The sequence below is a fragment of the Neolamprologus multifasciatus genome, chromosome 15 (assembly GCF_963576455.1).
Source record: "Neolamprologus multifasciatus chromosome 15, fNeoMul1.2, whole genome shotgun sequence".
Classification (NCBI taxonomy): Eukaryota; Metazoa; Chordata; class Actinopteri; order Cichliformes; family Cichlidae; genus Neolamprologus; species Neolamprologus multifasciatus.
The window spans coordinates 8694362-8766450 of record NC_140453.1 but is presented as its reverse complement, the minus strand read 5'-3'; the positions used below and the strand labels follow the sequence as shown (position 1 = coordinate 8766450).

The following is a 72089-nucleotide window of genomic DNA, read 5'->3' as shown; positions in this document are numbered from 1 at the left end:
GACTACCAATGAAGTCCATGTACAGCAGAGCCAGTGCAGTGAAAGCAAAGTGTTTGCTTCTGCATCCAGGTCAAGTACAAGCCTGGCAGTACCACACTTCAGTATCTGCGGTACTATTTTGCACAGTTTTGCTGATTAAAACTGAAAGATTAAAATAGTACACACAAGCAGATTTTAAGACACACATGGATGTACTATACACTTTTTACCTCAGAGGACACACAACCAGTTAGCCTGACTTCTGTATTCGACACGATAAGTATCTGATTATCATAAAATGCACTCTTTCCAACATGTAGTGAAGGCAAATAGCAAGGTGACTGATGTTTTTCCAAACAGTGGGTGGGCATTATGTGAAGAATCTGTGTCACATTTTTGGCACATAAATACATCGTGACTGAGACACAAGAAATCAGACATCAGCACCTTTTGGCTTAATCATAAATCACTGTTCGAGAAGCTCAGCTCCGTAATCCTGCAATTCATTAAACTATTCTAAGAAGCGGGTTTGTCAAGTTATCTGGATGCTGAGCTAAACCTAGCTCCTGATCGATGCAAATTATTACTTGGAGAATCAATATATCTCAATTTAGTCACTTATATTTCTGACATGTAGTTTAGTCACATATGAAGCTGACTGGGTTATGTTTTTAACATTATGCGAAGAGCCTGTTCAACGTTTTTGCTATTGTGCAACCAAGGTCAGCGAGACCAGGACTCAAGCATAAAAAGCTGTCATATACATGTTTTGGCTTAATCATAAATGAGTGTTTGAGAAACAGCTATTGTGAAGAAGTTGCTCATGCAGCAAATGCCTTTGTTTTGCTCCAGCTTAATAATCATAGGATTCATTTATCCATTCTAAGAAGCAGGTTTGCAGAGTTTTCCAGATGTTGAGCCAAATTATTACATCTCAGTTCCCCATCTAGACAGTATTCCTTGAGCAATCATCTACATCTTTCTCTAATGGGCAGCCAACACTGACTTTCACTATATGCATTCTTAGGGATTTAAGTGTTTAGCATTGTTCAGCAGAGAATCCCCCCTTTTTTGAACCCTATTTAGACTTTTAAATGACGTAAGATATAAGCTCTAAACGGAACATGCACATGCACACTTTTAAACCTGATAAAAGACAACATCAGTGGCTGTTCATACCTGGTTCTCTGGGTGAGGTCAGTTTTTGGTTCTCAGCTGAGGGTTTGCTTGGGAGGTAAGAGGCCATCCTCTTGGTTTCGCTGCTGGACTCCATCATTAACCGCCACTAACAATAGACCTACAAACAAGTACACACCAGCATATTTAAACAAACAAATCAATGTGCAAAGGCAAGAAAAAATACAGCAGATATTACTCATGTTGCACAAGGACAGATACATGAAATTCTAATTCACATCAACATCCCAGGAATCATTAAAAAATATCTATTATACAGTAACATGAACTGATCCAGACAGAAAACGAAACATAATTAATCATCAAACAGGATCCCCAGTCATAGGTGAAGAATCAGCTGATGACTCTTTGTGGCTCTGGCTGGGCACACCCAGGTTTCCCTGTCATACATACCAGCTGTGTGAAGCTCACCACGGACAGCAGCAGCTGGATCTGTAAGAAAAGGGCTGACGACTGTGTGGCATATAGTTGTTTAAAGCTGAAAGTGTTGCACGTGTTTTATCAAAATCTCTGGAAATAGCTATAGAAACTGTGCTCTCTCCTTTACCTGTGACCAGATACTGCACTGTGATCAATGCTACTTCAATATTGCAACAGATCACTGTTATAATTAGTGATACTACAGACAAAGTCCACGATTGCGTGTTTTTCTGCCTATATAATACATAAGAGTTGAGCTAAACCCTTGCAGTGCACTTCTGTAGAGGCTAGACAACACTGAGCACCAGGAATCACAGACGTCTTTAGTGCAAAAGCCCACGGCGCTCAAATACGGGTGTGTTTACGTGCAACCAAACCGTTTTTGCTACCTAAAAGTTTCTTTGAGCACACATTTAGGTTGTAATGACAGCCGAGCACAGTGACATTATTCCTACCTGGCGCCACAGGCTTTGTTTCTGCTGTTGGCCTACGCCCGAGTCTGTCGGTCCATTCGTTCTCGTGTCCACAGCTTCGCCGTTCACACTTCCAGAGGTCCCCGGACTCCTCTTTCGCTCGTGTTACTGCACGCTCTCGGCTTGTTTTTGCTCAAGTATTTGCATAACCCCGCCCACTTATTCCCGCACTACCAATAGAAAACTTTCCTTAGCCTCGGACCTCCTATCGTGACCTCTTATTGGACCAAAGTGTATCTCCATGTGCCCCTCCTAATGAATAATGCACACCCGAGTTTCTGATCTTTCTTTGATATGACTTCCAGCTGTAATCACAGACAAATATGATGTAGTGATTTCAGCTGTGATTCCTAATATAAAGCAGGCTATAAAAAAATGCACCTGTATCAATAATGCTCAGTCACTCATAAAGGCACTGGATGCATGTGACAACAAGCAGCCCGGCCACCTGCTGTTTACTGAGTTTCCCATGCCCTTTTTCTTCGACTGCTTCAGTCACACCTGCCGCTCTTACTTCACAAATGACAGAATGTGGCCTAACATGCCTGGGGAGCTCTCTTTGTGCTTGGCCTACTTTCACTGATATGTATTTAGATGTCCCGACCTATATGATCCAGTCTGACCATTTTTGAAACACCGTCATCTGATCCTCTTAGAAGTTTGCCAAAGGTGTGCACACATGCCTGCGCTCATAACCTATGACAATATTTGAGTCAGCAAATACTGGACTTTTCATATCCTCTATTGAAAAGGGGGATATTTGTTATAAAGAATCTACCGTCTCATTTCCCGAGGTGCCTAATTTAACCAGTTATCTGATCATGTAACCCCGGAATGTCAAACATAAGGCCAGAGAACCAGAAGCAGCCTTGTGAAGACTGCAATCTGTCTCAGGGGTGGCTTTGGAAAATATGATGGACAACATATATTTTGTACTTTTAAATGCCACATTCCAGACATTCAGACATTGTCACTTCCCAGTTAGTGCTTTCCAGAAAATAACAGGAAAAACAGGATCTGTTTTGGTTCCTAGAAAGGTAGCTATCATTTGCAATACAGCATAATACTTTTTTTTCCCAGTTTTTTGCACTTTAGACAGATTCATGGTTAGAGCCTGATCCGTGTCTCTCTGTGTGTGCCTTATTTTAGTGAGTCAAAAATGCACAACAGTGGCATTACAGATTAAAAAGTTTACAGGTTTGCTGTTGTTAGTGTTCAGTACTGCCATCTTGTATTGGTAACTTGGGGCATGTCGGTCTGCTTTGAAAGAGTTGAGGGCATTCCATAAAAAACTTGGAATTTCTGGCTTGTGACTTATTCAGGATACACCTAAAGACAGCCAGTCTAGGGTGGCCCTGAGAGGTCAAAAGGACTGGGGCATACTTATAAGAACTAGGATGTTATCAGGTGTTATCAGGAAAGAAAATACAACGGTATTTTTTAATCACAGGATTGTATAATACTGTAAATACATGTTTGCTAGTATCTGTTTAATGTTAAGTTGCCACTTCTGCAGCTGTTACATCATGTTAATGTCTCTCTTCTGTTTTATTTCTTCATTATTATTTTTCTTTAGCTTTGGCAGCATTTCGGGCCTCCCTGCTTTTCCACATTTTTTTTCTAGTTGCTGGTGTTTTCATAAGTTGGAGTCCATTTGACCTCTCAGGGCCACCGTACCATTCATACTACACCAAAAAAATTTACTAACAGACAAACAATTAAATGACAGAGACGTTCCTGTTTTTCACTATTGAAAAAACACTATTAATGTACATTTTTTCCAGTGAATTAACAGATAATTTCTATTTTAAGATTGCAGTACAGTAAAGGCAATTACACATTTACTTATTTTATTCTTACAATTCGAAACTAAACATTCATGCTAGCAGATTTCTTTGATTCACTACAGCACTATGCCTTTATCAAAAACTGAGATTTTGGATATGAGAAGTTCTGGCACAGGAAAATACATCATTACAACAAAAACAACCTGATTTTAACGTCTAAGTTTTTGGTCACTGTGTGGTTGCATTTCTAACAGCTCGGCAGCACTGAATCAGAAAAAGTGATGGGCCGAAGAAGATGCTGAAGACAGAAAGCTGCTATACCAAAACCAAAAAATCTAAAAATAAAAGTGACACTAAACACTAACACTGTAACTGTAAACTTGTGGGCTTCTGATACTTTTTAGAATTTAACAGGACACTTTGTGCACATCTAATCTCACCTGATTTGACCCTTTTGTCATTGCTGACCTTGAGTTTGATGTTAATGGGCCTTTAGTTTTGATTCATGCTCATGTTAGTCATTTATGCTTGGTTCATTGCTATCACTAGTACTCCTGTTTTAATTTCATTCCTAAGTTGTTGGTAAATGGCCTGTATTTTGTATAGCGCTTTACTAGTCCCTAAGGACCCCAAAGCGCTTTACACATCCAGTCATTCACCCATTCACACACTGGTGATGGCAAGCTACATTGTAGCCACAACCCTGGGGCGCACTGACAAAGGCGAGGCTGCCGCCACCGGGCCCTCTGACCAGCACCAGTAGGCAACGGGTGAAGTGTCTTGCCCAAGGACACAACAACCGAGACTGTCCAAGCCGGGGCTCGAACCGGCAACCTTCCAAGGCGAACTCCCAACTCTTGAGCCACAATTGCCTTGTGAGCCCCTTATTTCTTATAGTAATGTAGTTCCATTATTTTTTCTATTTGTTCTATTTAGTTCCCGCTGCGTTCCCTTTTGGTTCCTTCTGTTTTCTCTCTATATTTGTCTGTCTTTTACCGTTTCTCTGTCCCGTACCTGTTTTCCCTTGTGTCAAGCTCTTTCTTGCTCCCCTGATTAGCTGTGACTAACTTGCTGTTTTATCATGATGATAAATAGAGAGATGCAGTTGAAATTGCATTGCATTTTCCTTCTGTTAACTCTTTTCCCTGTAAATACAACATTTGACAGCCTTCCCTGTACCCTTAGTGATGAGTCCATATATAAAAAGAAGGAGGGGGATTGACGGCAATTAGAATGTTTTCCCAGATTACTTACAAGGGCAGACAAATATGTAGAGATTATTCTCCCGATTATTCTCCTGATGCACACTCAGTGATTTCTGTAAGTAAGCCTGAAATATGACAGAAAAGAGCTTTAAGGGTTACTCCCATAAGCTTTGAAGGAGTTAAGAGTTCTGTTATCTCAGGAATTACATGTGTATTCTCCAGACTAATTTCACTGGTCCTTCCCAGTTAAGATCAAAGTGAGCTTTATGTGACCCACAATGTAAAATGGGCTTGACACCTTTCTCAATCTTTTGTTCTTTTTCATTTATTGATGTAACAAAGGATAAAAGTTTTATTCATCTATGGCCTGTATTTTTATACTGCTTTACTTAGTTCCTATGGACCCCAAAGCACTTTACACTACATTCAGTCATCCACCCATTCACACACATGGCAAGATGGCAAGCTACATTGTAGCCACAGCTGCCCTGGGGCGCGCTGACAGAGGCGAGGCTGCCGGACACTAACGCCACCGGGCCTTCTGACCACCACCAGTAGGCAATGGGTGAAGAGTCTTGCCCAAAGGACACAACGACCGAGACTGTCCAAGCCGGGGCTCGAACGGGCAACCTTCCGATTACAAGACAAACTGCCAACTCTTTAGCCACGATTGCCCCTATCTATCTCTCAGCAATAATCAGGAAGCACACCTATTGATAGTCTAAAGGCCAAAAAGTACATGGTGTTGTGTAAACATATTCAAATGCTATTTGTATAATGTAGCGTACAGAAGGTGTTATAGCATAAGCACAAAATAAACAGAAGACTGACCCTTGTCTTAAATAGCTAAATGATAAATTGCATTATGATCTGTTTGTTTGTCTATTTAAGTCATGTAGTGTTGTAGTTGAATGGATAGCATGCATCCAGTACTGTTTTACAGACTGGTCACATACTTTGACTTCGACAGCACTTTGACTGAAATCACTAAAAAGTGTTTTTTCATGCTACCTGATAAGTGAAGGGAAGAAAGAACAATATTACAGAAAAAAAGTACAAGAAAGTGCAACCGTGTTTTAGATGCTTAAGAAAAGTTAAGTTCTGCTACTTGAAGTTGATGCTATATTCAGTGACTAGTGAGGGAGTGCGTACGAGCGTGCATCAATAATGTATAAAACACATCGATAATCTTTTGGAAGGTTAAACACAGATGCATGCGCACGAATTGTTTTGACTGCTCACTTGCACAAGAACATCTTCACACATCTTATCAACTGATTTAGAAATATGACATGTGATGTTGCCCAAGGTATCAACTTTCAGAGGCTGTAAACAACAGAGCAATGAAATGCGAAGGAGACAAACTGGAAACTTGGTTCAAAAACATTTGATTTTAATGCATCGTCCTAAAACGTCCTGGTTTCATTTGTCAGATGAATCCTCTGTTCTTGATTGATTTAATATATTATAAACAGGTCCTATTGAATTAATAGTTTTTTCTTTATTCTTCTTTTTTATGTTCTGTGTAAGTTGACCTTCAGTGTTCTGAAAGCTGCTTAAGATAAAATGTGTTAATATTATTATTAAATAAATAAATACTGCCACTTTTCACACACCTCTTAGAGTTTATTAGTGTTGCATTGGCTGCCTCAAAGTAAACCATTACAACTGCTTCTGCTGACTCTACCTCTAAAATGCCTCAGCCATCAACTAAGAACACCAAATGTTTTGCTGTTGGCTGCTGTGTGTGTCGTTCTGTGACACTCACTGAATTTGAATCAAATGTAGAGTAGGGCCATTCTTTCCTTGTTGCTAGAGGGGCTTCATTAAATGTTACCAAGGGACAGCTGGGGGCAGCACTGAGAACTTTGAGGATCTAAACTATTGATCCAAGGAAGATGTTGAAGATAGGATTTAGTTATAAAGCCTTTATAAATATCATTGTAAATGTGAAGAAAAAAAACATATACAACCCACATAGAAACTGGAAAACCACGGACCCGGCATCTGGCTTAAATACTCTTATGAACCGGGGCAGCAGGAGACAGATCGTATCTGTCTATCACGTGCATTCTATTCTCTCTGTATTTATAATGAATGTTGTATTATTACTCATGTTATTGTTAAACCTATTCAAGAAGATCCTGAAATAAAACTAAAAACAAATTAGTACAATTTGTGCCCTTTAACCCTAGAACACTATTGCTATAAATAGTAACACAATCACTAACGCCAGGTGATTTTTACCCGATATAATATACCTAACAAAAAGCACTTGGCATCAAAATATATCAAAATATGACAACACATGACAAATTAGAGTGGTCTTCTTTTATTTTCAGCTGTGCCATGCTCCAAAAAAAAATGCTCCAAAATTTCTGAAAAATTAGGAATTTGAGAACAAAAAATTTCTGATCAAAAAATTAATGACACTGAAAAGTTGGTCTTTGGTCCACCCATTCCTGGGACATTTGAGACTTCTCTGGTGAAGGCACAGTTTCCTCAACATGCAAACAGCTGCAGGAGAGAGAAACAAAAGAAAATTGCACTTTTTGGTGGGTAAAAATTAACATTTGCCTAAAATATTTTTTTCATCATATGAATTCCCTTGGAAATAACACTTTTGTGATATGTATTCATAACCACTGCAATAAATTAGAATAACGTGCAAATTCCAGGACCACTTTTACTTCCTTAATTCCTTACATGCAGTCAATACACGCAGGGCAGTAATGGTGTGGATACACTTCCTGTCCAAGACAGTCAGCACACCTCACTAAGGGACTACTGCTTTCTGCTGCTACTGGTCCTGCCTCAGCTGCAAGAATGCCAGGGGTAGGGATGTCGTGCACGCTGAAGATCAGGACTTGAAATGCGGCAAGGTCATCTGATTTTATACACTAACACCATCACCGGGTGAAATCCACCCAAAACCTACTTTACCCTCCATCACTATTGCTGGGTGAAAATCATCGGAACACATGTCTGTAGAAAAAAGCGGGCTTTGGGGTAGGGAAACACCCACACCTTCGAATACGTCAAAGACAATGCTGAAGCTCCCCAAGGACTCATGACACTCAGACAAATGCAACATATTGAAAATCATGTAAATATATCTTCTCAGGTGAAAATCACCCGGCGATAGTGTTCTAGGGCTAAGAAAGGTTATGGAAGGACAATGGTGGATGTTCTGTTGGTTTGTTGGTTTATATTGAGTGGTGCAGTTGTATTAAGTCATATGACATTCTAGATCCTTAGAAAGCATTGAAGTTAAAAAAAGATATTAATTTAAACTCAGAAGAAGCTTTAATAATAAAATGATAATAATAATTTGCTTAATATCAGTACATTTATCGATCCTGACGACTTACGGTGGAGGTCGTCCACCATTTGGAAGGTTGGTGGTTTGATCCCCTGGGTCCTCTAATCGAAGTATCCTTGGGCAAGTTACTGAATCCAGAGTTCCCCTTTTTTGTGTGAATGTTGCTTGTAGTCAGAAAGTGTTTTGAGTGCTCAAATAGAGTAGTAAAGTACTGCATAAGTACCAGCCCATTTACCTCTTGTTGCCGAGATGTTCATAGTATCTCGTCATGTTGCTGGTTTCCCTTGTACATGTTAAACATTTGGTAGTCTGTGGACTCTGTTTTCTCTGCTACACACTCTAACCTATCCTGTCAATGTCACATCTAACAAATGAATGAAAGGCATCAGCAAATATCAACATCTGGATTACAGTAAATGTTGTGGTTGAGAACTGATGGTTTAGCACTATTTTTCAGCATCTTGTTACACCTTTAAAGTTTACGTGTAAAGTTGTTTTTAGTAGGATGGCACATTGATTGTGTTTAACCTCCTAAGACCTGAACTCTTTCATGGCATGCATTTTTAATTTCTCTTTTCTATTTGGGCTGATTGGGACCTGATGAATGTAAAAACAAAGAATTACATGATTTTTTTTTTTTTTACCTAATTTTTGTTTCTGAGAAAAATGAGATCCACATATGAGGACATTCATTTTAAATTTCGATAGAACAGTGAAGGTATAATGTCCTCGTATGTCGATATCAGGCCCTTGTAGAGCAAAATTTTGTATTTTGGTCTAGACAACCCAAAATGTGATGTCCACATATGTGGACGCCAGGTCCTAGGAGGTTAAATATCAGAATAATCCCATACCTTGGTACCTCTATTCTGACAGAGTAATTTGGTTTTACAAAAGCAGTTTTATCTCTTTTTAAAAACAAAGGTGTTCCAGTGCTCGCCTTTAATCAAAAGACAACTGAGTAGAAGATGCATTTTTATTAAAAAAAGGTTCCATTCAGTCACTGTGAGTGACGGAAATGTTTGCTGGCAGGACTTGTCTCATCGTCACTGTCTTCCTCTCTAAACCGTCTCCTAAATCCTCTAGGAAGCAGATCCTCCTCTGCTTCTCCTGCATCCGGGTTGACTTCATAGTCAGCTTCAGCAGCAGCAAGGGCATTTTCATCTTGATGACCTTCATTGCGTTCTTCTTCATCGTTGCTGCTGTCAGCATTTTGATTATCATCGGCAAAATTAAAACTGCCATAATTGTGGTCATGTTCAATATCGCTGTTATTGTGGTCATTTTCAGCATCAGCGTTGTTGTCAAAATAAACTTCAACACTATATTACTTTTCTTTTGTGCAATAACAGATCAAGTTCTTACCCTCATTAGGCTGAGCATGGGCCCCATCTCCTTGTCCCATCATCTGAGATTTAAAGATACCACAAAGAAATAAGTTATTCAAGTTAAACAGTACATTTCCCAGCTCAAAAATCTCACTTTACAGCATCAAAGTTAAGTGTAACTAGAAAAATTTGCATTTCCTGCGAAAATGCAGTGTGAATGCTGTAAAGCTGAAGCTGTCTGCTGAAAACTGCTGAAAAAGCTGAAAATAGCTGAAGAAGTTGAAGTCAGTATCAAAAAAGTTGTTGAAATTGTAATAAATTTGTAGATGAATAACAACTGAGCCAAAATATAATAACTTTGCAGAAACCTAAGTAGAAACATAAAGCGTTTGCAAAAATACTATATCAAAGGAGAAAAAAGCAGAAATGTTGTAACTCAGCAGAAACATAGTAACTTGGCAGAAATAGTACAGCATGGCAGAAGTGTTATAATACAGCAGAAATGTTAATATGGAGCACAAACCTAAAAACTTGGAAAAATGTTTTAAGAGTACAACTTAACATACAGTAGTATAATAGTAACACCTAGTAGAAATGCAACATAGGAGCTGAAATAGTATAATTCAGCAGAAAAGTAATAACCTTAGCAGAAATATTGGAAACGCAAAACGGCCAGCTTCAAAAAGCTGAAGTTCCCTCAAAAGATTAGTTGTTGCTCAACTGTGAAAAATTGGCAGAAACATTATAAAAGTTACAAAGGAACTGCCAGCAGATACACAAAGCTAAGGCAAAAATGACATGCCTAGCAATGTTTTACAAATAAGGACATACACACACAGAAATGGCATGACTTAGCAGAAATACTGTATTTAGCACAAATAGTAAAATAGCAGAAATACTATGAGTCTGCAAAATAGTATTAACTTAAGTAAAACTACTGGAAAAGCAAAATGGACAGCTGAAAAAATGCTAAACATGGTTAGGTTCCATCAAGTGTACTTGTTCAACTGTGGAAAATTAACAGAAATTTAAAAAACAAACAAAAAAAGAAAGAGAAATAACAGCCAGCAGATACACACAATTACAAATATGGACACATATGGAAACACAAATGCACAGGATCTATGCCTGTCAACCAGCCTCAATATGTTCAATTTATATCCTACAATGAGATGCTGCCAAAAAAAGGGTCTCTCTCTCTCTCTCTCTCTCTCACACACACACACACACACACAGACACACACAGACATGCACAGACACAAACACACACACCACAGATGCTGCTTGTGTCAGAAATATTATGATTTAGCAGAAATACTGTAATCAGCACATATACTGTAACATGACAGAAATTCCTCCACTTAGTAGTAATACTATAACATAACACAAATGTTATGATTTGGCACAAAAACCATGATTTGGCAAAAATACTATGATTTAGCAGAAATACTATGATTGAGCAGAAGTACTAAGATGTAGTAAAAGTACTTTGATTTAACAGAAATACAATTATGGTGGAGTAATACTTTAAAATGGGAGAAATATTGATACACACACACATACACAGAGCCTAAAGGGAACAGTATTTGTGCCATGGAGTGTTAACAAGAATGTGAGGTCCATATTAGAAAAACTGGTAAAATCATAAAAGTTTGCAGAATTGTAATAAATAATCAATATGAATTACTGGTCTGTGATAGTGTATTAATTTGTAGGGAAAAAAACATGTTGACGAAGGTGGGATTGAACTAACGACCTTTGGCTTGCAGACCCATGTCACTACCAACTGCGCCACTGGGGAAGAGAGCAGGTGCCTGGAAAACAGGGTCATGAGCAGTCAGAATTAGATCGCGGTAAGAGGCGAAAAACGCCGTTTTTTGGAGTTACAAAACGTTGTGTAACTCAAAAACTAGGTGGACTAGACCTGGGAGTAATATATAGAAATAGTATGATTAAGCATAAATACTACATTTGGTAGAAATACTATGGTTTAGCAGAAATACTATAAAAAGCAGAAATACTTTAATTTAGCAGAAATACTATATTAAGCACAAATACTATAATTTAGCAGAAATACTATATTAAGCAGAAATAATATAAAAAGCAGAAATTCTATAAAAAGCAGAAATTGTATAAAAAGCAGAAATCCTATATTAAGCACAAATCCTATAAAAAGCAGAAATACTATAATTTAGCAGAAATACTATATTAGGCAGAAATACTATATTAAGCAGAAATACTATAAAAAGCAGAAATACTATAATTTAGCAGAAATACTATAAAAAGCAGAAATACTATATTAAGCACAAATCGTATAAAAAGCAGAAATAGTATAAAAAGCAGAAATAGTATAAAAAGCAGAGATACTATAATTTAGCAGAAATACTATATTAAGCAGACATACTATAAAAAGCAGAAATACTATAACTTAGCAGAAATATTATAAAAAGCAGAAATACACACACACACACACACAGAGGGAGAGAGAAGCAACTTTGCAGGTCAGTCAAGCAGCCTGGGAGCTGCTGAATTTGAATCCACCAATCAGAGATGCTGTGTACATTTTCCCGCCAAAACAGGTGCAGCCGTTTTTACACACACAGCAGAGAAACAGGATTTTTGCAGTCTATTTCTCATAGTGACGACTACCCTGCATCAAATGACCATAATTTCCTAACCGTAAGGGCTAGAACGGTCATTCTTACACCGTTTTGTTCAGAAGAGATGGGGGAATCTTCAAGTGTTGACAATTTATCATTAAAATATGAATTATTAAAGATATTTGACTTGTAATGCACCCTAGCTGAGTAGAGGCGAAGCAAAAACTGCCTTGACCTTCCCTCAAACAATGCTTTCTAACTCTAAATCTATTTGGAGCATCGATATCATTCGTTCACCGTAAGAGACAGCAGGCTTTGGTGAATAGTCATGGAAGTTTTCAGGTCTCTGTGGAAATCTATCAAAACGATATGACGAGAGAAAAAAGTGGTTCATTTCCAGAGTTTGAAATCTGAAGAAATCTGAGCGAAGGACGAATTTCCTACCCTCAAACAAACGTAATTCATGGCCAAATGGTAATAGGTGAGAAGAAAATTCTTGAATTGTGAGCGTCAGGAGTGTCTGAAGATATATTGGCACAAGCCTCATGTCTTAACTTCGCTTCGTTAAGGAGATATGACGATTCGAATATGCCTCTCATTACAGAAATCAGGCGGCGATTTTGAACAAACTCTCCATTGACTATCTATGGAGAGTTTTCCGACTTTGTGTTGGTCTGAGGAGATTTGCCAAAATTCTGTCAATACCACAACAATGATAGTGACATTTTCTGAAAGCCAGCAAAAATACCTACGTTTTGATGTATAATTTGCAGAGGTTGAGTGAAAATTGAGCAAGTAGCAAGAAGTTGTTCGGACATGAAGAGAAGACTGCGAAACTTTCAGTGTCACACTTAGAACTGACTGCATAGCAACCATAACAACCCATGTATTTTGTGAAAAATCACAAAGATGAAACTCAAAACTTGAAGAGGGATAAGATGAAAATGGTAACAGATATGAAAAAGCTGAATCATACATGAATAGCCCAATAATTTGTGAACATTTTAAAGTTTAAATGGTTGTTCTATGTGAAAGTATGAGGAAGTAGTTAAGTTTCAAAAACAAGCAAGTTTTAGCAGAATTTTGGAAGTTTTCCATTCATTTCAATGGGACAAATTAAAGGAAAAAAGCTTAATATTTTAAAAAGTATAAAAGCAGAAAATACCAAAAATCATAGCACACATTAGCAGAAATAGCAGAATAGTTGAAAATTTGAATGGTGAAAATAGCACAAAAATTGTGGAAGTAGTTAAACAGCAAAAAACGTACGGAAGCAACTTGAAGAATAACTAGAAAAATTTGCATTTCCTGCGAAAATGCAGTGTGGATGCTTTAAAGCTGAAGCTGTCTTCCAAAACTAGCTGAAAAAGCTGAAAAGTTGCAGAAATTGTAAAAACTTTGCAGAAGCAAAGGAACTTTGCTAAAAAGTAATAACTTAGCAGAACTGCAATATCTTAGAGGAAACATAATACTTGGCAGAAATACAATAGCATAGCAGAACTTGGCAGAAATATTGTAACTTACCAGAAACACGATAACTTCTCAAATATACAAGAATTTAGGAGAAATAGTATAAGATAACAGAAAGAATATATTTAGCCAAAAATACTTAAACATTACAGAAACACTATGATTTAGAAAAATAGTACAACATAGCAGAAATACTGTGATTTACCAGAGAAACTGTGATCAAATATGAATATTGTAATTTTAAATTAATACTATGTTTTAGCACAAATACTATAATTTGACAGAAATACTATCATTTGGCAGAAATACTATGTTTCAGCACAAATACTCTGGTTTAGCACAAATATTATAACATAGCAGAAATACAATTATATAGCAGAAATGCTATATTTAGAAAGAGAAATATAATATAGTAGAAATAATATGATTTAGCAGAAATACTGTAATCAGCACATATACTGTAACATGACAGAAATTCCTCCACTTAGTAGTAATACTATAACATAACACAAATGTTATGATTTGGCACAAAAACCATGATTTGGCAAAAATACTATGATTTAGCAGAAATACTATGATTGAGCAGTACTACTACCAGTACTAAGTACTAAGATGTAGTAAAAGTACTTTGATTTAACAGAAATACAATTATGGAGGAGTAATACTTTAAAATGGGAGAAATATTGATACACACACACATACACAGAGCCTAAAGGGAACAGTATTTGTGCCATGGAGTGTTAACAAGAATGTGAGGTCCATATTAGAAAAGCTGGTAAAATCATAAAAAAGTTTGCAGAATTGTAATAAATGATGAATATGAATTACTGGTCTGTGATAGTGTATTAATTTGTAGGGAAAAAAACATGTTGACCAATGTGGGATTGAACCCACGACCTTTTGGTTAAAGACCCGTGTCATTACCAACTGCGCCACTGGGAAAGAGAGCGGGCGCCTGGAAGACAGGGTCATGAGCAGTCAGAATTAGATCGCGGTGAGAGGCGCGCTGAGTTACAAAACGTCGTGTAACTCAAAAACTAGGTGGACTAGAAACATAATTCTTGTACTGGGTCAATCAGCGGACTTTGGTGTACTTTGACTGCGATTTTTATTGCTCTTTGTACAACCGTTGCTGAGATATGACGAGAGAAGAAACGGCAGACCTCAGATATGATTGGCTGGCTGGGAAGCCGTGCAGGCCCTGATATGTAAATTTCAGGGCTAAGTGTCTCAGTCGTCACAGAGGATTGGCTGCCTGGGGACCTGGCAGTAATATATAGAAATAGTATGATTAAGCAGAAATACTATAAAAAGCAGAAATACTATAATTTTACAGAAATACTATAATTTAGCACAAATACTATATTGTCACGGGGGTGTGGGGAAGGAGGACCCAGGCGCAGTGCTCTGTGTATAAACAGTGCGTTTATTTACAGTGTGTGGAAATAACAACAAATTCCCGTGCTTTCCCCAGACTCCCGTGTTGTGTCTTCTCCCACTGTTTGTGCTCTCCGCTCCCGTGTCTCAGCACTCCCCGTGCTGGCTGCTGTCTGGCACTCCACCCCTCTCCTCTGGACACAATAGAAGCAGCCGTCAGGACACATACAATCGCGGGCATATACACACACACTAACCAAGCACAACTGGATGACTGACGTGGAGTCTCACGCAATGATCCCGCGTCGGTGGGAGCTCCAAGACTCTCTTAAGTAGCCAGAACCAAAACAAGCAAAAACAACAAACAACAAACCCTCCCAGGTCACAGTCCCAAAGTCAGACCGCGCATCCCGCAGCGGCGCATCCCGCTCGCCGATCTCCCCCGGCTGCGGCGCGGGCTCCTCCCGCTCGCCGAGGTCCCCCGGCTGCAGCGCGGGCTGCACTCGCTCGCCGAGCTCCGGCGCGGGCTCCACCTGCTCGCCGAGCTCCGGCGCGGGCTCCACCTGCTCGCCGAGCAGCGGCGCTGGCTTCTCCTGCTCGCCGAGCAGCGGCGCGGGCTCCTTTGGCAGCGGCGCTGGCTTCTCCTGCTCGCCGGGCAGCGGCGCTGGCTCCACCGGCTCGCTGAGCTCCTCCGGCAGCAGCGCTGGCTCCACCGGCTCGCTGAGCTCCTCCGGCAGCGGCGCTGGCTCCACCGGCTCGCCGAGCAACTGCTCGGGCATGCGAGCTCCACTGGCTCGCCGAGCTTCTGCTCGGGCAGTGCGAGCTCCACCGGCTCGCCGAGCTCCTGCTCGGGCAGTGCGAGCTCCTCCTGCTCGCCGAGCTCCTGCTCGGGCAGTGCGAGCTCCTCCGGCTCGCCAAGCTCCTGCTCGGGCAGGGCAGGTCCGGGTGGCGACGTAGCAGCCGGTGAAGAAGATGGCAGAAGGGTGACTGCAGGCGGATGAGATGACGGCGGTGCCACAGCTGCAGATGTTGAAGCAGCGAGTGGTGTGGAGACCTCTGACCGAGGTGATGTTACCTGCGCTGTCGGCTCGTCCACTGCAGACACAAAACCAGATGGGGAGGGAAATGGAAAATTGTCCGTACTACTCACCACAGCCGACTCTTGAGAAGTTCGTGGATTAGGCTGCGGTGAGGAAAGCCGGTGGAGCGAACGTCGTTTCCGTGTAGACGTCGGGGCCGGCATCTCAGGCTGTGAATCCACCAGCGGTCCGGGCCGGTGAGCAGCCTGAGGAGGAGAGTGGAGGTGGAGGGTGGAAAGCAGGAAGTCCAGGACAACTGGATTGAGGGAGTCCACCAGCCAGGGGAATTTAACAAGTGTCTCCACATATGTACAAGCATAGAGCAAACGGGGAAGCAACACCAAAAATATATAGTAATACATATAACTAGTCCATAACTGCTCAGGGATCCTGGGTTGCTCAGACCCAGAACCCTGACATATATTAAGCACAAATCCTATAAAAAGCAGAAATACTATAATTTAGCAGAAATACTATATTAAGCACAAATCCTATATTAAGCACAATTCGTATAAAAAGCAGAAATACTATAAAAAGCAGAAATACTATAATTTAGCAGAAACACTATAAAAAGCAGAAATAGTATAATGTAGCAGAAATACTATAATGTAGCAGAAATACTATAATTTAGCAGAAATACTATATTAACCAGAAATACTATAAAAAGCAGAAATACCTTAAAAAGCAGAAATACTATAATTTAGCAGAAATACTATATTAAGCACAAATCCTATATTAAGCACAATTCGTATAAAAAGCAGAAATACTATAAAAAGCAGAAATACTATAATTTAGCAGAAACACTATAAAAAGCAGAAATAGTATAATGTAGCAGAAATACTATAATTAAGCAGAAATACTATATTAAGCACAAATACTATAAAAAGCAGAACTACTATATTAAGCACAAATCCTATAAAAAGCAGAAATACTATCATTTAGCAGAAATACTATAAAAAGCAGAAATACTATCATTTAGAAATACTATAACACACACAGAAAGAGAGAGAAGCCAGTTTTTAGGTCAGTCAAGCAGCCTTGGAGCTGCTGAATTTGAATCCACCAATCAGAGAGGCTGTGTACTTTTTTCCCGCCAAAACAGGTGCAGCCGTTTTTACACACGCAGCAGAGAGGCAGGATTTTTGCAGTCTATTTCTCATAGTGAGGACTAAACTCAAACAAATGACCATAATTTCCTAACCGTAGGGGCTAGAACGATCATTCTTACACCGTTTTGTTCAGCAGAGATGGGGGAATCTTCAAGTGTTGACAATTTATCATTAAAATATGAATTATTAAAGATATTTGACTTCTAATGCACCATAACTGAGTAGAGGCGAAGCAAAAACTGCCTTGACTTGCCCTCAAACAACGCTTTCTAACTCTAAATCTATTTGGAGTATCGATATCATTCTTTCACCGTAAGAGACAGCAGGCTTTGGTGAACAACCATGGAAATTTTCAGGTCTTTGTGGAAATCTATCAAAAAGATATGACGAGAGAAAAAAGTGGCTCATTTCCAGAGTTTGAAATCTGAAGAAATCTGAGCGAAGGACGAATTTCCTACCCTCAAACAAACGTAATTCATGGCCAAATGGTAATAGGTGAGAAAAAAATTCTTGAATTGTGAGCGTCAGGAGAGTCTAAAGATATATTGGCACAAGCCTCATGTCTTAACTTCGCTTCATTAAGGAGATATGACGATTCGAATATGCCTCTCATTACAGAAATCCAGCGGTGATTTTGAACAAACTCTCCATTGACTTTCTATGGAGAGCTTTGAGACTTTGTGTTGGTCTGAGGAGATTTGCCAGAATTCTATAAATCCCACAACAATGATAGTGACATTTTCTGAAAGCCAGCAAAAATACCTACGTTTTGATGTATAATTTGTGGAAGTTGAGTGAAAATTGAGCAAGTAGCAAGAAGTTGTTCGGACATGAAGAGAAAAATGCCAAAGGTACAGCAGCTCACTTAGAACCAAGTGCATAGCAACCATAACAACCCATGTATTTTGTGAAAAATCACAAAGATGAAACTCAAAACTTAAAGAGGGATAAGATGAAAACGGTAACAGATATGAAAAAGCTGAATCATACATGAATAGCCCAATAATTTGTGAACATTTTAAAGTTTAAATGGAGTTTCTATGTGAAAGTATGAGGAAGTAGTTAAGTTTCAAAAACGAGCAAGTTTTAGCAGAATTGCGGAAGTTTCCCATTCATTTCAATGGGACAAATTAAAGGAAAAAAGCTTAATATTTTAAAAAGTATAAGAGTTATAAATAGCAAAAATCATAGCATAAATTAGCAGAAATAGTAGAATAGTTTAAAATTTGAACGGTGAAAATAGCACAAAAATTGTGGAAGTAGTTAAACGGCGAAAAACGGGAGCAACTTGAAGAATAATAATAATAATAATAAAGAATAAAGAGAAACAGGAAAACAATAGTGTGGATGCCTTAAAGCATCCACACAATAAAGAATAAAGAGAAACAGGAAAACAATAGTGTGAATGCCTACAGCATTCACACAATTATAAAGCAGTTCCCCTAAACTCACCCTTTTTTTTTTTTTAAGAAACTGCTCTATGAAAGCATCCTAGTTCAGCTGTGTGCGTATCTGCTTGTTGCTGAAGTGAAGAATAAGTTTCAGTTGCAACATTTAAACCTGCATTGTAACTGTGCAATAGCTGTAATGTCATAAGAATGACTAGAATTCCATCCCATGAGTGTTCCATGAAATTCCATCTCAGGAAGGCCAACTCTGATGGCCTTCATCAGGGCTTATGTAAGCTTTCTTAAAGACTGCGAATTGAAACCAAACGTTTCATTTTAATAGAGAAAAAATGTTTTTAGTTAAAACACATCTCCAACAAAAATAAGCAATCAGCACATTTCCTGTACATTATTTAACCATTACCCTGAGAACTAAAACACCAGAGGTTATGGATGGGTTGTAATCTTTAATTTTTTTCTATAATACTTTCTATAATACTGTGCAAAAGTCTTGAGTCACCCTTTATTTTATTTATATTTTGCTTCCAAGGGGCCAGAATTTCTTGTAATTTTTAAAGTGGTCTTGAGCCATAGTTCTTCAGTGTCGCAACGGGACTGAACGGACTCACGCGCAGGCTCTAAGTTTTGAAAACACAAGAGTCTTTATTACAGCAACACCAGGTGATCTATTTACAAAGGTGAGGGGAAAGCCGGGCTCCGGGGGTCCACACACAAATGGGGAAAGACGCTGAAAGTCCACACACACTCCGTCCACTCCTCGTGCTCCTCTTCACACTCCACAGAAAACACCATGGCTTACCCCACACTTCGCACACTCGATCACTCAGGTAACACAGGGGTTTGTCCAGGGAATGAGGGTCGGCAACGGTCCAGCGACGAGAAACACAGAGCTGCCATCTTATAAAGGAGCTGGAACGCTCTCAGGTGATAAGCCACAGGTGCGTGGGCCAAGGGCAGAAGCCCACAGGTGAGCTCCACCCAGTAAAGCACCCATCACTACAGCAAAGCATACCTGGATAGACAAATACATAATGAAACACTATCATGGCCTCCCCAGAGCCATTTATGTTTGCATGTTTCAGCAAACTCCTGCATGTATTTCCCATATTTCCCTAGCAAAATATAAAGGAATGAGTGATTACTTAAAACGTTTACACAGTATTGTATTACAAAGGTTTTTACAGTCATAAATTAATAGTTTTGACCTCCTTCAGCCTTCTCTCTACTTTCTTGTTACTTGTTTAAGTCATCCTTCCTGTCCTTACCTTTTGTTTGGCTCCCAGTGCACAAGCTGAATTCAATGAAGTTCTTTGTAGAACTGTGACATCATTCTGTCTGATAAAACATTGTCCAAGTGATAATGAAGCATCGTCTGACCAACCACAAAGACAATGTTGGCACCTGTAGCTCAGAAATTTAGCCAGCAGATGGCAGTGCATGACAATGGCTATTTCGGCAGAGGCAGCATCATCACAGTCTGCTCAATACAGCAGGAAGAACAAATGAATGAGACAAAAAAAATGAGTTGCAAATGCCACGTACAGTATACGGGGATTGAATTCTGAGTATTTCACAGAGATTAAAGGGATTTAGAGAAATGTGCTTGTGTGATAACCTGTTAGGAAAGTAGCATCTGCAAAAGACAAATCAGGATTGTCTAATTCTGCTTTATCCAAAAAGGCAGACATCATGTGGTTCTGAAATGTGTGCATGTAAGATTTCAGACCAACATGGCAATCTGTTGGTACAAACCAACCAGGAAACATTTCTGAGCCCCCTTACAGAGGTGTACTTATGTAGAATTTTGATGTATCAGCACTTTGACTGAGTATTTATTTTTCTGAAAACTTTTTACTTTTATTTCCTACATTTTTAAACAGATATCTGTACCTTCTGCTTCTTTAACAGGTTTGTTACGTTAGGTTAAACGGTATCATTTATAGCGTTTGTACTCGGGGGTTAAAGTAGGCCCTGAAGCGATCCAGGTGTCCATAAGTTGTGGTCGTGGCACTTCAGATTCAGATGTTTCTATCAGCTCAACAAACATCAGCAAACACACAAACTGTCTGTGTGCATTCTGCCTCACGGTGTGTTGGTAACTAAAGGTCCAGCTGCTGTATTTCACAGGGATAGAAAAGAGTGCGCAATAACTTCACTCAGAGATGTAGAAACATGTAGGAAGACAGAAAGGAGAGACTTTATATATAAAGATAAGAACTTCTCAGTGACGCTTGATTAATGGCAAATTTAAGGCTTACGTGTGATGTCATAATTTTAATAACACGATGGAAATATATATGATGCGCTTTGATTAATTATGCATTTTCATTTTGTGAAACGTTCCTGCAAAACAAACAAAGCTACACTAATGTTGTGTTACTCAAATGATGCATGAAAATACTGTTTAGTAGTTATGTGCAAGATAAACAGGTTAGTTTGCAGTACTGATGTGAATTCACAGTGAAGCGCTGTGTTGGACTGGTGCACAGTGGCTGAGGTGCTGATAGTCAGATTTAGGTTACAGCAAGTGTAGCAGAGATTAATTTGCATATAATGTGATGATGCTTAGATGAATTCGCTGAATTGTTACTTTATACCGTGTGGTGTAAAGGCAGTATAAACAGTATAGTGTCCGGGTAGGGGATGGACATCAGCAATGATAACTTGTGAAACTGCTGACATCTTGCTTAATTCAGTTGTGTAAATCCACAAAGAGCAGCAAGTCAGCTGATCACGCCATGTACACAAAGAAAATCTGCTGGAGCTCACATTAGAAGTTATTGTGAGCTGTAATTCTTTTCACTATGCTGATCCACTTCAGCCGATCTTAGGGTTTTCCAACCTGCTGAAGTAAAGGGCTCAGTAAAGGGAATTTTAACACATAACAGATTCATTAGAATTTGAATTTAAATTTGAATAATTCTTGGTTTTTCATGTAGCAATATTATTTTACTAACATATTATAATAGCACAAGGCTCAGTTAACTTTGTACAGAAATAGCTCGTATAATTGTCCTTCAAGAAGATACTTTTTACTTTCTTTCTTTGAGTGTATTTCAGAGCCTGTACTATTTCACTTTTAATGGAATAAAAAAACATCAACTTTTACTGGAGTATTTTTTAACCCAGGTATCTGTACTCCTTCTTAAGTAAAGAAAGTCTGTACTTTTGCCACCTCTACCCCCTTATAACACTTGTCTCTGGTGGCCAATTCTTTCTCCTTTTCTTCCCCTCAAAGGAAAATGGAGGTCAGGGTTCACCTTCACAACAATCCCCTGGATGTTATTGAGTACTAACACAACCTTGAACTCTAGCAGAAGGACATAGTAGCTCATCAGCATGCTAACCTGTTAGTTTATTTTGTTAATATTCGTTTATTAGCACTGGAACAAAATGCCTCTCACCTATGTTCCTGTTTTCTAGTTCAAAGCAAAGCATTGCTCATGGGTGCACTGACTTTTGTTTAACCTGTACTGGCTTTATTAGCAAATACTTTGACCCTTCACACACCCAGACAGACACAGCTGAATGTCATAGTCACTGTTGTGTAAGGCTGCTGACGCATGGAGGAGGATAAAGTTCATTCTACCCAAAAGTGGGACATTCAGTAGTTCAAATGTGTTCCAACCAGGACTAGTAAATGTTTCTTCATGCTGGGTTTTTCTTTAACTCTGAAGTACTTATTTTCTGTAGAGGCAAAGACATTTCAAGCTAAAGGGGAATCAGCTAAGCTTTTCTGTGCACAAGTCATTTAATAACACATTTGTAAGGTGTAATAAAGTTAAACTTTTATTGCAAACCGAACATGGTCACGTAAATCTTAAACAATTTTTACAATTTACAGTACATTTAACATTGTTACATACTGTATACATATTTAAGCATACCTTTAGTCATTTTTTTGTTGTTGAATATACATTAAAACTAGTACACAGAACTCCAAATATACAAACAAACTTAAATACCGTCAAACTGCATTACAGCAATATTAAAATGGAATGTTCAGTTAAAGTGTCAGCCTGTCCGCGGGCCGCCGTTAACATTACTGTGTGGCGGGTGGAAGACTGGAGGAATGAGGGGGAACGTGGTCGGCGAGCAGCTCTCCCCAAAACATTGCACAACACATCCCTCTTGTCGCCACCTAGCAGCAGCAGTGCGCTCTCTTGGGCTGCGCTCTCCATCTATCAGCATTGTTGTTTTATGTGCAAAAGAAGACGTGAAGCATCATTCGAGTTCTAACGTGTCACATGTTAAAGACAGAAGAATTGGATTAACTTAGTGCTACATCTTTCCTCGATAGTGACTTCAACAAAACCCAAAAAAAAATCAGGTGCAGAGCAGATAAAACTCTGATGTTAGTGTCGACACAGTCAAACTCAAATGATGTAAGTTCTGATGGAGAGAAAAAAAATATAAAGGCACCTTGTAGAAAAATTAAATTAGCCCATCTGTCTCTCTGTAACATTCGGTTTTTAAATAACTCCCTTTTCAAAACACACGGAAAGTACATGAAAAGAAACTAAAGCACCAAAATGAATGTCATCTCCAAGCTACTCATTCGCGCTCAAAAGGTAAGGTCCTCACAGGTGGTAGCAGAAATCTCAAGAGGGAAGGTTTTTTTCACTACAGAGATGAAAATGGAAATTTTCTCTGGGCCTGGTCCGGCCTTCCTCTCTTTGAAAAAGGTGGGAGCTTGGACGTGTGCTTGTATCTCGTGGCGTCGGGATCAAGGGGAGCTTTTAAGCTGCCTGAGTCCTGTGTGCAAACGACCTCCACTATCAGGAAATGGTTGAACAACTGAAGGCTGAAAGGGGACTGCAGGTAGTGAAAGTAAAAGCTTGAGGATCAGAACTCCAACTGGGCCTCCTCTTGTGGCAAGCATTCAAGAGTTGCAGAGGATGTGGCAAAGTACGCATGTTTAAAGTCTTTGTAGATGCAGAGTTGTCGCGGGGTTAGGTGTCGGAGATGTCCATCATTCTGATGGTAAACATTGAGTGGGGTCACGATGCAAGTCCACGGGCATGCCTCGTTTCATGCCCAATAAGTCTAAACTAGTGTCTATGATAAGTGCCTGTGTTTAAATCCTATAGGTAGGAGTCCATAGATGGGGCATAGGAGAAGCCCACAAAGGCCTCGGCCGCCTCTTTGATGCTGGCTGTGACGAGTGCACTGTCTGGGGAGCAACCGATGGAGCTGGGTACCGGCTCGTCTGTGAACTCCGGATCAAAGTGCCGCAGGTCATTGGGCCCCGTCTGCATGAGAGAGGAAGGAGCAAGGAGACAAGCAGGAATTAGCCAACCTTTAAAATACCTTACCATAGTTGGAAATGTATTAAGTGAGGATGTTTCATGCTCTTTAGTTATGTTGTGTAAATACTAAGAGCGGGTACAGTGAAAATTCATAAAGCTGACCTTCTCAGGGCTTAACAGAGTATTAAAAAAAGGGAGCATACCACATTGGGGTTGAAGGGAGGGGTGATCTTCTTTGCATTGAGGTCATCCCAGTTGATGGGGGTAAAGAATATGTGGTTCTTAATTTCAATCTGGAAAAGAAATGACAAAACAATTAAATGATGCTCGTCGCCACGTGTGGTGTGTAAACAATCAAATGAGATGGAGACTTACGAAGTCGTCGGAGCAGCCCAGTCTCTTTGTCCGGTCTTTTTGCAGCAGGCCCTCCAGCAGGTGTCTAGCTGAGTTGGAAATGTTGGGTTTCAGCTGCAGTGGCTTGTTCAGGATGTTGTCGTACATCTCTGCTGTGTTGCGGCTGTAGAATGGAGGCTGGTGGCAGAATAAAAGAGCAAATTAGCATAAATGCCTGTAATATCTTCAGTGTTCCAAATAAGACAACAGCAAATATCAAATTTTATTCCAATTTAAAGTAATGTAATATGATTAGAAGTACTCACCAGGCCATACAGCATCTCATAGAGAACAGCTCCTAAACACCACCAGTCTACTGTCCTGTCATACGGCTGCTTGTGCAACACCTCAGGAGCCAAATACTGCGGAGGGAGAAAAAAAACAAAAGATGATAAGAAATGGTAAGTTAAAACGGTCAGCTATTACAGACAACTGTGAGAAAAAATTAACAGCAGAGCCACACTGGACAGCTTCTCCTTACCTCTGGAGTACCGCAGAAAGTTGATGTTGTCCCATTGGGTTCAATGTTCTCCTTGCAGAGTCCAAAATCTGTGAGAATGATGTGTCCCTGGGAGTCCAGCAGGATGTTTTCTGGTTTCAGGTCTCTGTAGACAATGTTTAGTGAGTGCAGGTATCCCAGTGCGCTGGCGATCTCTGCTGCATAGAACCTGGCTCTGGGCTCGAGGAAGCAGCGCTCTCTCTGCAGGTGGTAGAACAACTGGAACATAGAGGGAAACAGAAAAAAGTGTCTTTGAAACAAGTGCAGAGAGCAGTTTTGTTCCTGATAACTAAACTTGATTACACTCTTAGAATTCTATATATAAGTAGGGGTAGGAAATTAATGGACGAAAAAGCTACAATAAAAAAAGACAGAGACAGAAAGGAAACCGGATGGGAGGAAATTAAGAGGCAGGATGGCGACGGCTTAAAAAGTTTGACAAGAGAAGACAGATGAATCGAGGACCAAAGGTGGAGTGAGAGACCAGCAGGATGGAGGGAAAAAGAGAGAAAGGAGAAAAAGAGAGCAAATGCATCCTGCTTCCTGATGAGGCCCATATTTAATCAGCACTGTCTTTGCTCGTCCAACAATCACAGGAAATTAGCTCGATTAGAGGCACACCAAGTCTGAATGGCGCTGCTAATTTTGGCCCGCAGTTTTTTCTGCTGTCCCAACCACCCCCACCCCCCTCCTCGATGATTTCCTGAGAGGTGTTTCCTTTAGTTTAAAAGGAAAAAAAAACAGAGAGCAGCAGCTTCTATTCTTCTTCTCATGACAGGATATCCCCTCTGTCTGTCTCTGCTCTGTCTCATCTTTGTTTCTGATCTGGAAAGGCATTACTATCCCTTTAAACTCCTTCTCAGTTTACAGGTCACGTCTGGTGCCTCTGTTCCCTTTCGTTTCTTCCTCTATCTCAAAGTTATCCTCTAATTTATTCGACCTTAATTCCAGCATTAAATAGATCAGACTGTCCATCTTTCTGCGTGTCAGCAGTTGAGCTAGTAACTCACTTCTCCGCCATTGATGTAGTCCAAGATGAAGTACAGTTTGTCCGCTGTTTGGAAAGAATAGTGCAGGCCCACCAAGAATGGGTGCTTGACATTCTTCAACAGCACATTCCTCTCTGACATAATGTGTTTTTCCTGATTGAAACAAAGAGAGGTGGTTAGGGGGGTTGACATGAACACACCTTGAGTGGTATGCTTGCAATTTGTGTGCGAGTTCAAATTCAAAAACATGTCTGCAAGCACACATACCTCCTTCTTCTTGAGAATGGCCTTCTTCTGTAAGACTTTGACAGCGTAGAAGTTGTCATCCGTGCGATGGCGTGCAAGCAAAACCTTTCCGAAGCTGCCCTTGCCAATAACCTTGAGGAAGTGGAAGTCGCTGGGCTTGGCCGAAGGATTGGATGATGGGCCGAGGTTGATCTGTTGGGATGGACTGGGCTGTGAGGGAAGGACAGCGATGATTAAAAAAAGTTGGAGCCATAACATGTATGATAAGCATGAAAACAGAGGATATGCCTGTATATTGCACAATTCATTTTACTTACAGGAGGAGAGGGGTTTGTGTTCATGAGCTCAGGATCCTGAGGAGGACTCAAGTTCAGGATGGACTGAACCTCGGAACTGAAACACAACAACAACCACACCGAGTTCAAACTTAGTTCATCTCCACACAAATGACCAAAGATTTGCACTAATAGGTTCAATGGGTTCAAAGACTGACATCATTCCACACATCAAATATTTCAAATATTTCTTCAATGCAGTATAACTAGAATGTTTGGTTGGGTTTCCCAATGTTTCGATCTCCACTGAGCGCAGAACAATAATATGAGTCAGATGTGAGTTGATACTCACTGCTTGCAGGCGTAGGAGTTTGTGGCTAGCCTCTGAATGAAGTCGTTCAGACCCATCCTCCTTTGTTTCATAAAAGCTGCAAAACAATGGAAAAAAGAAGACGGATGGAAAGATTATTTACACTGGACTAAAAAGGAAAAAAGCAACATAGAGATTCCACTAATAATCATTATCATCATCATCATAATCATAATAATCATAAATTAAAATCTTGTTGTTATCCATACCCGTGACTAATGCCACTAGCCCTCTATACTTCGAGTAAGTCAGCACAGGCTCTTGCGTTTCTGTTATGACCGTCATGATGAGTTAAAAAGCAGCTCCGCGATTGCCAAAAACCAAACTATAACCATTTAGCCCTGGCGCTCGCTTTATATAGGGCTACGAAGAGGGAGGAGCTGTCTCTCTCCACCCCATACGCCACAACACTCCATACCCCCTACTCCACCTCCCGGGTGGGCGTGATCCTCGGTAAACATTTAGCTTTGGTAAGTGAACCAAGAGAAGGCGATCGATCCCGTTTTTCGACAAATCAGCGGTCGTTGCGCTCCCAACGCGTCACGGCCGCACATCAGCCGTGCTTGCGTCAAAAACATGGACAAAAGTCAGAAAAAAAGATGTGACTACTACTGTACTCACTGTAAAGCCGGTATTTGCATAAGTTTGTGCAATACCATTCCAACTTTAACACCCCCGAGAGTAAGGCGAGAGTCAGGCAGTCTGAACCGACCATGAAATAAACACATTTTCAATCTACACACACAAAAACTGCAAACACAAACCCTATGGGCAAATGAAATCCAGATGTATCCAGTAAACAGTCTAACATATGGTGCCACTTAGTGTTTCAGGCATACAGAATGGACTTTGTCTTACAAATGAGTGCACACTAAAACAGAACTGATCGAGACATTCGTGACTGTTCCACAAGTCCCTGTTTATTTCTGTCATTCCTGCACCGTGTGTATTCGCGCTGAGTGTACAGTAAGGTTCAGTACAAATAATTTGATAGCCTCGTCACGAGGACTATCAAGTTCAATTTTTTGGCTGTTCCTCTTTTAAAACCGTCGGGAGTGACGCAGGCTGTCCCGGTGGCACACAAAGGACAAGAGGGAGAGCCTGAGCCGAGGAGGCCAGATGCCAAGAAAAGCCACTGGTAGTGGAAAAGTACAGAGTGAAACTCCTGCACACAGTCAGTCCAAAGTAAAACAGAGACGAAACAGTCTGTTTTTAACTTACCGGTAAGAAAAAAGCAAAGCATTAGAATATGAGGGTTGAAAAAATGTGTGTAACAATGCAGAAAATGATTAGTTTTCTGCGCTGGCACACTTGAAGAGCAGACGGGCTCAGTTATACACGGTTATGTAAGGCACCTGGTTCAAGTTCTATCTACACCCCTCCGTGGAATGTGTGTAAGATGATATCTCATGTGAAGGCCAAAAACACTTAATCGAGACGCCGATCACTGTGTGTAAGGAGAACGGAGATAAACGCACTCTAAATACCAAAGTGGCGCCGCACAATTTTTGAAACACAAGCAAAATGCATTTTTAAAAGATCTCAATTCCGTAGTTAATATCAAAAGAACAAAACTGCACTGCAATAAGTTTCCACAGAAAACAAACCTTTCAGCTCGGAAGTTTTCATTTTGTCTACCTGTAGCATCACCGGAGCTCAACAAGTTGCAAGAGAGACTTACCATGCTCTCACCTGCGCTTTTAAAGAGACTCTCTATCAGCAAGACAATTAAATAGATATGAGCATCATAAATCAAGGTCATGGGATTATGGGATGAATGGGAGCCCCCCCACCCCACCCCACATACACCAAGTATGTGTGCCTGTGTTTTCTTCGCAGGACACACTGACACACACAGACACACACAAACTGTGTTAGAAGCGCTTACTTTGCGTTAGTTAACTATTACGCATACCTGCGCCGTAAGTGTATAAAAAAAACCCACTGCGGATTTGTAGTTTCCTACAAGTGTACGATCCAAATACAACAGCGATTTTTTTTCCCCTTCTTCCTTTGTAAAACGATTGCCGGTGTTTTCAAAAGGATACTGAGCGTACTTACACGTCAGAGATGTCGTTTTGTCTTTCATGTGGATGCTTCTATATCCCAATCACTACTAGAACAAAGGTTTGGCTCCTCGGCAGGGAGGTAATCGAACTACGCCGCATTCCTTTTCTTGAAGACCTTCATCCAGCATTTTTTTTTCCTTCTTTCTTTAAAAGGGCGGAGACGTCCCGCCTCTATTTCCTTCCACTCTCCAAGTTTTGTGTTCCGTTGCATGGTTGCATGACTTTTCTCGAGGGCGGGGGTTTTACTGCCTTCAAATGCTCCCCTTGAGTTTGCTCGAGTTTTGAGTTAAGCGTTTAAACTTTGAAGTTTAATTTAAAAATACCCCGTGATCCTGATGATAAGTGGAAAAGGATGAATGGATGAATAAAAGTGTCCACACAAAAAAATGCACATGTTTATTTCACCTTACATTGATATGGATTTAAAGGTAAGGCTAATATTAAGTATGAGCTAATCCTCATCATCCATCTGTATTGTATACTTGGGATTGTACTTCCCTGTGACAGCATTACGAAGCTGGGTTATAGTTAAAGGCTAAGTGTAGAAGAATAATAACATTTTCCCCCTTTAAAAAAAGTTCATTTTCATATCCAGTGTTTTCCCACCAGCCACCTGAGGTCATTCACACGCTGGGCTCAGAATTAAAAAAGATGCAGAAATTCACAGAGTTGGCAAGTTGGCTGTTGCCAGTGTTTGGGCCTTTAATTAACCTGTCTATTGATGAAATGCTTTCTCATTATCCTGAGTACTTTTATCTACCTGATATTTTCTTACAGTAGTGTCTTTCATGAATTTTCCCATATTTCTTTTTCTTTGGGAGTCTTTGGGAGTGAGTGAGATAAGGCATCTCAGTGATAAGTGAAAGGAAGCAGGGGAGGTGAGGATACAAATGACAAGGCAGTGATCATTTATTGCAGTTCTGCACGAACTCTGACGTAAACTGCGCCTTTTTCAAAAAAAAAAAAGTTGTGCAATGCAGTTTATGTTATTTTTATCTTAATTTTTTGTGGGTATTTATTAACAGTGCCTTGGCACACCTGTGTCAGGAGCAACAGGAGCAATGCCGAGTTCTTATCGATTAATGAGCTGAACCTTGGAGCTTTTGAATATGTCTGCTTTTCATGAAATTATTTAGCCTTGGTCTATTCTGAGAAGCCCTTTTCTCTTTTTTGATCAGGTGCAAGCATCAACATTTATATAGTCGGTTAAAAACAGATTACATAAAAGTTATAAATTGCTTTGCAAGTTATGACATGACAACTCTGTACTTGTTGGAGAAACACTTGTTGGCAAGCGCAGCTGTAAGATGTTTCTTGTGGTTGTTCACCAGGTTTGCACACGTTACTAGGGGGGATTTTGGACCACTCCTCTTTACAGAAACTCTATAAAACCTTTCAGTTTCAATTGTCATGTTGGAAAATCCACCTTCAGCGTTCTCTCTAAGGGAAGGAGGTTCTCTGCCAAGATATGATGGTGCATGGACCCTCAGTGCCAAGAAGTCGTCCTGTACCCTTAGCAGAAAAACAGCCCAAAGCATAATGTCTCCACCTCCATGCTTGACTGTGGAGATGTTCTGTGGAGGTGTTCTTTGGGACATGCTCAGCATTTCTGACATAGCAGGTCGAGTTGATGCCAAAGAGCTCCATTTTGGTTTCATCTGACCACACTTTCTTCCTTGCCTCTCTGAATCATTTAGACGTTCAGTTGCAAACTTAAGGGTCTGTACATAAGCTTTTTCAGCAGCAGGATCGTGCAGGCGCTGCAAGATTTCAATCTATTACATCGTAGCGTGTTACCACTCGTGTTCTTGGCGACTGTGGTCCCATCTGCCTTCAGATCATTAACAAGCTCCTCCCGTGCAGTTTGCAAAGCAGTGTATAACTTTTATGTAATTTTTTTTTATATCTGGATTTTTAGTTAACGTTCTTTCTCTCTCCATTAAAATTAAACTTCCATAAAAATTAAAGACTGAGCAAACTCAAATTCAGCAGGGGATCAAATATTTATTTCCCCCACAGTCTGATTGATATGTTGGCTAATAGGAATCTGCACACTGTAGTTTTGCTCACGGGCACTTATAAAACTACCCTGCCAGTCTTGGTGTTCTGAATCAAACTTTCTAGTCTCACACTCAAAGATGAGAATTGTTGCAGAGTCAGGTTGTTTCCATGGGTGACTCTGCAGTTTTTTAAATACAGCCTCAACTTTTTACTGCTGTCTCTTTTTCTCCCTTAAGTCAGGGCAAAATCTATTATTAATCTGCCCACCACAGCCACCTGATTCACACACTCACACATACACATAACGCTGAGCCGGAGGGCAAAACAAACCTGCAGGGAGTCTGAAAGGACACGCACGCAAACACATGCACCCACAAGCCTGGAGAGAGACCCACAGAGCACACTTTCTAAAAAAAAGGGAGAAAGGGCACAAGAGTACTTGGAAGCACATCCTAAATTTGCTCCACATGCCCGTCCTCACTGCACCACCAAGAACTGAGTGAAAGATATTTATTATTGAGGCAGTGCAAGGTGCCGTGGGGTAGTGGCATCCTTCAACGGGCATTTAATCTATGATTCTGCGTGACACTTCAGCAACACTCCGCGTGGGATTGAAACTGACATCTTTTATCAACATTTGGAAAATTCAGAAATGCCACACAAGTTGAAGCATCTAATATTTCTTCCTTCAAAAATAGCAAGATGACAGGAAAATGACATACCAAGAGAGAGCTACTGTAGTGCTGAACTTGAAAAATTAGTCTTTAGCAGAATGACTTGCATTTTGCCCTCAGAGGAATGGCTGAAAATATAGCCATTTCTGCACTGAGGGAGAAGATTTAAAAAGATGACGATGAAGACGAAGAAGAAGACGCTGCCTTACCTTCGTCAGGGTGTAAGCATTGATCTTCGCTCTGCACTTGTTTGGTCATAGCCAAGAGTCGAATGAAATGAGAGCAAAGTGTTGAGCGAAGATCAGAAGAGAGGAAGAAATTGGAGCGAGGGAGCGGCTGTAACAAAAGGTTCTCTCAGTGTTATTCCTATCTGGCCTGCTTTCGCCTCAGGATTCGCAGGCTGCTCCAAGCTCAGGCCCGAACAAGAGGAGGCTCCCACAATACTCACGCTGTGTGTTTGCTGCCTATGTGTGTGAGACACTAGTATGTTATGTAACCCGTGAGTGGCACTGCTATCAATGCCAAAGAAATAACTGACTCACACAGAGACCCTGTGAGCCATGAAAGGACAGGATGGGGTTGACTTGATGCAGGATATTAGAGTTGTAGTATACATGGAAACACAATCCTGCTGCCTCATCCCACCCACCTTTAGCATAGCCACACATACACAAAGACCGACATGTGCCCATTTTCATCCTGTTTCCGGCATCTGGCATCCATCTATTAAATACGCTCATCTCTTTGAGCCTCTCATCCGTCCATGTCCTAATGTCCACTCTTTGTGTGTCGAGGATGGTGAGGGTGCTTGTGAGTAAAGCTGATCTGGTGATGAATGCGAATGAGCCTTGGCGATGAGGAACCAAATGACACTGTTATATAAAGTCCTCGGCTGTTCACAGAGGACAGCTAGGCTTTTATTTTGGACATGGAGGACTGTCAGTGAGATGGCCCGCTGGGTCACCTGTGGCATTTGAGGCGTATATGTTTGGCCCTGAAGTTTCCTAATCACTTCCTTGAAGTAAAATGGCATGTTACTCAATCACCAAAAATTCCCATTTCCTTGAAATGTTTATGTAACTCCAGGAAGACACTCATGATAGTGTCAGAGATGGCATAGCGTTTTACTAGAAAACTGTTACATCACTGTTACATTTTTATTTTTATCTGTGATTAGTAGCTTAGCTGATAGATCTCTATTAAAGGTCTTATTATTAATTTTTAAGGTGTAATACAAATTAATGTGTTCAGACTTTCTTCTCAGTACTGTGATATCACTTTGGATTTGCAGTGTCATTATGGGTTATGAATTATATGCATATATTTGTGTTGTATTTGCAAATGTGTGCGTGCCTGTGTGTAGGCGTGAGCAGCATGTTTGTCTGTTAAGCGCTGAAAGGCAGGTTGACACAGGTAAGTGATGCGTCATACACGCAGGGAAAAAAGAGTAAATAACAGCTTTAAAACAGACCTTTTGATAATATTGTACATCAGAACAAAAGGAAATTTTGAGAACACGCACCCCCGCATCCACACACTCAAATCCAGGCTTAGCAATTAACATGTTATATAAACCTGCTGCCACAGGGAAAAGCACCATAAGTCAATGTGTACATGCTGATTTATAGCACTAGCATACTTGTGTTTCCAGTAAGGGTTTCTTTTGCAAGTAGCGTTGGTTACATAAGACTGCCCTTATTGAAAGGAGTAAAAAAATAACACAGGCAATGTTTCCTCTGTAAAAATTAGCCAGTCAGATCCCTGCTCCCTATAATTATTATTATTACTGGATCAATCCCTCAGTCTTTGTCTCTCTGCACCGCTTCATGTGTCACACACATCGGTGCATCACTGTAAACGACTCATATGTGACGGTCCTCAACTTCTAAGTACTCCAAAAGCCACTAATTGCTCAATGTGGATCGACAGGATGTAGCAGCATGACAGCGGAGGCCACAGGAACAGCTTGTCACCATCTCCGCTAATTGCTTGGATTTCTATCCATCCGCTGAAAACTCCCATTATTAACAGGCACACTACTGCCAGCCAAAAAAAAAACCCAAAACAAAGCATCAGAATACAGTTCTTGTCACATTTCTTACTTGCAGATCTGCAGCACAGTTGCTGCAGTAGTACAGAATGCAAGTTTACTTCAGGACTGTGCTTAAGCTCAAACAGGCACTTAAACTTCAGATTTAAAATGTTTTGCCGACTATGAAATACCTTTCTATTGTAAAGGAAAATATTTTTTTTTTTTTTAGCTATAAAAGCACTGAATTTTACGAGGTTTTGTACAGGTCTTGATAAGCAACTATCACACCACTGTTATCAAATGCAAATTTATCATATTAATTGTTAACTGATCATTTGAAAACCCTTTTTTAAACTATGTGAGCATAACTGAAAAACTCTAGTTAAGTGTCTGGTTCATCAGCCTCCACACATTTGAGAACACTTTCAAAATGGCTAGTCATTTTTCTAAAACTCCAAAGTTGTTGGTTACTCCAATGCAAAGCAACTTAAAATCTCAATACCAGAGTGTGTACTTCTCCCTTCACAGAGCAGTCCAACTGCCTCAAACCACAGCAGAAAGATAAGCTGCATCAATGAGCAATTGGACAAGAAGAAACAGACCTCTAACAGGTCCTCGGATGACAAAAGTTAGATTTGTGTAGGGAGTAGTACACGCCATTGTACTGCACCTTTACTTCTTAGAACAAAAATATTTGTTCTAAATATTTCACACTACAAATGCTTATGAATAAGAACATTTCTGTAGAGATAAAGTTTATATGATAAGCTTTTAGCAAATGACGCACTTTGATTGTCGTCTAATCACTGGAAGGTCACTGGTTCAAATCTTAGCTGCTCCAACAAGTTAAAGTCAAGCAAGGATACAGCCCAAAGAAACTGAGCCTTGAGCTGCCCCTGATGCATTCATCAGTGTGTTTTTGTGAATGTTAGACGAGACATACAAAAAAGTACGTATAGAATTGTTAAAATGAGCTCAACCTTAGCCATTAAAAGCTTATTTCTGCAGTAATAATAAACAACAATATAGTAACAGTCATATAACACTGGTATTTAAATGCAATATGGTTCTTCTTATGGTTCCTTATAGCACTAAGTGACATTTACGTATTACTTAAAATTGCACTTTCTACACAGTTAATGATAGTACAAGCAAATAATTTAATTGGAAACAAATAGCTCCTAAAGATTCTGTACAATTCCAGCGCAAAACAGGAAATGCTAAATGTTGCCTTTCATCTGATATTTATTACTTAGAATTAATAAACTGAATTTGCAAAGAGGGAGGAAAGTGGTTCGTGGGCACGCACGCACACACACAGACACACACGGACATACTCGGTGGAGCCTATGATTTGGCTATTGTGTTAATTGACAGCCACTGAACGAAGATAGGCAGTGTGTGCCAAAACATGTCACGCATACAGCCTATGCACTTTGTACTGGAGCTTGATTTGTGCCACAACTGTGAAGCATGATGGAAAATTAAAGTATAGTCACTTACTGTCATTTTGGCCATAAACCAAGGTAGACTTTCACCCAACTGTACACATGTAAGCAACAAGCGCCCGAGAGGTTGTAAACAGAAAAGGTCACTGCATTGTGTGCATAATGATCAGTCCTGAGGATTGCCTCTGTAACTACTGCTTTGCAAGTTCCCAGAAAACAAATAAGTAATCTTGGTTTCTGAACAACAGTTATTATCCCAGGAGTTTAGAGGGTGGATCAGAGGGCAAAGTGGTGAGGTAAGGTGAAGTCACAACCTCATTAGGTTTGGACTAAGACGCAACAACAAACAGGTAGAGCAAAATGAAGATTACTTTGGACTTACAGAAAAAAATAAACGTCACTGGCGACAATAAAGAGAAATGAGCTGGGACTGCTGGAGTGGGATGGTGGAAAGAAATAACAGAGGAATACGAGTTTGTGATGTGGAGTCACAGTAGGAAAGCAGAGGGAAAGAAGGAGGAGGGAGGAAATGGAAGAATACAAAACAACAGGCTTAGTTGCTGGTTACTTACTGTTGTCACCAGGGCAACAGTAGCTGTCTGGGTCTGACTCATTGTGGTAGTACAGGTCCATAGCCTGGGGGGAAAATATGGCACCACTTAGAAAAAGCAAGTCAAATACTCAAGAGAAACAAATATAAAAGTAAGATTGTTCTTGTTATTTTAGTTGGTGTTCTAAAATCCATTTTATGGCATATATCTAAATACACTAAAGGAACAGCTATATACTGTAAAATAATATCTATGTACAGTAGAATAACACCCAAGTACAACAAAATAACATCTAACTACAGTGAAATAATCCATATCAAGACAAATTTGATTCATTGCTAGTTGATTAAAAGGTCAAAATCCGTTCCTTCCCTTTAGTTAATGCTTTTTCGCTTAATTTGCTAGAATAAAATATAAAGGGGGGGGGGGGGGGGGATGCAATAAAATAAAGCTAAGCTGTTTTGAAATCATCAGTCTAAGTTGATATTCTTAACTATATAAATGGTGACTATATGAGGTGTGACCTTTTTGACTGCTGGCATTTTAAAGCACGCTGGTTTTCTCCCACACTGATTTAGGCTTTCATTCCAGCTAGCTCCCCTCGACATGTCTTATTAAGGCTGGATTCCCAGTGTGAGACTTCACTGATTCTCTTGGTTTCCTGTTCTAAAAAGTGGTTGGATCGCTTGCTTTAAATGACAGTATAACAGCATCATTGTTCTTCAGTCAGACAGAATGCCAAAATGAAACTCATCTCGTTCAGTTGGGCCAAAGACATTTACAGGATACAAGAGTTGCTGCAGGAAGACTGCAGGGAGAAAAAAGTGCCTCTGAAGCTGATATACTATGCTACATATTAATATATAGAATGTAATTGTTAATGATACTTTGGTATCTAAATAGCATTTTATTGTTGAGGTAAGATGAGCTAGTCAACTTACAAACTGGAGGTTGCATTTGCTTCTAAAAGAGCAATGCACACAGGAAGGGGCTAGAATGACTAGGCAAAAGTAATCACTGTGGATGGGTACACAGTTCTCATACTCTCAAAGGGTACCAATGGGAGTAAAGTATGCACTAACTGACCTACGACTAGGTGTGAAGCAAAATGCAGTGTTTATATAATGGATTATGCATTATATAGCTACGGGGCTTAGTTAATAAATGTCTAATATGCTTCCCAACCTATAATTTATCAATCACATGTATCCTTTGCTTCTGTTGAAAGCCACTTTAATTTTTGACTCAAAGCTGAGTTGTGTTTACCTCAATATCTGACCATTTCTTCATCTAAATGATTATTTAACCTGTTCAATTACCCAGGTCTTTCAGTTTCATTGAGTTTTGATGGTCTTTGGTCATCACACCACTTCTAGTCTCTTCCTGTGTGCATGGCTCTTTATAAGTAAGCTTTCATAGAATTTTCTCTATTATTTATTTGGATTTCTGTGAATCTGTTGCTTAAAACAAAAATAGCTAACAACTTGAATGTGGAAATGACTCTTTAATAAATTTGCTTAAATCTCATCTATATCCCAAACATGAAAAATGGGCCCTGACTAGACCAGGCAACAGAGTAGAAAGACTAGATTGATAAGTATAAAAGGAAAAATGTATTTTTAATGCAAAACCTTTGTCTGGGAAGCATAAATAAATGTAATGGAGTCAACATATCCGCATCTGAAGTTGGATGTCTTTTACTTTGTCAAAACATTTCTTTGCATGTGACAGGCAGAAATGACTCACACATACTTGTGTGTAAACACACAAGTCCCAATAGTAGCTACTTAAGCTTGTCCCACTTTTTCTTTTTCCACATACAACATAACTGGCAGCTGTCACAGGACCGGCAGCATTTGCATCTCAGGGCATTCCCATCAAAGTGCACTGCCTTGACAGATATTAGTTTTCAATGATGTTGCCGTCTGTCATCAACTTTTCAAAGTGGCTCCTGGTAAACACAATCTTAGCCTACTTTGTTGTTCCACATTGCAGCACGGAAAACTTAGTAGTCTCCCATGAGTGTTTTTTCAAGATCGAAACAAGCCGAGGGATAAGGATGCGTATGCGTGTGCCTGTGTGTCTGCACAAAAGTTATTCCAATCCCATCAGTTTGTTCACTCATTCAGAGGCAAAGCTTTGAGCAGTCTGCCTGTCACATCAGTCATTTTACCTCTAAGTCTTTATATAGCTGACAGTTGCTGCATCTTTCCATCGTTCCTCTCAGACACGAATACTGTAAACAAATATATGACTCACTGTTCATATCCCCTCATACTGTCAATATCTTATTCTACAGTCTACAATCGCTTCACCATTCATGCTCCTTTCTCATTTCTCCTTGGATTTACACTTGCATCTGTCTTTCTGCCTTCCCCGTTCCCCCCCTCCTGACTAACTTTCCTTTTCTTCAGGTTGTTTATTGATTCAGCGAAGGTCTGATGGAGTTGTATCCATAGCGATGGTGAATCTGGGGTTTCTGTTCATTAATATTTCATCATATTTTCCAAAAGAAGACAAGCGTGGCTTGTTGAAGCAGAAAGAACAAGGTTGAAGAATTTATTTAATTGTATTTTTTTCTGTGTTGGGATCAAGGGGCGGTAGCGGTCTGTGTAACTTGACAGTGAATCATCGGATGAGGCAAATTTAACAGCGAAAAAAGAAAAGAAGCATTTCGACTTTTACCATCAAAGGACTGAGGAACTCTGGTCTGGGTTCATTATATATGTATCCGCAAAAACACTGAAGTAAAAAAAAGATATAAAAAATAGAGTTACTCACAGAACTTCATTTATACCAACAGAAAAAAAAATCTTGTCTTCTTTTCTTAAACTTAACAGCTTACCGCTACCATAGCTAGGTAAAACCAGTAAACTGTTAATTATTTATTAAGCTGGGCGATAAGAACTTGAGTTCACTGAATAATTTTGGGCAGTAGGAATGTGGCATGCCCTATTATCCAAGGGGAGAGAGGCAAATATTAAACCATGTTAATTTGTTATACATTTACCTCAGTAGCAACATTTTGAAGCAGGTGAATGACACTTTCATTACATAAAGATGAAGAATGGCGAAGAGGTAATAAAAACTGGTAAGCACTTATCTAGTAAAGGTCCTTAATGCTGCTACAAAGGTGAACTCTACTCTGAATACAAAAGGGAGGCTATAGTGCTCAGCAATGCAACTAGCATTTGCATTTTGCACTACAGAGAGTAGGAGTCAAACGATCCATAATAAAACTGTAGGTGCCGTGGAAAACAGATCTTCATGTAGAGCATTATCTTCTAAAATCATGTCAACATTCACTGAAAACACACTGCACCACAGAAAAAAGAAAATGAGCTGAAATTAATGTTTGGGGAGGATTTGACACAGACCTTTAGAAATCCTGCAAAATACCACAAAGACTTCCATTACCTACTTTATGGGAGCACTGTAGCAGTAACTCCTACTGCCTGGTGGTGCATTTATTTAATCAGTCTTTTCACATATAATATATAGATTTTGTACATAACCCAGGGAAAACAATGGAAATGTTTTATTTCCACATACAGGTATTATAGATATTATATAACAACAGTTTTGGTAATGATTTCTTTGGAGATTTCCTTAATTTTCCTGCTTAATACACCTGGAATTCCCATCACTCTTGGATCCACTGTTTATCTCAACAAGTTAGCATTTGATGCAATAATCGGAGTAGCTGTAGAATAAACTTGCCTGTGTACGCTGGCGTGGCTGCCAGGTGTCCTCTAGGGCGTAGCTGATGTAGGGCCCGCTGCAGATAGAACACTCCAGCATGACGGGGCTGGCCAAGAGGGGTGAGGCGTGAATCCCCCAGGATGAGCAGCCACACAGGTGGAGGTCAGGCTCTGCTTCCTTCTGCTTGCCTGTACCGTCACCATGATGGCGACCCAGCATTTTCCACTTCCTAACCTGAAGATTTAGAGAAGTCGTGTTCTTTCATTAGCCAATAAAGTTTCAAACAGAATAATATCCAAGACTAATATAACTTTATTGATACGCTGGTTATAGCAGGAAAAAACCTGGATAGTTTTGCAGTATGACACATTTACCGGTCAAGGCAGTTTAACCAAATTACTAGTTAAATTATGCCTCAAATTATGTGTTTAAAAAAATTGTGAGTGACTTTTTTAAATTTGATGGATTAAACTGTACTGGGTTTGATCCATTCATGAATCAAATAACTGAGACTCGGATTTGCTTTGCACTGGATAAAGTGAGTGAGTCAGGCTCAGTCTTAGCAGTAATCTTCTCTCTTGTGACAGCTGCACAGTGACACATGCTCCAGAGGACAATTTCACCACAAACATCCTCTTCTCAAACACTACTTAGCGAGTGGCCAGCAACACTGCCAGAACACATATCAGAAACAGAAATAATTTAAGAGCTCTGTCACACACACATATGAAAGTGAGAGGAGGTCTGGGAGAGAAATACAGTATATCACATATGTGACAGTGTAAACTAAAGTCAAGGTGCAAATATTTCTTGAGGAAGCCAAATCACACTGATATATGTGCCAGTGACCTAGAAAAGCTCTTATGTAAGGGAAATGTTGCCCTTGGCATGCAGAGCAGACAGGTTCAGTGACTGGAGCCATTATCAAGGCCTCTATCAGTGGTCACTGCTCCACTCACCCAACATTACAGCCGCATAGGAGTGCATGAAGAAATACAGTGTGTGAGTGACGTTGCATGTGAGCATATTTGAGGTGAATTTTGCAACTCGGTGTAAAAAGTTTCCCGTATGTGGATAGTTCAGGTCTTGATTTTAGCTGTTACCCAATGTTAGAAGGAGAGTTCATAATGAGCTGTTTTCTCTGGTCACATACTGTTCCAATGACATTTAGTCATAGTCACTGTCTTAAAGGAACAATCAAGCATTTTATAAAAATGTGTGTTTGCTTCTGGCTGAGGTTTACATAAGAATGGATGGATAAGATTTCCTTATCTGTTTGTTAATTCAGCTAACGCCAGCAGCCAAACAGCCTAGCTTAGCAAAACGTATAAAAAAAGGTGTGAAATATGTGAAAACAACTTTTTTCCATAACAAAAGTTAATCAAATCTATGTACCAGAACGTCAGAAAGAGGAAAAATTATATGTTTTTTATATTTGTAGAAAAATGTGAGAGAGTCACGTTAGGTGCTGTTTTGCTGTTCTGAACAGTGGCTAGCAAAACAAAACCAAAAAAGACTACAAGGAGTAAGTAGCAAGAAAAACAGTTTCTCTTTTAAAAAAACATCCCTCTCATGCACACCAGGAGGACTAACAGCTTTGTGCTTTACAGTGTGTTGTTAAGCTGTGACACAAATACTTCACTGCCAGTGTCGACTTGTTTCAGGTGACCCAGATAAATGGCTACTGAACTTCACTTCACACTGAACCTCAGTAAAATAGTAAGTATGCACACCCATGAATCAGTGTCTTCTTAAAATGAGGTTAGATTCAGGCAGATAAATTGTACTGGAAACCTTTTAGAGTGGAGCCTGTAAACTGTATATGATTGAATATCTTAACAAATCAAGCTAATAAGTTAGCATTCCAAGTAATGCCCCATAAATTAATGAATTATTACTGTCAGTCTGTTTATATGCAAATTAAAACCAAAAAACTTCAGGGAAAAATATGAGTTTGTGTCTCTGAGGTTGTGTTATTTTTGTATTTTGACATAATCAGGTTAGCATTTTCTGTCTTTGTGTTTTTGCTAGGCTAACTACTGTAGCTACAGACATGAAGTCAATATCAGTCATCTTATATAGTCAGAGAATGTATATATTTCCCCAAATGTGACAATTCTTAGTAATTTACATAAACAGGAACATAGCTCTGTGGTTTTAATAAACTTAAACTTACCATTGTGAAACCAGTTAGAGACTTGTTGATGTATGAAAGGATGTACACATTTAACTTCATATTAGAAAGGAAATGTGATACACCTGAGTTGTCAGTGACTGAATGTGTGGTTTTGTGCATTTCATCATATGTAATTATGTGCAGTATTACCCTCGGTATGCAAGTCTAAATCGAACGAGTGCTATTTATTAGATTGGACCATACATGTTTATCATGCATGCTTTTTTATTGAATGGCCTCTATCTGAGCCTCCTTCTGGGGTTATGAAAATTCATGTCCGCAGGGAGTGCATATCACACGCACACATACAAATATATGTATGCCGTTTCCATATTCCCAGTCCTTTCCCTGCTCCTTTGACCTTGTTTTGTGCTGTGACCAATAAGAAAACAGTGGTTACATTATGTAAGCACTCTCCAACAAGATCTGTCCTTTCACCTCATCAACTCAGGAAGTAATATTTTCCATGTTTATACCAGGAGACATCAGCTACATAGCTCTGTGAAAACTCAATCTGAGCAATTTTTAAAGCTTCCTGCTTCCTGTCAGCAAGGAGAAAGATGGCTTTGGCCAGTAATAAATTAATATAAAACTGCCTAAAGGTATGCCCTTAAGCCCCATACAGTAGACTTTGCCATGAAACTGTATGATAAAGCTCCAAGTCAAGAGGCTTTTGCACAGCAGATAACAACAGTGTTTTTTGGTGCTGTCAACAACCAGCCCACGGCTCAGCTCTCTCTCCTGGTAACCCTTTTGTGGCCTTGTCCTGCTTATCCGTTCACATCCTTCACCAGCTCCTCTCAGTATGTAAGTCTAAATCGACCTGGCTTAAATTGAACAGCAACGTGAAGACAAAGAAAAATATGTTTGAAACACAAAACGATAAACCAAGATGGTCTTACATAAAAATATCCAATTATAGGTCCCCCAACCTCCCCAAACTGTTCTTAGATGGCAAACAGGTCTTAAAATTAATGAGAGATGGTAGGAAATCTGATCCAAGTAGTGAACAGGCTATGCCTAAACTATGATTCAGACAGTCCACGTGGAATAAAATCACCAAATGTGTGCAATATATCCAACTGTAAATCGAGCCCTAGCCAGAAAAAAAAGGAGAGTTCTGGAGACCCGAAATTAAAAACAAGACAGAGAATAATACCACTGTTAAAGAAGGAAGTGGATAAGGAGTAAATTTGGAATTTTAGGATTTGGATATTGACCCTAAGCTGCTTTTGAGCTTTCATCTGGGCTCATTCTAATTTTCAATGGACTTGCTTGAATGCTTTCATCTTGAAATCTCAAGGACTGCGGTGACAAGGTCTCTGAACCCTGTCTTCTTAGCAATACATTAATATTCATGGTCATTTACTATGCCTCAGCCCACGGCCCTTTTTAAAGATAATATAATGCTATCTTTTCCCATTTTTTGGAAGTTTTTCCCCACATTTCTTTATATATTATATATTGATAACTACGCATTTAAAAAAAATCCTCAGCATTTAAATTAAAATTGATTAAAAAACAAGGCGGCAACATGTCTGGCTGAATTTAAAAATGCTGCTTCATGGTTCATTGTCCCATGTTGGCTTTTCTGCACCTTATACTTCATTCTGTTCAATAATTTCATACTTTGTTAAGCAACATTAACTTTTATGTGTTATACTTAAAAAAAAAACCAGTGAACCCATCTGAGGACATACAGGTTTGTTTGTTTTTTTAAAAAAAACACAGCAAAATAACAACTTCCTGCTCAACTTCTTGATGAAGACTTGTTTTTATATTCATCAGGCCCAACTAATCCCAAATAGCTAGGATAAATTAAAAATGTTTCCCAAACGAGAACTTGGGTCTCAGGAGGTTATTTATTTAAAGCTAGAATAAAGATCTGACTCACCTACAAAAAGATAGTTGAAGCTACTTTCTCTTGCAGTATAAACTAGGATGTTTTCTCATAGGACAACAAATATCCAGTCGAAATCTATACATTACGCACATAGTGTACTACACAGGGTGTACTAACAGATTTAGGCCAAAATTGAGACACAAATTACAGCAAAATGCACACAATGCACAACAGGAGCAGCTTGTATTTGGGTACTAAGGCCACAGTACAGCACAAAAATCATTTCCAGCTGAGATGAGCATGTTACTGGGAGAAGCAAATGTTTTGCCTCAGTCTCGGGGAGCTGCTGAGTATCTGTGGCACAGCATTTCTGGCTTTAGCTCTGGGACAGCAAGGGGGAAGATGGGATTAGCGGGGTTCTCAGGGTAGATTAGAACAACAGTAATTCCCAAATTCCCTCACAATGAAACAAGCGAGTTTTTTTCCAGTGGGTCAAGAAAAGAGGAAGAGAAGTAGTAACGTGAATGTGAATCTCAAGACAGTCATTAGCATTAACATAATTCAAAATATTTGTTTGTGTCAGTTACTCTTATTGTTTAACCCTGTCTTCAAACGCTCTTTGTTCAAAATATCAGGTAAAAACATCCTCAAACTAACCTGTCACTACATGTGAAGCAGTCATAAAACAGGTATCTCTTCCTGTGTACCTTGAATGCCTTCAATGTCTGTTCAAACTTCAGAGATTATCAGAATACCTCTTAACACCACAAACAATCTGCCTTACTTTCTCTGCCTCACCTGCCTCTAGTTTGTTATTGATAGATCTGGCTGAATCTCCACAAAGCAAAATTCCCACAGCAGATACAGGAAACTCTAGCCAAGGTATGAAGTGCCTCCACTCTGTTTATTTATCTTTTCTTGGGGCTTGGCAAAGAAAAAAGCCTGCCTGTATGATATTGCAGTAACAATGGAAACAAATGCACTGTGCCATTTTAGAGCATATATATGCATTCACTGTGAGCAAAGATGAGAGATCATGCGAGAAAAGCAACTCCAAGTTTGCAGCGCCAACCACATTCTTCGCTTGCCAGAGCACTTGGCCGTGGAACAAAAGAAAAGGAAAGGATTAGCAGTTTTCCATTGCTAAGTTTATGCTAAACAGTGGTAGCTTAGAAGTGCTTTCCGGGGCCCTGGGAGACTTCCTTTATTTATATGTTAATTAAATATTTTTAAATTGGGGGAGATATTATTAGTCATTGGCGTGACTGGTAATAATGTAAAAGTATCAAGGTTGTAAATGATATGACGCATCCTTTGATGTAGGTAAACTGAAACAGTCAAAAAAAAGTTGACTTCTTCAGATTTTTCCAGGTGAGCAAGCCAAAGCAGGCAGCAGGCCAAACTGACAGCAACTATCTTCATACCTGTGCTAAGCAGGTGTCATATGTGGTGGGGGCTGCTCAGGTGGTAGAGGATCGAACTCAGACCTTCTGAGTTCGATCCCCGAGGTCCTCTAATCTGCATTTTGAAGTTTCCTTGGGCAAGATACTGAACCCTAAGTTGCGTCTGATGTATCCAAGACACTGTGAGGTTGTGAATGTTAATAAAAAAAGTTCTGTGAATGTATGGGTGAATGAGGCTTGTTGCAGGAAAGCACTTTGAGTGCTCAATTAAAGTAGAAAAGTGCTATATATAAGTACCAATCTATTTACCTCACTTCATCATCATACCTCACCAAGTGCAGCATTCAACCGACTGGTGTGGTTTTAAATTTTTGCCGTCACACAGACGGCAAACATTTGTGAACATTCTAAACTATTCAAAAGAGTACCATCAGAAGTTTGTAATGAGGTATTTTTCCCCTGGTATTGGTACAGTATGCATGACAAGCCAACAACTTGGAATGGGATTTTGGCTCCCAGTGCTCTCTGTGTAATTCTTTGTATCAAATATAATTGGGCCTTGTGGGTTGTTACTCTTAATTCCTTCTTATTCCCAGTAGTGGCTAAAACCTATATTTCGACAGTAATGCGATTCACGGTAAATGCGACTCAAGCTGGTGAACAGAGGACAAAGTTCAGTAGTTCATTAAGTACACCTAGTTGCAATTAATACAGGGCCAGCAGCCCTGCAATAAATCATGTCATTTTGTTATTTTGTGGAGGGCATTGTTAAAAAACTGTAAACTAATAAATTTAATTGAAAATGCAGCAGCTTGAGGGTTTCCATCCAGTTTTCACAGGTCACATCCCCCAGCTGGGAGATCTGGCTGGAATCCAGAGTGAGTTTGTGTGCCAGTGAAAAGGTCACAAGTAAATCAGTTGAATCTCTGAATACGACTCACAATTCATTAACCATCAGCGTCATCAAAAAGTAACCGAGTGTACAGCAAGGGCTCTTCTTAGGTAACGCTACGTGAGGAGCCAGAGTCTCAAGTGCAAAGTGCAGCAATAGCACATTTACACTTTAAAAAGAAAATACCACTTATCTGAGAAGTCAGTGTCAACAGCCAGTATGTGGGCCTACAATGGGGCCATTTCTACCTCTGAAGTCTGCCAGCATGTGTGATTCAACACCTTACATGCAGCTGTACTCGTGATCACCCCTACAGTTGCTTGACAGGATCTTGCAAAGGAATTAACACTAGCATCATGCTTCCTCCCTGATCTCCTTCTCTGACTCAGATACAATGCATCAGCATTCGTGGAAGAGGACTTTAGCCCGCAGGGCCTTGTCACTTGCTAAAGGAGAACAGAAAAGGTAGATTTATGATAGACCGCCTCCCTCTGTGGAGAACAAAACGTCACGGCCAACTGACCCATGAGACATAGTGTACAAAGGTACACTATGATCTAGCTGACTCTGACAAAATATTAACAAGAAGAGCTTACTAACTGTCAAATGAGGCTTTTTTCTGGGTCCGAGAACATTTCAAAAGAAACCTTTTGAAATGTGCTTTGCTGTGAGTTAATGGATAGTGAATCCTGTCTCACAGGGATGCATCAGCGTAGATAAATATCACTGTTCTTCTTGACTTCCCTCATCGCTCAGGATTTCTTCGGCCCTCATCCTTTTTGCTTTTTCCTTCCTTCCTTCCTACTTTGGTCTAATATACTCTCTCTCTTTCTCTTGCATGAATGAGTTTTGGACAGTAAACAGAAAAGGGAATAGACTGGGCCAGGTGATTCTGGGTAAGGTTGGTGTTTAAAACATACTGAGTACATGGACTTATTAACAATATCACCTGATCAGCTTCTGGAACAGGATGTAAGGAAATTACTAAACACTAATCCCACAGAGCAAATCAGAGCTGCTCTTATGAGAAATGAAGTCATATACAGTGTTAAGCATTACAAAGTAATGCATTATTGTGCAAAATTAAGTAATCACATTACAGTTACAATTATGTTGTAACTTGTGTTATAATGGTATATTCTTGAGTTATCTGCACACCAGGTGGATAGAAAGAAAAAAAAATCAAACAAACATGCTCTTTTCTCCTTCCTGCGCACTTGCGCTACAGTTAGCTGATTTTTCTGACCTCAGGAATTCGCATGATAAGGTGGGGCCAGGTTTCACAATGAAATCACCCGAAACTCTGGCTGATTGGGACCCACACCCAGTTCCACACCTTGGCTCAGGCGATTAGAGGATCATCAGGGGGTCCTTTTGTCCCTCTGTGGGGGGACACTCCCACTAGGGTTATATCTGGGACTCTCCACCTTTTGACCTTAGAACTGAAGAAGCCTCTCGGATGAGAGGTGAAACGTCTTCAAGTAACTTAAAGAAGTCCAGACGCTTTTCTTTGCAAGCTCCTTTGACTACGATGACCTGGATGACTGAGAACCTTCACAGACATACTTAGCTGATTTTAGTTCAGGTGCTGCAGGAGTAAAAGTTGGTCCAGCAAGACAGCTTTTGAGGACTGTGGACGTTACTTTTATTTTTATTGCACAAAAGGACAGCATGAAGGTAAAGTGGAAACTGCATCCAGGATGGAGCAATTGTATCATGCTGCTAACACAAATTAATCTCTTTGCTTACCTTTGCACAACCAGCATGCTAATGCTAAGCTAGCCAAGATTGCTTTGTCAGCTTTGTGCTCAAACCTAAAAACTGAAGGAGAGATCTTGTGTGTGTCCTCATTAGGATAGGGAATTGTGTTAGTGTGCGGGACAGTAGTCTATAGGTTTATATAATTACCTGGTAGTCATGAGACAGTGCTTTTCAGGTCACTTTACGGAGTAATGAGAAAGTAACAAGTCTTGTAACAACTTACTAATTAGGTAACGTTCAGCATTACTTTTAAGAAAAGTAACAAGTAATGTGTAATACATTACTTTTCGTGATTAATGACAATATATTGCTCTTATATTAAACTATTAAACTGTAATTATTTTATACAGTATAATGTTAGGGGGTTTGCGAGAGGACAAGTAAGTAGAAGGAAAGAACGGTTTAGGAAACAACAGGGATGAGATGCACTTCTATAGCAGTGACTGACAATTAGCTTATGGAGGTCAGTTATGATCCTCAATCCTGCCATCGCTGCAGTTAACATTGCATGTGGGTTTTTTCTGTTAGTCAAAGTGTAGTGAAATCTCAATGCACAGATGTAATATACACTTTTTCAAAAAACACAAAAAAACTCTGAACTTGAACTCCAGTACTTGCTTAAGAATTATTCCGTTTTAAAGACTTTTTCAGTGTCAAGGTAATCCAGGAGTCACTCTTCCAAACTGTGAATAAATACAACACAGTACTTCCTTAAAGTTCCCTGATCTAAAACTCACGATTAGCCCTTTAAATGAGATAAGATTAAGTATAAAACTTACATATTAATGAGTTATATAAGATTGTCTATGTTGTGAAATTGTATTTTTTGTCAAATTCTTAGAAAATAACAGTTTGGACAGTTGTTTTGGGTTTTTTTTTAATCCATTTATATAACAAAATTTCAAAGATTTCTGAGAAAACCTGAATAAAGCACATTAGGCACTCTTGAAATCATAAGCCGAGAGAGAGAAATCACATGTTGGGACAACCAGGAGTCACCAAAAGTTCACGCTGTTTTCATTTTTCATTAAGTCTTCATCAAGAACGGTGCAGGCTCGATTTAAGAGATTAGTGGAAAAGCTGCATTTGCATTTAGCCATGTGTGTGCGGGTGTGTGTGTTCGTGAGTGTATCTGGTCGTCTGCTGTTGTGTATACGGGACAGTGCAGGCCCTCCTTATCAGGAGGATTTATATACTTTTGATTTCTGCTCATGCGTTGGCAGTGGGACACAAACGCTGACCTCATCTTCAATCTCATAATAAAACTATCCTCTCAGCTCTTCTCATCTCTCTCTCTATCACAGTTTTCCTCTGTTTGTGCCCCTCCCCTCAGCTCCCCCAATCCCTCCCTTTTATTTTTCTCTCCAACAATTTTATTATATTTCCACCTTTTTCCACTTCTGTTTTCTTACATTCACTTCCCCCACCTTCCTCTTGCTTCCAGTAAGCCTCATTGCCCCTCAATAAAAACTGCTGTGTCATAAATTTAGCACACTCACACTTTATGACATAATCAGCACCATAAAGCTCGGTCTATATTTAGCATCGCTCACAGGCGCTGTGGCAGTGGGGTGAAGGTGATGTAGCGCACTGTGTCAAGGCCAAGCTGAGCTACCTGCATTTTTAATGGTACCGATGCTTTGTGATTAGAGGAGGTGGCCATTCTGTCAGCGAGGACTGTCTTGGAGAGAGAACAACACTTAAACCTTTGCCTTTTCTAAACTTATCAATTCAGATATTGCACGGTTCATATTTTACTTATTGCTCTGGCCTCTTGTGGGTTGGTTAAAACTTTAATTCAAGTTCAGCACAGCTCCTCTGGCAACAAACAACTGCGATGATATTTTGCTGCCAAGCGCAGATTAACAGTTTCAAAAGCCTCTTCTCTGAATGAGAAAAGCTGCAGTAAGCCGGGCTAAAGTTGAACATTCATATTTGACAATGCAGAGCACAAAAAGCGAAGAACAAGGAGCAACATATCAGACCGCGATAAGTGTCCTGAGAGCGTTTCTGTCATCTGGTGTCAGCAGTGACAGCAGTCTCTCAGCGTCATCATCCCACTTTTTGAAGTTCCAGTCTGAGAGAGCTGTCTGAATAGCTGTTTGCTTTGAAGGGCTGTTGAAATTTCATAGTGAAGACTTTTCTCATTTAAATTTGAGTCAGGCTGAAGTTGGCCTCCTGGAGAACAGAGCAGCGAGCTTGACGTGCGAGGGAAATGTTTCTATCAGTGTTCCATTTGTTGAACAAGCATCACGCTCTGCCAGTGTTTGGCAAGCTGTGCCTGATGCCCTGAGTTGTAAAGTATTTGGACAAAGTGTGCAAAGATACAGCACAGTATGCCGGGAACAAGACCAAACATGATGTTTGTGTAGTGTTTGGCAATGGCAGAACAAGTCGAATGGTGGAATCCCCCATATTAGGACACATAGTAAGGGCTACTGTTTGTATGCTGTCAATCATTGAACTAAATCTTGGATCAAAACCCATTTTCGACTACGTCTGAAATGTGAACAACTACCACAGCTCAAACACTACACTGTAAACAAGCTGTGACTCACCACCGAGCCCCCTCCTCTTTAACCCCAGAGCCACACACAAACACGCACACACCAATTACACCCGCTGAGACACATCAGTACTACTGCAGACACATCTATTGGTTTTGAGGTCAAGAGGTGGAATAGATGGAGAGTCAGCGAAACAAAAAAAAGCGACACGGGAAAGGGAATAGAGTGCTGGGCAACAATAGCGTGCCGTTTCATATCCAAACACACCTTTAGCATGGTTTCTCAACAAACACAGTTTAGCTCAGTGGGATAGTGATGACTCATTCCCTACTGATGCCCATGGGTCTGGAAAAACACACAAGCAGGGAACCATCTGATGGCTAAAATGACTGATAGGCAGTGGGACAGCTATTGTAATCGTAGTTGCATAACCAAGTACATCTGCAGCAGCATCGACATAAAAGGCCTGCCATGCGTGTTTGGGCAAGTCGAGTGTGTTGACAGTTACTTTTCCTCCAGTGCACAGGTGTGAATTTACTTCCTCTTTGGTAAAGATTTTTAACAGAGTATCCGCGTTCTCTGCTAAATGCAGGCCTCCTGCACTCATTTACAGCAACAACAAAGGTGGACTTTGGAAAAACACCCTTTTCTTCAGTTGCCTTATTGTTTATGTTACATAACAGCACTCGTGATGGAGCTTAAAGGGAAAACATGAGGATCTCAACATTATCTAGTCTTCTAAAGCCTGATTTGGTTTGTTTGTTTGCCTTCGGTGGGACATCAGTGAAATGAGTCAAGGGATGTTCTGGAGTGTATCGGGGATATGCTTCCTGCTGCGGGCATGAGGAGATTTTAGGTGAAAAGGCACCAGGTGAGTGGGTGGCCTCTCCCTTACCATGAAATAGGTCACATTCTTCTTGTTAACTTCTCGCTTGCTCTTTAAATTAACAATTTGTTCACATGTACGAATAAAGCTTACGTGATAGAGACATTAATCCAATTTAGTTTGTCTACAGATGGTGATGATTTGATGATTTCTTGTAATGGCTGTACCACATATTTTATTTAAATTCAAGATTAAAAATGTTTTTTTTCCTTCTGTAAGCTAAAGACAAATATTGGAATTTTATTAACTTTTAATTTTGTGGGGCAGACAATCATTCTTGTTGAACTGACACTAGAATTTGGTGCTCAGAAAATTGATTTATGAGATTTTCAAATGTGGAAACATTTTTTTTTCCCTTTAGATCTAGAATAAATACATTAAATCCTTGGAATTTCCCCAAATGTCCCCAAAATGTGTTGAAAGCGCACACTTAATCTAAAGCTAGTCAAAGTAATGGATCATAAGTAAACAATGACTTATTTAGTGGCACAAGCCAAAAAAGTTCCACACAGCTGGTTTTGTTCCTTGACTTTGCGTGGTACGATAATTGATAGAAATCAAAAAGCTGCAGGAATTACAAATTGCAGTTCTTAAATTGTGATTTTATTCATTATTTAAAAATAGGTTTTCAAACCTATTGTGTGAAAAAGTAATTGTCCCCTAAGCCTAATAACTGGTTGTGTCACCCAGGCCTGAACAAACTGCAATCAAGCTTTTGTGATAACTGGGGATGAATCTGTCACATCGCTGTGGAAGAATTTTAGCCCACTCTTGAACATCAACAGCCTGTTTAAGGTCATGTTAAAGCAGCTTGGCTTATATAGTAAACTCCAAAACCTTCATTTTATTTATTTTTTGAGGCATTCAGAGGTAAACTTGTTGGTGTGTTTTGGATCATAACCCTTGAAGCACTTGAGCTTCAATGGCCAGGCATTCTCCTTTAGGATTTTCTGGCAAAGAGCAGAATTCATGGTTCCATCAATTACAGCAAGTCGTTCAGTTCCTGAAGAAGCAAAGCAGCCCCAGACCATCACACTACCGCCACCGTGTTTCACTGGTGGTATGATGTTCTTTTTATGAAATGCTGTGTTAGTTTTACACCAGACACCAGCTCAAAACTTTGTCTGATCAGTCAAAAAGAACATTTTTTACAAAGAGGAACTGTTTAGGAACCACAGCAATTCAGTGGGAGACCACGGAAAGTTACAGAGTGATGAGCAGCATAGTCCATAAAAGTCACACTGGTGACTCGATAACTAAGCAGTTCCAAACCTCCTCCAGCACTAACATGGCTTCATAGCATTGCTTTCCATGGAAGCACAGCCCCTGTTGGGATCATGTGTAGGTGGCACAGTACTTTTGTTCATTGTCCACGTACAGGCAGTCCCTTCATCGGTCAGAAATTTGACTTTTGTGTACTGCTTGTGCAAAAGGGTGAGCTCTGTTCATTATTCACACAGTGACATCAACATGGACAAACTTTCCAAATATCACAATGAATAAGCAAATATATGACAGGCCAGAGTGAGACCAAAGATCAAAAGCTAATGTTACTTGCACTTTTTAAATGTGTGACCTGTGAAAAACATTGGACATTTGCTGCAACTCAGTCAAGCTGAAATTTTTTGCTGAAATGTGTCTTTTGCCATATTTTTTCTTATGTTTACTGAAAATAATTTTTTACTTCTTCTAGTTTTAAGTAGCTTCTTCTAAGTAGCTTTTATTTACCAAACTAGATTCTCCTGATACAGTTTCTCTGTAGTCAAATTACCAAAGTGAACTAATTAAGCTTGGAAATCCAAAGTAGTTGTTTTTCCAACAATGGCATTCACGATTAGCGAATGTTCGTTTTTCCATTTACCTTGCAGCCCTTGCTTTTTTCATGGCCACTCGTTTGCCCATTTGCAGGACAAGGTGAGCAGTGCTCCTGGTGGTAATACAGGCCACCCTGCAGTCCTGCATAATGACAGCAGCCATACGGTGATGGGAAGTGGGTGTACCACAGGTCCTCAGCCAGCGGACACTTTGGACAGGAGTAAAGGAGGCCTTTCCCCTGAGCTTTCTCCACACTCACTTTCGGGTTCCTCATCCATCTCCGTACCTGCACAGGAAAAAAATAATAATATTTATTCTAAATAAGAAAAAAAATGCTCTGATCTGACTTACAACATCTCAGTTTCTTCCTCTGTTGTTAAAGGTAACAGCGCAAGATCTCCACAGACAAAAATGTGCATACAGTGCATATACACACACACCTTACCAGCTGCAACTCATCGTCAGCTGTTTGTAATCTTATCCATGATTACATGTTGGCTAGAATGAGATACACACATGAAGGAATGCACTTATGAAAGGCACAGATTGTGTCTCCACTCTGCCACACATTAATCAGAGTGGGTGCACTCACACGATGACATATATGTATTACACACACACATGCAAGCACACACAAAGACATCTGATGGCGCAAAGTATGATGTTGAGTCTGTCTTTGATGAAGAAAGAAAGCACAGCCTTGTTTGTCTACTCCCGGGTATGTTTTTGACTTTTGTGTCTTTTTTCAACACCAGTGTTGCTTCACCGATACTTTGTAAAAGCTGAGGAGAACATCAGTCTTCAAGTGTGCTTTTGTGATGAAGTACCACAACCTTCATGCATTCACGTCATGAGCACGTGTTCTAATTATTACCCTTATGTTGTCAACAAACGCAGCACAAGTCGGTGCACGCAAGAACAATGCGTACTGTACACACCGTGCTCCTTCAGTGACTAAGACCAGAGAAGCACTGTCACGTACAGGAAACACTGGTGTGTTTACGTTTGTGTGAGTGTGTGAGTGTGGAGGAAAGAAACACATAAAAAAAAACCTTGCTGAAAGTGGAGAGGAAACCGATAAACAGACACAGAAACAGAAGGAGATTGACAGTGAGAGGAACCTTGTGAAATTTCATCCTGCTGCGTGACTCGTAAATTTAGAAAACACACACCACAGGGCTGTAGCCTGTGGCAGCTGAGCAGCACAGAGTCCAAAATGCAGTAACACACACACACACACACACAGCACACACGCTGAGATCGAACGCCTAAGTCGAAGGGCCGCCTCGACAGCCTGTCAAGGCATGTCGGGTCGAAGAGAAAACAGACTTGGAAAAACACTCCAGCAGGTCAACACAAAAAACAAGCCAGCTGCTGTAGGGCTGCCACAGAAAACGGATGACGCACACCTAAAATAAGAAAGCAACACGAGCTTCTTCACACATCGCAAGTCATGAACTGGCTGCACGTGATTGGAGTTCCATCTAATTACATGAGTTTTCCCTTTGTTGTTTTTGAGATCAGGTTCAAAGAGGTAACGGAATGTGACAGATCTAACAGCGTTCTGTCATACCTGTTGTTCACCGCGCCGCACTGACAGTGAAACTAATTATAGGTGCTGAATCCACCGAATTTGGCACAAAAACACAGTCATCCATCGCTCATTGGAACGTGAAAATGTTAGCTTTCTTTTGGATCACTGAAAAGCTGTGCACGACATCATCGCTGTTACGTATTTGGTCCTGTGTAACAAGTTGTAAATGTTCAAATATACAGTGACAGATAATTACATGCAGAATGCAGCTGTATTGACTTTACATTTCTATTCCTTGTTCCGCATGACCCAAGGCTCTGTTTGGACTCATGCTTTCCTTATTATGCAATTAGGATTATTCTGAAGCAATTAGAGAAATAAATAAACCCTCAGGGGCAGCAATAACATCAACCGGGATTCAGGAATGTTCTGCAAGGTTCTGTTTTTTTATTTTATTTTTTATCATCGCTTGGATGGAGCAGAAGGGAAGCCAAAATTGAAATCATTTTGGAAAAATTGAAAACAAAAATGTTCAGTTTACATCGATAGATACTCGATAGATAAATTCATTGCAGCATAGAGCGCCTGTGGGAGTATATGCGTAGTTGTGTGTGTGTGTGGGTGTTAACGCAATCTGTCCTTATTCACCAGGCGATTCATCAGTAATCCACACCATACTGTACTCCATCTGAGCCAGCACAGACACACAAGAACACACATTTTGGACTACTCATATTCTGAGTAAAAAAACAACAACCAAAAAAACAAAACAAAAACACAGCAGTGACACAATCAGATCAGATATGTATGTAAATCTATCCAGTAACCTACCGGATAAGAAACTAATATGAATCAAGAGCTTAAGTGATTGTTGCTGATTTGTTGCTATCTGGGAAGATGTTCGCTGCCTAAGGCTGAAATTGTGGCAACATGAAGTAAATAACAGCTGCAATCAGCCCTTAACTTGTCATTTGAATTATTTTACTACATAAAAAATTTAAAAAAAAGTTCTGTTGTATCCCCAAAGCAGCAATGTGATTATTGACTGAGTGCATTACCTTTCTTCCAAAAGCGGGAAGTAATGTTAGTCATATCCTTCCTGTTGTGGCCTGCAGGCACTGTTTTGTGTTTTGATCTCATGTAAATCGACTGCAAATTATTCAGGGAGCATAATTAAATTTGTTTTTAAGATTGACATGTTTTAGTCAGATTACAGCATACAGTGACTTTCCGAAATCTAACAAAGCTGCGGCAGTCATACGCGGTCATTTCTCAAGATGCAATCAAGTATGCAAACTGATTTATTAACATCTGTGACATGCAATTTACTGATAACTGCCCTGATATGTAATGCAGATTAAAAGCATGTTTTATTTTTGTGCTTGATGTTGAAGTGAACCTTTTGTGCTTGTGTTTAGAAAACAGTACAAAATTTGTAAATCACCCATAAAACAAATTGTGTTTTTTTCTGTTTTACCCCATTTAGTAAATCTTGCCGCTAGTTTCTTAGGGCTACAACTAATGACTGGTTTACTAATAATTAATCAGTTATAAAACTTGAAAAAGTGTGGTACAAACTATTGTTGTAATATATTTGTTATTGTTTTAAGCTAGGATTAGGCTAGTGCAGATAGGAAGGGCGGTCGGTATAAAACTGGTGCAAAAATGAAATAAGAATGAGCTTTTCATACTGCGTACTGGTTGAAGCCTGGGTTAACGATGACTGAAACCAATGCAGTTGACCAGCAGGGGCCCAGTGGATAGTGCACTACTGCTGAACAAATACAAAAGAGTAGGAGAGGGAGGGAAGGCATGTTTAGAGGCAGTGAGAGAGAAAGAAGGACAGGAGTGTAGAAGTGAGAGTGGGGACTGTGATGGTTTGGACATGTGCAGAGGAGGGATATTGGACAAAAGGATGTTAAATATAGAGCTGCCAGGCAGGAGGATAAGAGGGAGACAAGAGAGAAATTCATGGATGTAGCGAAGGAGGACACGCAGAGGGATGGTGTGACAGAAGAAGATGTTAGGGACGAAGTGATGGAAGGAAGCAGATTATCTGCTGTGGGGATCCCTAAAGAGAGCAGCCGAAAGAAGAAGGAGAATGAGGTGTTGTTCACTTTTGTGTTTAGTTCCCCATTGAATGTAATAACTTAATGAGTACACATTTATTTGTTCAATTATTTATTTAGCTAGAACTTGAGTTTTACAACATATAGCTATGATAGTCTGAAATATGCAATGCAAAGTCTTGCAGATGTTCTGCAGCCCATTGATATAATTATTCTGCAATTTGACAGTAATATGCAATATGCATAATTCTGATTTATTGACCTCTAGTGAGGGTGACAGTTATAATGTATCCTTGTGAGGTGAACCTTATTAGACAGTGAGACCTAAGTACCGTTTTGAGTTTCATTAGACCTACACAAACAAACCATCACAGAAAACATTTAATGCAAACCATCAACATTACACACCAGTAATGAGCCTTGTGGCAGCACTGCAGCAGAACCCAGGATATGCTGACTAGATCCTAACCACAGGACCTCTCTTCCACTCAGTGATTTCAACACAACACACACTTGTGGTTCCCGAAGTGCAACAGTGTTTTGGAATACACAAACACACAAGCAAAAAAAGATAAAAACCTAACACACGCTGTAAACACAGACAAGCAGGGAGTCCAATCTTACGCTTGATTAGAGCGGCTTAGCCTTCACAATGACATCATCTCTGGTTTGCACACACACACACACACATACACACCCACACACTCTGGCTGTGTCACCACCTCTCACAGCCAATATGCAGCTCGTGTGTAGGCACAAAGATGCACCCCCACCAAAATGTTGATTGTTATCCAAACTCACCTTTCTCTTGACAAACTGGAAGGCAGAGCACTTCTTAAAGGAGAAGGCAGTTTTCTCTCCCCCACCTCCACCTCCCACGCCACTGCTTCCCCCTCCTCCTCCTCCTCCTCCGCCGCCTCCTCCTCCCCCATTAACCAGCTTCATGGCCGACACCGGCACACCGCTTGCTTCTGTAGATCCCAGGATGACAGGCAGACTGGCAGACAGGGAGAAAGCAAGAGAAAGAGTTCAATACGGGAACGAAAGCAGGAGTGATGCCTCCGCGATGAGAGGAAGATTTGAGATGCAAGAGGAGAGCGAGAGCGAGAGGCAGCAGGAGGATGCAGATGGACCAAAAACTTGAGGGTGAGACACTGATATGAATGAGATTACCTCAAAACCAACCTGTCAGAACAGAGATGAAGACGAGCTGAAGAAAGTGAGAAATTCACAGAAAAGAAAGAGATGGAGAGACAAATACACCGGCTCCTGTTGATGTGGGCAGGAAACGGCATTGTTTACAGCACCCCACACTCAGCATCTCAGTGAATGTCAGCTGTGTGTGAAGTTTACACGTGCATCCACGAGTCTATTTACAAGATGGATGTGTTTAAGCACGGTTCTACAAGTCTGGATGAATGCCTAATTTCTCCATCCCTACCTTTATGCCGTTGCGCTGGCTGGTTTCCCCTGATCCCGCTGCAGCCTGTCTTTTTTTAATTTGTTGTTGTCCGGAGACTCCTCCGAAGCCCGGTCCCAGATCAGATGCACCACCAACACCGACAACTCCCAGTTACAAGTGTCCCTCTCTGGGCTAAGCTTACATTCCCAAAAATAGGATGCAGAGAACAGAAGCAAGTCTGAGGCGATGGTGTTGTTAAATAAAGAGCATGTCACTGTGTGATTAGTGGGTGAGCGTGTGCGTCCTCACTGGTGCAAAGAGTTGAGGTGCACTGTGGGTGAGTGCACAGAGGAAGTCTGGCGAAGTACATGAATGAAAGCATGATGAAGCGTGTGTGTGATGAGTCCAGCTGCAGTCCTCTGGCTCACTCCGGTGCTACTTTATCAATGAAAGGCTCTGCAGCAAGCAGATGCTGCCTCCCCTCCCCTTCTCTTTCTCTTCCCAGCTCTCTGTCTCTGTCTCTCTCCCTTCCTCCAAATCCTTCACTGTTTCCTCATCACCACTCTGCCCTCCCCCTTTTTCCCTCCGCTCATCCATTTTTCTGCTGCAGTCAGGGCTGGCTCCTCCCACTCTCTCTCCCTCCTTCACCTCACCTCAGTCCTCCCTTGTTTTCTCCCCTTTTTTCTTAATCTGTATCGCCGAGGACCAAAGAGAACAGTGACATCCAATGCCTGTCTCCATCACAGCAGGCCTGCATGTGAGGGATAATGGTAGTGAACCACTGTTACTGGCTCTTTTGATTCAGCCGGACTTCACGCTCACACTGACACACATCTCATCCCGTCTATGCATATGCCCTTGCCTCTGTACCAATAAGGCAGGAGCAGTTTAATTTCCTGATCTGACACCCGTGTACAATAAAGCTGAATCACTTTCTGGTTACGCTTTCATGGATGTTGTGTCCTGTAAAAAACAAAAAACAAAGCTGTGTTTCTAGTTGCGAGCTGGCTGCTGCCTTTAAAGTAAAACAATAACACGTGAATTATTAACCATTACATGTGAATTATTAACCATTACATACGCTTTATATACGATAGGCTTCATGGCTTTTCGTGTAGCAATTAGAAGCAAATGTTTACTCACTCTGCTGCACTGATGAGAAAATTACTTTCTACTTGACCTTCATCTCGAAATTCATAATGCTCGACGGCATTTCTAGCAGCTAATGTCAAAGTGTGACTTGAATTACAAGTAGGAAGAGCTACAAGGCAGTGTTTTTGTTGACCCACCCCACCACCACGATTACCAGGATTATGTTAGGTTAGGGTAAAGATTGGGTAAGTAGCATCCAACACCTGTTGTCTGCCATATCTCCATAGTAGCATCTTAGAAGGTGGTGTTTTATATACACTTATGACAGAAAAGCTAAGCCATGACTACATGAGTGGGTTTTATTTTAGCACGAATGTCATCGTGCTAAAATAAAGACCTGTGCAGTGAGCGTCAAGATGTCATCACATGACATCTTGACGCTCTTGTTCTTGTACTACTTTTTAAAAGTTTTGATAACTCCAATTTTGTTTCAGAATTTTAAAGCATAATTGGTTGTGCGATATTTTAATTCAATTAAATTTTCTTTATAAAGTCCCAAATCACAGCCCAACACAACAGTCACCTCTTTAAATTGAAAGGTAAAGATCATACAATAATCGAGAGAAAACTTCAACAATCAAACGATTGCGTTTGAGGAAGGACTTGGTGAGAGTGGGAAGGAAAAACTCTATGATAACAGGAAGAATCAGGCTCAGAGAAGGGCAGTCATCTGCTGTGAGAATTTGGAGGAGACAGGACAAAAGACATAAAAATATCACTGCCTAAAATATCAGATGTACACTCACTCCTTTGAACTAATCAGAGACTAACACATATTGTTTTTGATTGTTTGTTTACATACAAGAGTGCATTTAGAATAGAATAGAATAGAATAATCCTTTAATTGTCCCACAAGGGGAAATTTGGTTGTAGCAGCAGCCAGAAAGACACATATACAACAAACAGTACACAGGACACAGAACAGAAACATACACAAGTTTCTTACATATTTACATTTTTACATTAAGGACAATGGTTACTATAAACAGAGTACTGTGCACAAATTCAATAAAAATAACTACAGATAAGAGGCAAACCAGGTTGTAGTGCAAATCGGTTGATTAAATTATTGCAGTTACAGCGCAGATGTAAACATCTATGTTTGTTGGGAGCAGTTCTGATTGTACAGTCTGACAGCTGCAGGGAGGACGGATTCTTTTAATTGACAGTATAATTGTCCAGGACACACTGTATATAAAAGATGCACAGAATCACTTCACCCATTAGTTAGCAAAGTACTTTATGTGTTTAAAATACCAGTTGATTGTGAAACACACAAGTTTTACTGATTAACTATTGTGTTTATCGGAGAACAATGGTGCAACTGTGTTGAGTGGCCGTATTGATGAAAAAAAAAAACCATTAGAAAGGAAAGATTAAGAACCAATTTCACCGAAAAACACCTCTGCACTGCGTGCAAATTAAAAGGCACCCTGCTGTACACGTGGCAAGCATTCAGACAAAATGAAACTCTAATTAGGCAGCAAGTGAGTCTGTTTGCCTCAGCTACAAATTGAGAGGGATGCATTTTCTGAGGGGAATCAGTGACTGTGCAGAATAATCAAGATCAGTCATATGACTCAGCAGTAATGACACAAAATGGTTAATGGTGAAATGAAGTGTGGACTTTACTGAGGCTTAGCTTCTACAGATGGAAGGAACATCTGGAAACCTCTGAGCTTTGTTTTTCTTGAATGCCTTCACATTTAATTGGTCTCTAAAATATTCTCTCTGATTTTATATACAGCATAGGTGTTATCTTGTTGTTGACAGAGGAAAACAATGGCATTCTATAAAGCAACAGTAGGGAGGAGTTCAGGGTGGATGGCTTTGTCGGCACAGCACTACACTGATTTTTAATAGCTTGTCTGTGTCCTCCTGCTTGTGTGCTCTTGAAGATCATATCAGAGAGAGGAGACAAATCACGCCAGTGGTAATTTAGGTTGAAAGCCTCATATGTAGCACCAAAGTTAAGAGAGATTGTTTATTCTTTGATGTGCATTTTAATATTTGCCTCACTGCATCTAGTCAATAGAAGAAAAGGGGAAGAAGCCTATTCTGGTTTTAAGCATTAAAGCACCAGTGATTTGCTTCACTGAATCCAGTCAGGGGAATAAAGACAAAAACCTAGTTTGCTAAAATATCTCCTCATCCAGAGCTGTAAGGGCTCCAGGGTGCTATTACATAGTCTGACAGCAGCAACAGACTTACATAACCTTAACAGATTCTCACTAAAATATATAGCTGCATGGCACATGAATAATTCTGTGATCTCCCAAAAGATTGTGTGCTTCTCTTATGAATTCAAATCCGACCAATAAATAATTGACAATGGGGCTACTTAAATGTTTCACAGACTTGCCAAAATGAATGCAAAGTCTATAAATTATTGAATTTCCTCAAAGTTATGTGAATGCAGTGAAGTGTCATATACAACCAGGCCCTCCTCCAAAGAGCTTACAGATATTATCGCCTGTGTGGGAGCTGCAGCTCACAAACCCTACATATCACGTGGCGTTTGCATGCCTTTTCAAGCATATTATTTACTGAAAGTAATGAGACATTACATTGGAGAACAGCAACTTTCAACTAAAAGCCAAGTGAAGCTGTTTCAAGCCTCTGTGATGGTCAGAGATAATATGCACTTGCTATCTCAGACTGCTAATGAGCTCCACTGGGTATGTTTTGATTGTATATTGAACGAGACCTGGTAAAAGAAAAAGGGAAAAAAAATCTCCTTTTAAGTCTTTTCAGCTACTTTACAGAGAAAAACACCCCAACTTGACTCAAGCAGCACCGACAAAACTAAATAAGTGAGAAAACATTGGGAGCCAATTTTAAACTTTTAAAATGTCAAAAAAAAAAAGGAAAGAAAATGATGCAGTCTTTTCTGGATATGAGAACAAGAGAAATAAACATTAGCAGTGTAATTTTATAAATGGAAATCATAATCAGCATAATATGTATTTGCATAAAGGTTTGTATGCATCTGCAGTCAGTTGATCAGTACTCACCAGACACATTTCATTATGTACGTCCTTTCAACGCAAATATCAGCCAGTCACATGCAGCAAATCAATGACCTGCTGACGTTCAAACAGAACATGAGAATGGGAGGAAATGAGATTTGAATGACTTTGAAAGTGGAGTTTCTGAGTCTGAGTAACTCAGAAACTGCTGATCTTCAGATTGTCTGTGGGGTTTACAGAGAATGGTCTGAAAAAGAGACAAAACTCATTGGCAGTTTATAGAGATGATGTCAGAGGTCAGAGGAGCATGGCCAGACTGTTTCCTGCTGATAGGAAGGTTATAGTAATCCATATAACCACTTGCTAGAACCAAGGTATGCAGAAGAGCATCTCTGAATCTCAACAGAGATGGGCTACAGCAGCGGAAGACCACACCAGGTGCCGATCTTAAACACAAAAAAGAGGATGCAGTTTTGATAGGCTCACCAAAATTGGACAATTTCTTTTTAGGACGCTTTGACATGATATGGGGTTGGTAGGCAGTAGAGTCAGAATTTAGCGTAAACAACATAAAAGCATAGACCGATCCTGCTTCATCTTGATGATTTCAGGCTGCTGCTAGTGGTGTAATGGTATGGGGGATAAATCTGTGCCACATTTTAGGGAAACCTCAGTATCAGCTGATCATTGTTTAAATGCCACAGCATTACCCGAGTATTTTTGGTGACCATGTCAATTCTTTTTAAGATCACGGTATTTTAGCATTACATTGAGTTTACTGTACTCAAATGCCTCCACAGTCACCAGATCGTCATGCAATAGAGCACATTTGAGATGTGGTTGAGTAAGAGATTCACATCATGGAAATGCAGCCGACAAATCTGTAAAAGCTATGTGATGCAATCATGTCAATATGGACAAAAATCTCTGATGAATGTCTCCAGAGACCTGTTGAATTGATGCTACAAAGAATTAAGGAGTTCCAGCATAGGAAGGTGTACCTTATAAACTGGCCTGTGAGTGCACACCCTATTTTATTTTGAAGAGTAACCCAACCAGCTTCTCCCTGTTTTTGCCCCCGTCCTCTCACTTTTCTCTACTGCATCAAACTCAGTTAATTTCCACTGTCCGCCTCAGCTCTGCTCATACGGTTCCAGGGACAGGCTGACCAGTGACATCAAGTACTGAGCTCATCACTTGGAACAACGCCCGAACCTCGTGACCCTGGCTGCAAGTGCGCATCTTTGCATTGCTTCATGAAACACACTTTCACCCACTGCCTTCTCTCGCTGTCTTCCACTTCTGAGTCACTTTCATAAATTAACCATGTTCCTACTTTGCCTCCACGGGCTTCAGCAAGGAGCATGTACAGGGAAAAGTGCTTCAAGTGCCGCAAGTTCCCTCCCATTCTGAAAATAGCAACCTTTTTTTAAACCATTGCCATAAAGCACACAGCTTCTTCAAATGTGACTTTCTCGGTGTATATGTGTTTCTGTACAGGAATTCTTGCATTGCTTTTTTCCCTACTTTTTCTGGATGTGACATTGTTGGCGTATTCTGTACGCAAACTGCAGCATTCGTTAAGTGTGAATTGTCACAGGAAGCAAAAGGTGTTAGAAGACAGGATTATGAAGAAAGGTATATTTTGCAGAGAGAGGTGTCTGTATGTGTGTGTGTGTGTGTGTGTGTGTGCGTATGTGTGGGTGGGTGTGTGTATGATGGTATCAGGATGACTGAGAATAATAGAAGGACTCCCATCTGCAACTAAAGGCAGACTTGTGAGCAAAGTGAGCAAACAACATTCATTTTCCTTTGACACCCATATTTAACTAATAAATAGGGTGATGAACACTATTTTGGGTGTGATTATTTTTGTCTGTCTGTATGTGTATGTGTGTTTCAGTGTCTGTCACCCTTGCCTATTAGGTTTTAGTTTACCTCAAGGCTCTCCCAGGGCCTAAAGTTAAGCTTACTGAATTCATTATTGCCTAATGAGCAGCGCGCGCACAGCCACGAGTCTACTGTTGGTCCAAGGTTGTGTGAGTGCGTGTGCATATGTGTTTGTGTGTGTGTGTATTACATGCGTGGGAGGCAACAGTGGTGGTGCTTGCAAGTGTAGAGAAAGGTTGTGAGAATGTAGTGGCATGTATACAGATCCCCCATGTGCCAAATTGTGTGTTTGTGTATTTGTTTGTGGTGCTTGTTTGCCTCAGTACAGTATTGCGTTGGTGTCTGTGTGTGATGGTGTGCGTAGGAGGGAGTTCAGCAACGAAACTCCCAGTGGGATTGACAATACTGCAGTGCTGAGCTAAGGAGACAGAGGGAAAGAAGTAGAGAGGAGAGAACCAATTACAGCGGTGCTCATCACTAAGCTCAGTCAGCTAAAATATAAGCAGAAACTTTATGGAAAGTTAACTATACTTTACCTTAACAAAAAATTATGGTTACCTATTGTGAATAAACTGATCCGATAACAGCTGTTTTCTCAGTGGCTGCAGCCTAATGTATGTTTTTGTGCTATAGATGTCCATTTTAGATCACAACTATAAACCCCTTCCCTTATATTTGAAATATATGAAACTATATATAGTCTCATCTGCATATATTATATATACTATATATATTTTGTATATATCTATCTTCTTGAATTAACTTCAGAATCTTTAAATAGACTTGGGGCACAATCATGTTTGTTGGATCAATGTCATCTAGTCACTTATTTTCAGTGTGTTGCTGGGATCAAATAAGCTCATATTCTTTAAAAAAAAAAAAATGCATTGTTTATATATTCTCTTTGTACTACTTTTAGGACTTTTCAAGTCACTGAATTCTGTTTTCATTCCAACAGAGCTTGAGTTGAATTTATTACACCAGTGAGCCATTTTTTTCCACAGGGTGACATGTTAGCACATTAAGATGAATGTATTCACTGTGGTCTATTTTAACCTGATCCCACATGCACTTTTAAGGCACTGTAAACACTCTCTTGCACACCAAATGTGAATTTTAACTGAAAATACCATTCAGCAGACACACTATATTTGTGACCTTTTCAAAAGATTTACATTTTCAAATGCAAGGAGGTATCTCTGGCTGGTTAAGGAAGTCAGAATATACTGAGAAACGTGTGCTATCATAAACAAATGGTTTAGACTTTTTCATGGAAGTTGTGGCTAGTAAGATAAAGCAGTACACCTCAGTTACTTCTGATATTCAAAACAAGACCTAATAAAAAATAACTATAGTGGGTCTTAAAATTAGTTAAATGTTACTATTCAGTGAACAAAAATTAAATAGAAGTGCAGTGTGGAAAAACTAAGAATTATGAGCAGGGTAAGTAGTAGCCAGGTGCTGCTCATCAAATGTACTTGATTAACTGATCGTTAGCAAGTGTGAGCACCTCTATAAAAAACAGGAGCTTTAGCAGCTTACTGGTCTGGAGAATGCTCCACTAAAAAGCAAGCCGGTAAAACTCCTGTGTAGCTCAGGTGTACCAAGGATGAAAGACATCAATAAGCAGTTGCTGCTTCCCATGAGCCTGGAAATGGTTATAAAGGCATTTCCAAATAATTTAAAGCCCATCATTTAAAAAACAAATTCAAGACAGACAGTTGTCTGAAGTGGGCATCCCACCAAACGCAGGACATCTCACACCAGCTGTCAAGCACAGTGGTGGGGGGCTGAAGAGTTAGGCTTGTTTTGCAGTTACTGAGTTGACAGTGAACTCTAAAGTCCAATGTGAGGTCATCTGTCTGACAGATAAAGCTTGGCCAAAACTGGGTCAAATGTGACAATGACCCTAAGCAGCAAATCTACAACAGAATGGGGCCAGTCTAGGCCTGTACTTCAACATGATTGTAATACTGTGGTAGGACCTTAAGAGAGCTATGCATAAACGTCGACAATCTAAATTAGAGTGGGCCAAAACCTTCCACAACAATGTGAGAGACTGGTAAAGTCAAACAGAAAATAATGACTTACAAGCTATTGAATAATAGACTTAACTTACTGTAACTTGGTTGTTCTGTTTTGTTTTTTTTTAAATAAATAATGACACTATAAAATGTAACGTTGTTCATCTCAGCTTGTGTTTACCTTATTTTAAGACCTGATAAGGAATATATACCAAAACCAGAGTGGATATTTAATTCAATAATAAAATTAGCAGTCAATAAAACTATTATCCTCATTCTAGAATGTTAGAGTAACTGACAGTGGGGTTAAAATTAAGAGAGAATTGTGGCTATTACAATTACATTGTGAAAATTGTCACTCGAATAACAAACTGAATTATAGTTAGTGATATGATTCAGTGTCACTACACAACCATCCACCATCTCTACCTCAGTATATAAAGGAAACATTGCTTTCAGGATTATTACTTAACCTTGGCACTGGAAGTAAAGGTGCAGTGAGGTGCAGAATCATGCATTATGGATTCAATCCCTGGTACCAGAGCCAGTTTTATTTCATCATGCATTTCATTTTTTATTTATTTTTTTTGCATGTATTAGCACACTCCTAGTACCTGAAGTGAAATCTCAGATGGTTCAATGATAATGATGATTAATAAATCATCATTTTACAGCGAGAAAGATTATTCACAAGCGGAAAATAGGTTACAGGTTAGGTGAATTAACAGAAATGTTTTACACTAAAATGAAATCCAATGCGACTACAGCACCATCTCATTAAAAATTAACAAAGAGCCGAGTCACCCATCATGTTAGCCTGATGCAAATAACTTATTTCATTTTGTCCAACACACAAGCCCATTAAGTGAAGGAGACAATCCAAATTTTCACCTTTTTACGATCACTTCAGATTGATTGAAGACGATGTACTCATTTCACAAGTTTAAGCAGAGCGGGCTCTGGTAGAGCTCAAGTAGAAATAATCTAAAAGTATTATTTAGGTGGCGTTGATTAGCATACGAAGCTAAAAAGCTAAAGCTAAGGTAAAACTGTAGCTTGCTAGCAAATTTACATTTGTCTTTGTTCAGCATTTATAGGTCGAGACTGTCAAACTGTAAATTCAGAGGAAATGTAATGCCCTGAAATGTTGTCTGCCAAACCAACAGAATAATAGCTAATTAAATTAGTTTTGCAGAAACATTTCGACTGGACTGTTAAGCAGCAATTCTTTTAAAAAGCTGTTTCTTGCATACACATAGCTGCAACTCACTTAGTGGGTATGTTGCCATGTCTTTGGTAGTGCATATTCTCAAGTCGTCATTGTTTTGTCTTCTGTTATAGTGTGGTTGTATCACCTGACACTCACACGATGTGCACCACCTGATGACTAGCTGCGATAGGTGATTTGGTATGTGATTTGTCTTGTGATGTTTGCGTGTTCCATAGAAAGCGAAGCATTAGGCAGTATAATTATACACAGACAACTTGAATCTCTCTTTTTGTTTTTAATTCAGCATGTTAGAAAGTTGAAAAAAAGCCAACATCAGGCTGTGTGTGCAGCACGTATTTTAACACCTACTGCACATACCTGTGTAATGCGTACTGGAGAATGTCAAGGAACAAGCATCACATGAGTTTAATTAGGTTTTCAAAGACATGGCATGCGGAGCATTTGGATCCAATTTTTAACCAGGTGTTTTAAGTTTTCATTTTCGACTTGCATAACCTGCAGCTGTGAAACTTTGTTCATGTGATAGAACAGGAGCAATGCTGTGCAAAAAAGCAATGTGTTCTAGTCTATTGTTTTCCCTTTAAATAAATTTAATCATTTGCACAATGGTGAAAAACATCATATTCTGAGTTACTCTGTGGTTGCAACCCTGATTTAGTGAAGGTATTGTCTAATGTAATTTACTTCTCTCTCAAGTTATTAACTATATGTGTATTAATTGAATCAGAAGTAATATTAATAATTGGTTATTATTATTATTATTATTATTATTAAATTGCTAATCACAAAAGAGTGACTATTACTATGACTCACGTATATTGTGTGTCTTCCTTTGCAGGAACTATTTTTCATCAGGGTGTGTTACATTTTAGCATGAAAGGCAGCTGGTTTCTAGCAAGATTTTCACAGTGGGTAAGTTCAAAACAGTGTTCTGTGTGGGACTACTAACCAGTACAGTCACAAATGCACGGCACGGTTTCAGTGTGACAGTTCACAAAGGTTCTAATCACCTGGCAGGTATTTGTCAGACTGCTTGCAAGTCTCCTTCAGCAGAAAATTTCCTTAAAGAATCGGTGGGAATCATGTACATGCTAACGACATAGCTGGCCACATGTTAGCTTGGAAGCACCTCATAAAGAGGCAGATTGTTACTCCTCTGCTCTTCATGTGCTTTGGTTTGTTGGTCAGATTAATGCTAGATTATTGTAGATGGTAACGGACAGATCCTCCAGTCACCTTTGTTCCTTTTGTAAGTTCTCGGCCAAATGATGCAATGGACGATTTCCCAGGCAGTGCTGTGCAACAACCAATCTGTGGGTTGCACTTTGGGATAAAATACGTAATGTTTTTTATTTGTTTTGTTGTTCATTCACAACAACAGGATCTACAATACACAACTTATTGGTTATATTATATTTCCTCAAAATTTACACCAATCTTACAAAGTTGGAATTTATATATGATCAGTGCTGATAATTAGTCATGCATCATGAGGGAGCAATTCTCTTATAGATTGATTTTAGTATGACGCAGGGCACATTAACCATAACCGAAACTGTGTTAGTTCATTACAGCTTGTGACCTTGCTGCACTGCTTTTTTTTCTTTGTATACTGTGTTGCTTGAGCGCAATCTCGTCGAAACAGGAGCAAGATAGACGCATGGTACGACATACCTGAGCAGGTGATTCATGTGGTCCACACAATGAGCAGGGTGGGTCCGGTATGAATTCAAAAGAAACATCAAGTTCCCTTCAGACGTGATGTGGGACAAGGCAAGAATGTGGAACAGAAGGTTATCATTTGCATTTCTGATGTGATCAGGCTTCCAATATAGGAATAAAGAAACAGTTATTAAGGTGAGATTGAGTGATATTTTTGTAAAAGACAGTTTAATTCCCTTCCTTGTATTTTCTTTCTCATTAAACTTTAAAATATTCATCTCTCTCTGTATCTCTTTCCCTGTTTAGCAGATGCTATGTGACCTTTTCAGTAATGCAATCCTCAAATGAATGATTGACAGGAATACGCCTGGAGACTTTGGGACATTATTACCTGCTTACACACATGCATATTTGCATACCAGCTGATGAGTCATGTGTCTCCGAGGACACAGATCAAGAGGCATTTAATCAGATATTTTCTCGATCTCGAAGGTTCAAGTAAAGCCTGCCCTTTTTTTTGGCTGCATATATAAACCAAATCTGGTGATTTCACTTGAGCTAACAGATGGTTTAAACCTATTGTTATAGTGACCTGATGCACCTTATGTAATTTGTATGAAAGGCTAGAGCAGGATGTTCAGCATCAGGATGTGGGGTCAGCCTTGTTAATGATAATCTCCACACTTCCTCTTTAAAAGCAAGCTTCCGGGGATCAGAATCAGATCATTGCAAATAACATAAAAGTATGCTACGTTGTTGTGGTGCCTTATACATTACAGAAGGTTCCAACATCACAAGGTGCTGCCTCATCTGCATAAACTCCACCTCTGAAGATGTGCCATCTGCCACAGCATAAATTAATTTGTTTTGGGTGCATGAAAGATGACACTGAGCCTGGTGAGCTACCCCTGTATAAATGAATAAACACATTAAAATCATTTAATTTGTAATGAAAACACAATGTCAAGTTTTTGTAACACAAATTTTGATTTTTGATTAACTTTGTAACTTAATAGTTACCAATGTGGCATACAAAGCAGGCTGTAAACTTTGGCACTAGATATGAAAGTTTAATTTTTTTCAGGCATATATTAAAAACTGAATATATCTATATACAGAGCTATAGAAGTAGATATTCATTCTTTTGAGGTTATATTTAGATCATCTTGTCTAATGCATATACTGCATATGTTGTTTTTTGTAGGTGTTTTGTGTTTTTTTTTCTTTTTAGCTTGCAGTAAAATTTTGTTTAAAAATCGTGTGCATTCACAAAAAATACTGGATTTTGTGATGTCTTTTTACAGCACACATCTGGCTCACAGCTAACAAAACAAAGCACCAATCTGTGAAGGTTCTCAGTCATCCAGACCACCAATCCAAATTTATCGTGTGTTTAATACGTTTCCCATTGTAATTTCTTCTACCATATATGTCCATGCCCAACCTTTCATTCTCCCCGTGTCCCTGCTCTGTCTCTTTGTAGCAGCTGTGGAATTCCATCCTTCTAGGAACAATGAGAAGCATTGACTTCAGAGGAGCGATCAAGCCGATGACTCTCAGATAAGGAAGTCTGCAGGAGCCACGGGGAGCACACAGACGTACAGGAGCACTATTTACAGACACGCTTTGTTTCTGTCTTTTGTCTCTCGGGCTGCTCGTGGTATGCCAATCATTTCCCTTTGTCCTATATGTGCCATGGATATGAAATCACAGTTTATATTTACTGCCCCTTATGGCAGATTTCATTCTGTGTTGGATAATCATTACACCAATAAAAAGGTAACCAGTTTTACCCAGCTATGCAATTTTATGATTAACATAACTTTTTGATAACTTATTTAATCATGAGGTAATTTTTGGATTTGGATTTTAAGGGAAGAACCAGAAGCAGAGCTGGTTAACAGAACTGGGTAACCTGCTATTATTAATATTATATATATAATTATATATAATATATATAATTATATATTATATATTATATATAATATTATATTATAATATTTGAATGTTTTCAAATATGTAATTGTGTTATTATCTCATTAAATATGTATGACTTTCCATCAGCGTCCAATGTGTCAAAATCAATTTAAAATAATTAAAAAATGTCATCATTGCATAAAATAATAGCTTAAAACATCTCACTTTAAAAAGAATAGGCACACAATAAATAACTCATTGTGATTGGACAAGATGATGTTAAATTTCAGTTAATGAACTGATGCGACACTCTAATTTGATGGATACACTCACAGACAAAAGTATTGTGTGTTAAATAGTATGTAGTAATGATAATATAAATGGAGGGGTGAATTTATTTTGTTGACATTATCAGCCATTTAATTATTATATATCCTACTGTTACCTCATCAGCTATAGTGTCAGAATATGCTATTTAATATGGGTTATTGAACTGTATAGTGCTTTTCTACTCTACCTGAGCACTCAATAAATGTATAATAATATAATAATAGTAGAAGTATAATAATAGTATAATAATCTTTAGGGAACAACTTATTAGTTGATAACTTAAAGACAACTGGAAAAGTGCAGTTTTAAACCAGGACTTATTTGATCTCGCATGGCACCACTGAAAACAATGGTCGACATATTTACGTCTATAATCTACACACTTAGTGACACATATGATGTCAACCTACTCGTGGACTCTTCTTGCCCAAATGTGTGTCCTTTATTGTCCATTTCCTGCACAAGCGGTCAGCTGCTTCCTATCTGGCGCCACACCAATGACCAGCCACAGACCCCCCCATCGCCACGGTAGCACTATTAGGGAGGGTCAAGAGCGGGGGGAGAAAAGATGGAAAACGCTGATAGGAAGAAACAGGACGTTCCCTCGATCACAGTTGAGCTAGTTGCGGAAACTGCAGCACGATTTTGTGGGGCGACACGCGCTCCACCACTGAAAAAAAAGGTGTGGGATTGTGTCACAGACTGAGTTTGGGAGCTGAGTCAAAAATCCAGAAATAAAAAATGTGGACATTATCCCAAACAAGTGTTCAGTCTTGTTTGAGATCACTGTTCAGCCAAGTTTGTTGATTATTAACTCATCTTTTTGTGTCAAAATTGCAACCCGATCTCCCAAGCGAAGTCCAAAAGATTTTATGTCTGCGAGAAAATCACGAGTCAATGTGCCTGTTTTGGCTGTAAGGCAAGAATTTCAGTTTCATCACGAATGCCCTCAACATGTACAGAGACAGAGAAAGAGCGAGAAAGAGAATAAAAAACAGTTCAAAGTGAAATCCTGATAGATTCTGAGAAAAGATGCGGAGAGCCAGATAAATGAAATACAGGGGATGGTGCTGGAGGGGTGAGTAGATGTGAGAGGAAAGAAAAAGATGAATATAAAGAGGAGGGAGAGATGAAGGCACAGGAGAGGAGAGACAGGGAGATCTGACAGGGCCGACAGCTCTCTTTCATAAAGAGCATTAGATATGAGCCTCAGTCTGTCTCTCCAGGGGATGTGGTCTGGGTTGTCTTTTTCCCCCCACCACACTCTCACACAGAGACACACATACACACACACACACACACACACACACACACTTATATACAGTGAGCTGTCAGTAGAAGCTAAAGCTGTTAACCTAGAGCAAACAATCAAA

General features: G+C 39.8%; 2 protein-coding genes and 2 long non-coding RNA genes across 7 annotated transcripts in view; 2 read left to right on the top strand and 2 right to left on the bottom strand.

Annotated features, from left to right (window-relative positions):
• Positions 1 to 2212, bottom strand: part of slc2a12 (solute carrier family 2 member 12) — a 12256-nt gene extending 10044 nt beyond the window's left edge. The window contains exons 1-2 of the mRNA XM_085133489.1: positions 2052 to 2212; positions 1159 to 1276 (exon numbers count right to left, since the gene is read on the bottom strand). Coding sequence (XP_084989615.1) covers positions 1159 to 1255 — 97 coding nt within the window. The 5' untranslated portion in view covers positions 1256 to 1276; positions 2052 to 2212. The remainder of the gene's footprint in view (positions 1 to 1158; positions 1277 to 2051) is intronic.
• Positions 2213 to 22517: 20305 nt separating this feature from the next.
• sgk1 (serum/glucocorticoid regulated kinase 1) lies at positions 22518 to 57084 on the bottom strand. Of its 4 annotated transcripts, XM_085132890.1 has the most exons (13): positions 56941 to 57084; positions 52583 to 52822; positions 39272 to 39487; positions 35573 to 35636; positions 26759 to 26834; positions 26449 to 26524; positions 26153 to 26341; positions 25907 to 26038; positions 24879 to 25115; positions 24664 to 24759; positions 24380 to 24535; positions 24208 to 24297; positions 22518 to 24007 (listed from the first exon to the last, which is right to left on the bottom strand). In XM_085132890.1, the coding sequence occupies exons 1-13, from the start codon at positions 57082 to 57084 to the stop codon at positions 23840 to 23842; spliced, it is 1884 nt and encodes a 627-aa protein (XP_084989016.1). In that variant the 3' UTR covers positions 22518 to 23839. The 4 variants fall into 4 exon arrangements, with proteins under 4 accessions (XP_084989016.1, XP_084989019.1, XP_084989020.1 ...); XM_085132893.1 differs by lacking the exons at positions 35573 to 35636; positions 39272 to 39487; positions 52583 to 52822; positions 56941 to 57084 and adding an exon at positions 31730 to 31893; XM_085132894.1 differs by lacking the exons at positions 35573 to 35636; positions 39272 to 39487; positions 52583 to 52822; positions 56941 to 57084 and adding an exon at positions 28838 to 28987.
• On the top strand, positions 39502 to 68125 carry LOC146501516 (uncharacterized). Its single transcript, XR_014869355.1, has 3 exons — positions 39502 to 50706; positions 52630 to 66984; positions 67646 to 68125. It is a non-coding gene; the product is annotated as an uncharacterized LOC146501516 (long non-coding RNA).
• Positions 68126 to 71002: 2877 nt separating this feature from the next.
• Positions 71003 to 72089, top strand: part of LOC146501515 (uncharacterized) — a 12713-nt gene continuing 11626 nt past the window's right edge. The window contains exon 1 of the long non-coding RNA XR_014869358.1: positions 71003 to 72089. This exon is cut by the window's right edge and continues 1424 nt beyond it. This is a non-coding gene — a long non-coding RNA (uncharacterized LOC146501515).

What these genes read in the sequence shown, in the direction of transcription:
- sgk1 (XM_085132890.1), bottom strand. Translation starts at nt 57,084, where the DNA reads ATGAAGCTGGTTAATGGGGGAGGAGGAGGCGGCGGAGGAGGAGGAGGA. An exon ending in AGCCACGCCAGCGTACACAG is followed by an intron (nt 35,637 to 39,271) that starts GCAAGTTTATTC and finishes TTTTCCCCCCAG; the next exon opens with GCTATGGACCTGTACTACCA. An exon ending in ACACAAACCCCTCTCCTCCT is followed by an intron (nt 26,342 to 26,448) that starts GTAAGTAAAATG and finishes CTTCCCTCACAG; the next exon opens with CCCAGTCCATCCCAACAGAT.